We start from the raw sequence: 69,806 nt of genomic DNA, 5'->3' as shown, positions 1-69,806 counted from the left end.
CCCCTAACCTCAAGTGATCCACCCACCTCGGCTTCCCAAAGTGCTGGTATTACAGGCGTGAGCCACCGTGCCCGGTGGGAAAGTCCTTTTATATCAAACTTTATATCAACTCTGAATGGTTAAACTGGGATATCAGTTGAGAGGAGCTGCATGAAGCTTGTACTTAACTTGTGTCCTGACTGTTGAGCTATAACTCCACTATCTGCTTTAATCATCACATTATATATTAAAGACTACATCAGGTAGATTAATCTGAATGTCATCTGGAAAGCTGTAGAATATCCCTCCTTTCTCCCAGTCACTTCTGGGATTTGATAGACAGTCTAGATCAGTGGTTTTCATGCTTTAGTGTGGCTAAAAATGGCAACCCGAGGTTGTATACCCAAAAACAGGCATACTGTCCTTTATGCATGATTTAAGGATTTTCACAGGCACTGGCTTGACTTTTGAGCCCTAGCATGCCCCTCACCTCTGGCCGTTGGCCCTAACTCCCCAAAATATGAGTTCGTCTGTTCATTCGTGCTCTTCCTAGTTTTATCCCAGTCTTGTCTGCGCTTCCTTCTCCTTGGTTTGAACTTCCACCGCTGTCCTCCTCATCCCATCCCATTGTGCCCCTCTAGAAGCCTGTGGTGTTGTTAACAAACTACCCTAAGTTCTCAGCTGCACCGCTGAATGCTCTTTCACTCCCCTCACCTTTCCCTGGGGATACTGGAGCCCAGGGAAGACTCCCTCCCACACCCCATGACTGGACTGGGACTGGGAGGGGGCCACTTACTTCACCTCCTATAAGATCACCTGCTTTGAGGTTCATCCCATCAGCTCTGCCATTCTTTTTTTTTTTTTGAGACAGAGTCTCGCTGTGTCGCCCAGGCTGGAGTGCAGTGGCGCGATCTCGGCTCACTGCAAGCTCCGCCTCCCGAGTAGCTGGGACTACAGGCGCCGCCACCAAGCCTGGCTAATTTTTGTATTTTTTAGTAGAGACGGGGTTTCACCGTGTTGGCCAGGATGGTCTCGATCTCCTGACCTCATGATCCGCCCGCCTCGGCCTCCCAAAGTGCTGGGATTACAGGCGTGAGCCACCGCGCCCGGCCAACTCTGGCTTTCTTTACTTGTCATCCTTTATGGCCAACTTCCTGGTCACGCCTCCATGTCTCCTGAAGACTTTGGTACCTGACTCATCATTGTCCTCCTCATCTCTTATCCTGGCAACACCCTGGTGACATCAGTACCTCTGTCAATAACCTGTGCCGACCCCACCACTGTTTGCTGGGTGTGTGTGGGGTGCATAGCTTCAACATCTTAGCCTCAGCTACAGCCCTGATCACCTCAGCTCCACTGGCCTTCACTTCACTCCACGCTTCCATAGCTGCTCACCACCTTGAATGTGCCATGGCAAAACCTTGCTTCCCTGTGTCCCACATTCCAACCATAACCCCAGCTTGCAGTCCTCTCTCTCTTTCTCATTTCATCCTAACATGCTTTAATCACAGGAAGATTCTCAGTCCCTAGCCCCAGTATTGCTCTTCAACCTAGGCAAGAAGAGCCCCTCCCCTGGGCCTCATGCTATGGAGGCCCTCCCCAGGTCTCATGTTTTGGAGGGCCCCTGCCCTGGGTCTCAGACTTTGGAGGGCCCCGCCCAGTCTCATGCGTTGTAGCCCGCCCCCCAGTCTCATGCTTTGGAGGGCCTCTTGGGTCTCATGCTTTGGAAGACCTCACCAGAACCCTTCTCACGTTGTGCCCATTCCTATGAGGTGAGGAGCCTGCAGGGCCCAGAGAACATGCCCACCAGAGCCCACGCCTGCCCTCTCCATATCCAGACCAAACTCAGAATACAGGAGACCTCAGAATTCTTGTTTCAAACCATCCTGAGCCTGCTTCTGGGGCCTGCATGGACTTTCCCCCAGGGTCCCTCCTCCAGAAGATGGACTGAACTGCCAGTGACACACCCCTAAGCCCTTGGGGTGGTCAAACAGAGTATGTACGTGATGGGGAGAGAGCTTGGATGTGCAGGCTGGGGTGTGCCCCTTCCAGTGTGGGACAGAGGCCAGGGGCAGGAAGAGAAGGAGTGTGTGTCTAGGGCTGGCTCTCCCTGCATGACCTCATCTGGTGCAGGCAGGAGGAGGACTGAGTCCTAATAAGGGAACTTCCAAGTTTGCCTGGCTGGATTTCAGAATCTCTGTGGACCTGTGACTCCTGGGTACTTCCTGTTTCCCCCTTTTTGAACAGGGGTGTCTGTAGTGGTTATGCTGTGCCTATCCCACCACTTGTGTTGATATCTCTTTAGTTCACAGGTCTTCAGATGGAGAGGAACTGCTGCACTCAAGGAACTACATCCAAGGAGCCTCATGCAGCTACTGTGAAGGCTGGGATCTGGGGGAGGTTTTGGGAGGGAGTATGTTTTGCATGTGGGAGGAATGAAAGTAAATGTGACCATGGCGTAGGCTGTGAGGATTTAAATAATATCCACAAATTGACACTCCTTTCAAAAGATAGGCTGTGGGGGCCTGGTGCAGTGGTTCACTCCTGTAATCCCAGCACTTTGGGAGGCTGAGGTGGGTGGATCAAGAGGTCAGGAGTTCAAGACCAGCCTGGCCAAGATGGTGAAACCCCATCTCTACTAAAAATACAAAAAATTAGTAGGGCATGGCGGCGGGTGCCTGTAATCCCAGCTACTCAGGAGGCTGAGAGCAGAGAACTGCTTGAACCCAGGAGGCGGAGGTTGCAGTGAGATTGCGCCACCACACTCCAGCCTGGGCGACAGGGCGAGACTCCATCTCAAAAAACAAACAAAAAAAAAACAAACAAAAGATAGGCTGTGGGGATTTAAAGAATATCCACAAATTCTTTGACACTCCATTCAAGAGAGAGAGCCTAATTTCCCTCCTCTTGAGTGTGGTCTGGTCTTACTAACTCACTTCTAACAAACAGAATAAGGCAGAAATGATAGTGCGATTTCTGAGGCTGGATCATATAAGACATTGTGGCTTCAGTGTCTCTCTCAGATCACTTGCTCTGAGAGAAGCCAGCGGCCATGTCACAAGGACACCCAAGAGGCCATGGAGAAGCTCACATAGCAAGGAACTGAGGCCTCCTGCCAAAAGCCACATGAGGGTGCCATCCTAAAAGCAGGTCCTTGAGTGCCGTTAACCCTTCAGATGATTGCAGCCCCAGCCAGCATCTCAACTGCAACCCCCTGAGGGGCCCCGAGCCAGAACCACCCAGATAAGCCAGTCCCTAATTTTTGACCCACAGAAACTTTCAGATAATAGAATGCTTGTTTTAGGCCATTAAATTTGGGGTCAATTTGTTACACAGTAATAGCAGCTAATGCTGCTATTTCTTTTATTTATTATTATTATTATTGAATACAAGGTTTTGCTCTCTCGCCCAGGCTGGAGTGCAATGGCACAACCATAGCTCACTGTGACCTCAAACTCCTGGGATCAAGCGATCCTTCCCACCTCAACCTCCCGAGTAGCTGGGACTACAGGCACACACCACTGTGCCCAGCTAATTTTCTGTTTTTTGCAGAAATGAGATCTTGCCATGTTGCTCAGGCTGGTCTCAAACTCCTGGGCTCAAGTGATCCTCCTGCCTTGGCCTCCCAAAGGGCTGGGATTATTGGTGTGAGCCACTGCGTCCGGCCCTAATGCTCTCTGCCCTTGCCTCTCTTGACCTCTCCTCAGTTTGTGACACTGTTCAGCGCTCCCTTCTCTACCCAGTGCTCTCTTCTTCTGGTTTCCACAGAAGTGCTCCTCCTGAGTTCTCTTTTTATTATCCTCCTGGCTAGTTTTTGTCAGTTCTCTTCATTAGCTCCTCCTCTGCTTCTTGCCCCTAAAAGACTAATGCTCCTGGCGGGGCGCGGTGGCTCCTACCTGTAATCCCCGCACTTCGGAAGGCCAAGGCAGCTGGATCACAAGGTCAGGAGTTCAAGACCAGCCTGGAGAACATAGTGAAACTCTGGCTCTACTAAAAATACAAAAAAATTAGCCGGGTATGGTGGCACATGCCTGTAGTCCCAGCTACTCGGGAGGCTGAGGCAGAGGTTGCAGTGAGCCAAGACCATACCACTGCACTCCAGCCTGGGTGACAGAGTGAGACTGTCTCAAAAAAAAAAAAAAAAAAAAAAAAAAGAAGACTAATGCCCATAGCCTCGTCCTTTAGGCTGTTAGTGTCTTTATTCCTATCCCATATCTCACTGACTTAAACCACACCCATAGTTAGTCATAATTAAAACTAACTTTTACACCCATGCTTCTGAGCCAGACCTCTCTCCAAAGCTTCATAACTGCCTATTGGACAACTGCATTGCAATGTGGACCTGGCTTCTCATATTCATCCAAAATGGAATCATGGTCTTCACCCTCACACCTGCCCCTCTTCCTGCAGACCTTCCCACAGTGGCTGGAACCTTTGTCCTCCCCATTGCTCAAATCAGAAATGTTGCTCCCATCTACCCTAGACTTGTCCTCACTTGCTGCTTTCAGGACCTTCAGTATTTGGCTCCAACCAACATCTTTAGTCTAATTTCTCAACTTTTTCGATAGCTTGTTCCAGCTTTACTTAATGACTTGTGGTTTCCCCCAGGCCCTGTGGTACGCACCTGTAGTCCCAGCTACTCATGAGGCTGAGGCAGGAGAATTGCTTGGGAGTTTGAGAACAGCCTGGGCAATGCAGGGGGACCCTGTCTCAAAAACAAACAAACAAAAAGAAAACTAGCCGGGTGCAGTGGCTCACACCTGTAATCCCAGCACTTTGGGAGGCCAAGGCGGGCAGATCACCCGAGGTCAGGAGTTTGAGACCAGCCTGGCCAACATGGCGAAACCCCATCTCTACTAAAAATACAAAAATTAGCCGGGTGTGGTGACACGTGCTTGTAATCCCAGCTACTCAGGAAGCTGAGGCAGGAGAATTGCTTGAACTCGGGAGGCAGAGATTGCAGTGAGCCAAGATTGTGCTACTGCACTCCAGTCTGGGTGACAGAGTGGGACTCTGTCTCAGACAAAAACAAAAACAAAAGCAAATCAAAAGCAAAAAAATAATACGTGGTTTCCAAACAATTCTTGCCACTTCAAGCACTCCTATGATTTTGCACATCCTCTTTCTAGAATTTTGCCTTCCCATCCTCCATCTGTTGGCTTTCTAATTTTGTTAAGTCCTGCTTTCAAACTTCAGTGCAAGTAGCTCCTCCATCTGACTGTGCCCACGGTTCTCTGTATTTACATCTTAAAACTGTACTTGCAGAAGCCGAGTGTGGTGGCTCACACTTGTGATCCAGCTACTTGGGAGGCTGAAATGGGAGGATTGCTTGAGGTCAGGAGTTCAAGACCAGCCTGGGCAATATAGCAAGACCCTGCTCCCCCACAAAAAAACTGTACTTGTGACATCTTGAGCTTGTCTTTCCCATTCCCCATCCTTTGTTGGGGCCAATTTTCCATGGTGTTTCTACCCATCTTATGGCAGCTTTTGTCTCAGACTATCTTTCCAGGATGTTTACTTAGCAAACAGCCTTGGAAGATAATATCTCTCTCTGGGGCAGAAAACAGACTTTATTTCCTGAGCAGTATAATAATCTCCCCCTCAGGGATTGTGAACCCTGAAAATTTGAGAAATTTGAGAATTTAGAAAGTTTATTTTGCCAGGTCAGGCACAGTAGCTCATGCTTACAATCCTAGAACTTTGGGAGGCTGATGTGGGTGGATCACCTGAGGTCAGGAGTTCGAGACCAGTCTAGCCAACATGGTGAAACCCCATCTCTACTAAAAATATAGAAATCAGCTGGGTATGATGGCAGGCGCCTGTAACCCCAGCTACTTGGGAGGCTGACGCAGGAGAATCACTTGAACCTGGTAGATGGAGGGTGCAGTGAGTTGAGATTGTGCCACTTCACTCCAGTGTGGGCAAAAGAGTGAAACTCTATCTCCTCTGTCTCAAAAAAAAAAAAAAAAAAAATTGCCAGGCGTGGTGGCTCATGCCTGTAATCCCAGCACTTTGAGAGGCCAAAGCGGGCAGATCACCTGAGGTCAGGAGTTCGAAAGCAACCTGGCTAACATGGTAAAACCCTGTCTCTACTAAAAATACAAAAATTAGCCGGGCGTGGTGGTGGCGCGCCTGTAATCCCAGCTACTCAGGAGGCTGAGGCTGGAGAATCGCTTGAACCCAGGAGGCAGAGTTTGCAGAGAGCAGAGATCGCACCATTGCACTGCAGCCTGGGCGGCAAGAGCGAAACTCAGTCTTAAAAAGAAAAAAAAAAAAAAGTTTATTTTGCCAAGGTTGAGGACACTTAACCTTGACACAGCCTCAGGAGGTCTTGATGACGTGTAACCAAGGTGGTCAGAGCACAGTTTGGTTTTATACATTTTAGGGAGATATGAGACATCAATCAACATACGTAAAATGAACATTGGTTCGGTCAAGAAAGGCAGGACAACTCAAAGTGGCCAGGAAAGGCGGGACAACTCAAAGTGGGGAGAGGGCTTCCAGGTCACAGGTAGGTGAGAGACAAATGGTTGCACTGAGTTTCTGATTAGCCTCTCCAAAGAAGGCAATCAGATATGCATTTATCTCAGTGAGCGGAAGGATGACTTTGAACAGAATGCGAGGCAGGTCTGCCCTAAGCAATTCCCAGCTTGACTTTTCCCTTTAGCTTAATGATCTTAGGGGCCCAAGATACTTTCCTTTCATAGGATGAAGGTTGGGCAGATTTGTTAGCAGCTCCTTCTAAGACAGGTGGTTTTATAAGCTTAGGGTTCCTTGGCTGGGACACCAATGCATGGTATGCACAGCATCCACCTAACCTGCTCTGCATCACTCCTGAGGGATGCAGAGGACAGAAGAAATTGAGGCAAAACACGAAGCTTATGCTGCCTGCTGTGTCACAGGTAAGAGAGTCTTTTGTCCTTGACCCACACGTCTCATGTCTTCTGCTAGCATCTGTGAGCCTCTGAAACTATGGCAGGCTAACTTGTTAGTGTGCAAGTAGGGTAAAATTTTGGACCTTCCCCTGTTCTTGACACCTTTACACACACTTGACTGTAAGTGCCTTGAGAGTAGGGACTGTGTCTCAATGGACTTTGCTTACCCCGTGGATGACACAAAGTAGTTGCTTGTGGTAGGTAGTAACTGCCTACTAATGCAGCTTTGGTCTAAAGGACTTTGGATGTAAGCACTCAGATTTATTTACTAAATCCAGCTCTGGAAAATACTGCCATTATTCCCCTGTTTGGCCACAGATGTTCTTCCCCTGGTCCTTAGGTATTGTGTACATTCCTTGGGTTTGCAGAAGGTGAAGCCTCAGAGAAAGTGAAGTTCAGGGGGCTACAAATTGCTACAGATAATTCACATTGTGAATAAGCCCTGCTGCAGGTAGTGGAGGTGACTCATTTATCAGACTGGGTGTTTCGGAGAGGTGGTGTGCTGTGGTGCAGTTAGGATGGAAATGCCGGTCTTTGTTATTAGCCTCACAATAACATCAAACATACCAGACCATTTCCCAGAAGAGCCAAAATGATTGCAAACCGACCTGAGCTCGAATGAAGGAATGAATGAGGGCTTCTGGTGACTGATCTCTTAGAAGTAAATTCTGCTAACCTTTGCAACATAAGCCCAGTCATGACCAGGCAAGACAGCTGGCTGGGCTTGCTCATGGGAGGGAAATCTTCCAGGCTGCAGCTTTAACCTGGGTTTTGAACTGTGGAAGCCCATCTAGCCATCCTTTTCTGGTTTAGGAGGAGGGTAGAACCTTGAGAGCATTTGAGCAGACATCGCTTTCAGAGCTAGAGAAAGTCAAGGGGGAAAAGGCTTTGCTCAGAGACTATGGCTGATAGCTACTAAAGATCACTTCGTTTCATTTGTCATTTTATAAATTAAAAAACTGAGGTAGGCCGAGTGCGGTGGCTCACGCCTGTAATCCCAGCACCCTGGAAGGCTGCGGCAGGCAGATCACAAGGTCAGGAGATCGAGACCATACTGGCTAACACGGTGAAACCTCATCTCTACTAAAAATACAAAAAACTATCGGGGTGTGGTAGCGGGCGCCTGTGGTCCCAGCCACTCTGGAGGCTGAGGCAGGAGAATGGCTTGAACCCGGGAGGCAGAGCTTGCAGTGAGCCGAGAGAGCACCACTGCACTCCAGCCTGGGTGACAGAGCGAGACTCCATCTCAAAAACAAAAACCAAACCAAAAAAAAAAAAAACCCAAAAAACCAAAAACAAAACAAAAACTGAGGTAGACTGGCTAAATTACTGAGATAGATGACTGCTCTATATCATTAGACTGCTCATTTTTTTTTTCTTCCTTTGGTTCTGTTAAAAGAAAAAATTACAACAAATTTAGTTTACACATCTTAATTGGCTTTTAGTTCCAATTCTACAATTGGGCAACGCTTCATTCTATAAAATGGAATGAATGTTCCAATGAGAAGAGGAAGTTGATATTACAGACAGAAAAGGGCCAAGGAAAGCAGAAACAAAACGTGGATTAGTCGGTAGAAAGTCACTTTTCTTGTAAAGGTTAAACAACATGGGACTTCTTTACGTCAGCTAAAACTGGCCTGTTTGGGGATTTTTGTTTGAGACAGGGTCTTGCTCCAGTGGGCAGGCTGGAGTGCAGTAGTGGCCCCATCTAACCTTACTACAGCCTCAACCTCCCAGGCTCAAGCAATCCTCCCTCCTCAGCTTCCCAAGGAGCTGGGACTACAGGCGCCTACCACCACGCCCGGCATTTTTTTTTTTTTTTTTTTTTTGGTAGAGACAGGGTATCCCTGTGCCTAAGCTGGTCTGGAACTCCTGAGCTCAGGCGATCCGCCCACCTTGGCATCCAAAAGTGCTGGTATTTCAGATGTGAGCCACCGCGCCCAGCCTGTTTGGGGATCTGGTTAGCATCTGTTTCTCTCCTGATTTTTTGCAAATATCCTAGCTTTGGCGTGGTAGTTTGGAGCTTCAGCATGAACCACCCCATTTTGGTTTGGTTTGATGCGCCTAATGCAGGAGCTCAGTCTAAACTAACGGCTTCCTATAGTTTATCTAACATTTTATCTAACAGCTCTGTCACCCTTCCTGCACACCCGGGGAACTTGGGTGTGCAGCATTCTAACGCCTGCTCAGGATGATACCACATTTTCTCCAGGCCCATAATCCAGAGGAAGTTGGACCCGGAGCGGGCTTGTCTCGCCAAGCTCCGGCTCCGTGCGGGTGTGAGGCAGTGCCATGCCTGAGTGGGGAGGAGCCGCGGAAGAGAAAGCCTAAGGAGGAGTGGAAATGGGTGGGGCATGCTGGGACCTGCTCACATTTGTTCAGGGAGAGGCAGTCCCGAAAAACCTCTCAGGCACACAGCCCGGCACAGCAAGGCAGTCACACCAAGGTGGGAAAAGAGGGCAGAAGAGCGCGAGGGGCTGGAGGTGGCGCCCCTGTGTCCCACTCGTTCTCACTGGGTTGGGAAAGAGAAGCTGTCCCTCAGAAGCGCAGGCTGCGCTAGTAGGGTGGACGTGGGTAACGCTCAGCTGACTCCCCGCAGGCGCCCTGTGCAGGAGTTTGTTTCTGGGGCGGACCTGCACCAGCGTGTAAAGGGAGTAGGAGAGATGTACGTGACCCCGGTGGTGCGCAGCCGCGCCCTATCGCCCCGGCCACGCGCCGACGCCCCGCCCCGTCCGTGACGCGTTCGCGCGGGGCCTCCGCCCCATCCCCCTCCCGGGCAGGCGGCAGCGCGCTGCCTTCGCCGTTCCCCGCCCCCTCGCCTCTGAGGCTGCCCGGATAGCTGCCTGATTCAAGGCCCAGCAGCTTCTGCCTTCCCGATCCCCATCGACGGACCGAGGCAGCCCACCTGCAGGACCGTGGCGCTGTCGGTCCACGTGGCCGCTCCGGAGCAGGCTGGAGTTGGCAGCGGGCTGCGCTGCGGGCACAGGCGCGGCGGACAGCCCCGGGGGCAGCGGCGGGGTCCTGGCTGGGAGAGGACAGGGTTGCGGCGGGCGGAACGGTGTCTCCTTCACTTCGCCCTCCAGCCGCTGCAGCTGCAGCCGGACAGTGAGCGTGACGAGCGGCTTCAGCAGCTAGCGGAGCGGTGGCTGCGGCCCCCCTCAGGAGACCACCAGGTACCGCCGCGCCCGCCTCACGCCGACCCAGGGGCCTAGGCCGCTTCGGCCAAGCGGGAGGCCTGCGCCGGACTTGGGGTCGGCCCTGGCTTCCTAAGATGGCCGCGCTGCCCCGCGGCCCCTCGCCCCTCTCTGCCCGGGACCTCCCTTTGGCCCTTTGACCCCAGCTGACCGCACTTCTTGTCCCTCCCGCAGATTCCCCTCTTCCCACGGCCTCGCCATGGCGACCTACGGACAGACTTGCGCGCGGCGTAAGTAGAGCAGGGATCTCTGCCGGATGGGGCGGCGGGGAGTCGAAGCCTGTCGACCAGAAACCCGCAGTTTGTTTCCCTCTGTCTTTCCGAGGACTTGGAAATTCGGCCGCTTTTGGTGGTCGCCTTACCGTCTGACCACCTCTGCCGAGGAGGGGCTGGGCTGCTGGATTTCAAATAGGGGAACAAGGCCCGGGGAGTTGGTCTGTGGCCGCATGGACTTTCAGCTTTTGTACGTGTCTTTGATGTACAGAAGTAAAAGTTATTAATTGGGGATTCCGCTTTGGAGGATGGGATCAGTCAGTCTTCTAGAGGAAGTAGCAGTCCTTGTGAGAGCACAAGGTCATTACATGTGCTCTTAAGGGCGTGGACGTGCTTTGTGGAATGAATGAGCTGGTGTAATGAGCTCAGATTGCCTGCCCTTAAGCAGCACAGCATTGGCTAAGGACTTGAGAGTCATATTAGTAAGTTTGAAGCGCCATTTGATATTTAGTTGATACAGACATTTGAATGAAACACAGATGGCAGTATTTTTTCAAAGTTTCAATATTTAAATTCCCAGAGTATTAAGTTCTCTTCCCACTCCAGGATGTTGGTTTTCACCTCAGCGAAGATATTAAACGACATATCAGGGACAGGGCCTAGTTTTAGGTTTTGATTTTATCTAATTTAGTTAAGTCAGCTCATCTCAGTGAATTTTAGCAGATACATATCCATGCACACAAATACTTGTTTCTTTGTACCTGTCCAGTCCTAGGAAGTGAGACTGTAGGTAATAGACTGTTTTTCTATTTTGGAACGAATTTCCCAAGTTCGTATAACCATGGTTATCTATTTTAGAAATAATTCGTTGGTGGTATCTCCTTTATAGGTCGTTATAGTTTTAGTGTAGCTCCTGACCAGATAAAAAACATAATTCCAACACATAGGATTGCTTGAATTTTAATATCAGCAGTGGGTCGTACTCTAGTTCTTGGATAGAAGATGGGAGAATAGAGACATTAATACTGGAATTTTTTTTCTACCAGCAATGTGTATTCCTCCATCATATGCTGACCTTGGCAAAGCTGCCAGAGATATTTTCAACAAAGGATTTGGTAAGAACCTTATTTTTAAAACGTGTTAGATAAAGAGTGAAAATGTATGTTTGGGTTGCTTAGTGAAATCAGATTAATCATTGCAAATTGTAAATATCTTGCTGCTTTAAATTTAGACTTATTTATTTTTTTGAGCCTGTTGCCCAGGCTGGATGCAGTGGCACGATCATACCTCACTGCAGCCTGGACCTCCTGGACTCAAGCGATCATCTTTCCTCAACCTCCCAAGTCCCAAGTAGCTGGGACTACAGGCACACTCTGCCACACTTGGCTAATTTTTTTATTTTTCGTAGAGGTGGTGTCTCACTGTGTTACCCAGTTAACACAGTGGCCTCTCAAAGCCTGGTTGGATTACATTATAGGCATGAGCCACTGTGCCCAGCCTTGTTTTAATTCTTCTGTTAGAAACTTAAGATGCGTACATTAAACTTCTGTGAAAATAGTTCTTTTACAGTCTACATCCCCCTCCCCCAATTTCCCAAAATTTTTTAAAACTGTAGTTAAGAGGATTTGAGCCTTTAAGAAAAAGCGACTTGTGCTTTAATTTTTTTCAGTTATAGCTTAGGTCTTGGTTGACTAGAGTTATGATATATTACTGTTTTGCTTTTGTGGTGACTCCTAGTACTTTCCAGAGTTATGAGCTTTTTCAGGTAAATTTGGGTTTTCTTAAAGATTCTGTTCCATACCATCCCCCCCTTTATTTAGATTGTTGGAAATACCCCATTGCTGTATTATGATAAATTGGTTTTGTTTTTGTGTTTGTGTTTTTTTGAGACAGAGTCTCACTCTGTTGCCCAGGCTGGAGTGCAGTGGCGTGGTCTTGGCTCACTGTAGCCTCTGCCTCCTGGGTTCCAGCAATTCTCCTGCCTCAGCCTCTCTGGTAACTGGGATTACAGGCACGCACCACCATGCCTGGCTTTTTTTTTTTTTTTTTTTTTTTTTTTTTTTTTTTTTTGAGACAGAGTCTCGCTCTGTCACCCAGGCTGGAGTGCAGTGGCCGGATCTCAGCTCACTGCAAGCTCCGCCTCCCGGGTTCATGCCATTCTCCTGCCTCAGCCTCCCGAGTAGCTGGGACTACAGGCGCCTGCCACCTCGCCCGGCTAAGTTTTTGTATTTTTAGTAGAGACGGGGTTTCACTGTGTTAGCCAGGATGGTCTCGATCTGACCTCGTGATCCGCCCGTCTCGGCCTCCCAAAGTGCTGGGATTACAGGCTTGAGCCACCGCGCCCGGCCTTTTTTTTCATTTTTAGTAGAGATGAGGTTTCACCATGTTGGCCAGGCTGGTTTTGAACTCCTGATCTCAAGTAATCCACCCGCCTTAACTTCCTGAAGTGCTAGGATTCCAGGCATGAGCCACCGCACCCAGCCATATCATGATAAGTTATTAGCTATTCTGAGATTTAAATTGAATGATTTTTAAATCTGATATTTAAGTTTAAGAATAGTTTGGGGGCTGGGCGTGTTTGCTCACACGTGTAATCCCAGCACTTTCGGAGGCGGAGGTGGGCAGCATGAGGTCAGGAGATCGACACCATCCTGGCTAACACGGTGAAACCCCATCTCTACTAAAAATACAAAAAATTAGCCGGGTGTGGTGGCACACACCTGTAGTCCCAACTACTCGGGAGACTGAGGCAGGAGAATTGCTGGAACGTGGGAGGCAGAGGTTGCAGTGAGCCGAGATCGTGCCATTGCACTCCAGCCTGGGCGGCAGAGTGAGACTCTGTCTCAAAAAAAAAAAAATAGTTTGAAAGCGTTCTTTTGTGTACCAACTACCAAAAAACTAGACAAAGCAGCATAGGGATAATTCTGCCCTTTATAAGCCAGTTTACAAAAGATGAATTTGTAACAATTTCATTTAAATATTGTATATTAACACATTTTTATCCACCTCTGAGTATGTGGAATCTTTTTGTTTTTTATGTATAGTCAACAATTGCTATGCATCTTTCATATAAAATAATCATTTTGTTTCTTTTGCTCTCTATTTGTTGAAGGTTTTGGGTTGGTGAAACTGGATGTGAAAACAAAGTCTTGCAGCGGCGTGGTGAGTGTTACTGTTGAATAAGTTCTATTGAACCTTTATAATTTTTCAACTCGTAAAATGGTCATAACTGAAAGATGTCTACCTGTTTTGTCTTAAAGAAGAGGCGGAAGTTAACTTTAAGAGACTTGCTTGTAACCTGATTTATTTTGGTCTTGAATGTGATTTCTGATTTTCACGTGGTCTTTTGTCGTGTTATGTATGCACAAGGAACTTAGGAAAGACCAGTCAGGTGGTATTCTTTACTCAGTAAGATTACACATTTGAAGGCAGGGAACCCATGAGACTTTTTTGTAACCCTTTGTCAACAATGCTCGTCAGTTATGGGCATAAAATTATCAGGAACTCTTTAATCATTTATATAATGTGTACTAATCATTTATATAATGTCCATTTTCTAGCAGTTCTCCCTGGAGAAGATTTCCACATGTATTTTGTGAGTTTAGGGAGTCCTGATCTGAATTTTTTTTTTTTTTTTGGGATGGAGTCTCACTCTGTCACTTAGACTGGATTGCAGTGGTGTGATCGTGGCTCACTGCAACCTCTGCCTCTTGAGTTCAGGTGTTTCTCCTGCCTCAGCCTCTCTAGTGGCTGGAATTACAGGTGCCCACCACCCTGCCTGACTGATTTTCGTATTTTTAGTAGAGCTGGGGTTTCACCATGTTGGCCAGGCTGGTCTCCAACTCTAGACCTCAGGTGATCCACCCACCTCGGCCCCGGAGAGTGCTGGGATTACAGGTGTGAGTCACCATGCCCGGCCAAGACTTTTTTTTTTTTTTTTTTGAGATGGAGTCTCACTCTGTTGACCAGGCTGGAGTGCAGTGATGTGACTTGGCTCACTGCAACCTCCGCCTCCCAGGTTCATGCCATTCTCTTGCCTCAGCCTCCCGAGTAGCTGGGACTATAGGTGCCTGCCACCATGCCCAGCTAATTTTTGTATTTTTAGTAGAGACAGGGTTTCACTATGTTGGTCAGGCTGGTCTTGAACTCCTAACCTTTTGATCCGCCCGCCTCAGCCTCCCAAAGTGCTGGGATTATAGGCGTGAGCCACTGTGCCCAGCCAAGAATATTTTTTAAAGAGGTTAATATTTTGGTATTTTGGTGACTTGATAGTTGAGTGAACCTGTTACAAAGGGGATAAAGTAAAATTTAACTTTCTTTGAGACAGGGTCTCACTCTGTTGCCCAGACTGGAGTGCAGTGGCACAATCTCAGCTCACTGCAGCCTCAAGCAATCTTCCCACGTCAGCCGCCCAAGCATCTGGGAGTATAGGCCCTATCATCATGCCTGAGTATTTTTTATAGTTTTTCTAGAGATGACGTTTTGCCGTGTTGCCCAGGCTGCTCTTGAATTCCTGAGCTCAAGTGATCCACCTGCCTTGGATTGACCTCCCAAAGTGCTGGGATTACAGATGTGAGCCACCATGCCCAGCTAGTAAAATTTAACTTTGTGCAATTTTTTTTACTCTAAAAATTTTTGTTTTGAGATTATTTCGGGGTGGGTATAAGTGTGTGCATATTAGAATACTATAGGTTATTTTGATATATGTATGTGTGTGTATATAGAGAGAGAGAGAGACTTTTTTTTTTTTTTTTGAGACCGAGTCTCGCACTGTCACCCAGGCTGGAGTGCAGTGGCATGATCTCGGCTCACTGCAAGCTCCACCTCCCAGGTTCACGCCATTCTCTTGCCTCAGCCTCCTGAGTAGCTGGAACTACAGGCACTGGCCACCACCACACCCGTCTAATTTTTTTGTGTTTTTAGTAGAGATGGGGTTTCACCATGTTAGCCAGGATGGTCTCGATCTCCTGACCTCGTGATCTGCCCTCCTCAGGCTCCCAAAGTGCTGGGATTACAGGCATGAACCACCACGCCCGGCCTGTGTAGACATTTTTGATGGAGTGCGTGCAACTGATATTTATTTAAATTAATTGTATTGTGGTTTCTTTCTTTTTTTTTTTTTCCCCCCCCCGAGACGCAGTCTTGCTCTGTCGCCCAGGCTGGAATGCAGTGGCATGATCTCAGGTTCAAGCGATTCTCCTGCCTCAACCTGAGCCTCCCAAGTAGCTGGGATTACAGGTGCTCGCCACCATGCCCTGCTAATTCTTGTATTTTTAGTAGAAACAGGGTTTTGCCATGTTGGCCAGTCTGGTCTCAAACTCCTGACCTCAAGTGATCCCAAAGTGCTGGGATTACAGGCGTGAGCCACAGTGCTCGGCCTGTAGTTGTTTAAAAGCCTAGGCCTGTTGGATTTCTTTTTTTTTTTTTTTTTTTTTTTTTGAGACAGAGTCTCGCTCTGTCCCTGTGGCTGGAGTGCAGTGGCGCGATGTCGTCTCACTGCAAGCTCCGCCTCCCGGGTTCCCGCCATTCTCCTGCCTCAGCCTCCCGAGTAGCTGGGACTACAGGCGCCCGGACTACAGGCGCCCGCAACCGCGCCCGGCTAATTTTTTGTATTTTTAGTAGAGATGGGGTTTCACCGTGGCCTCGATCTCCTGACCTTGTGATCCGTCCGCCTCGGCCTCCCAAAGTGCTGGGATTACAGGCGTGAGCCACCGCGCCCGGCCGGCCTGTTGGATTTCTGGGGTTTTACATTGATCATATCTGTCACTTGTTTTCTTTGGTCTGAAAGGAAGCCTAGGTGTTTAGTTACGATTGAATGACTTATTTGGCCAAGTTAACAGGTTACAGTGCAGTGATTTAGTGTGTTTTTTAATGTTCCTATTGTTAGTTTATTGAGGCCCCTACCGTGTTTGTTGAAACACAAAGGGCCTTCTAAAAAAGACTCAGTCCTCGTGTTTAAAAAGCTTACTTTCTAGTTGGAGAGATAAAATAAACTGAGAATACTGAGATAATTAATATCAAATACTAGATTGTTTGATAAACCAAATCTTTGTTGGAAAAGAATAGATTATTGTGTATAGGGTTAGGGAAAGTTTTATGGAAGTAGGTTTAAGAGCATGAAGGATGTATAGGAGCTGGATTAGGTGTAGCATGTTCTTACTCACATTTAATACATGTAATTGAACAGCCGTGGTATTGATCCTGTAGGTTGTCTCTGGCCCCGGATAAGTCCCATTAATACCTGGCTCTGTTTTCTTACCTGAACTGCAAAGCTACTGAGGCCACCCCAGAATGTAGAAGCCAAACTGTCTGGTGGTAAAGGGCATGAGCTGTAATCTGGCCCACCCTGGTCCCACAGGGTGGTATTGGCTTTGTTTCTTGAGGCTTCCTTGGCATGTGTATATAGGCTGGCTCTTGATCTATGGGCTGATGGATGGCAGTGGGTGGGGCCCCAAGAGTCATTAATGTCATTCAGGATTAAAAATAGCTGCTCACACATTCCCCGTTCAAACTATCTGCTAGAAGAACCTGTTCCATATATATTGTTTTAATAATGCTTTCGTTTTCTGTGGAGCATATGAAAATGTACAAACTTTCACAGTGTCAGTTCAATTTAATCATCTGGAGGTAAGCTTTGTAATTATAGTTGCAGAAACAGACCCAAAAAAGGTAAGTGAGGCTGGTCACAGTGGCTCATTCCTGTAATCCCAGCGCTTTGGGAGGCCAAGGCAGGAGGATCACTTGAGCCCAGGAGTTCTGAGACTAACCTGGGCAACATAGCGAGACCCTGTCTCTACAAAAAAATTTAAAAATTTGCTGTGCTTGTTGGTGGGCACCTGAAGTCCCAGCTACTTGGGAGGCTGAGATAGCAGGATCGCTTCGCTTCAGCCCAGGAGTTTGAGGCTGCAGTGAGCTGTGCCTGTGGCACTGTACTCCAACCTGGGCAACAGTGAGACCCTGTCTCCAAAAAAAAAAAAAAACCAAAAAATGTGTCCTGCCCAGTGTGATGCGTTTAGTAAATGACATGAAGAACTGGACATCAGAACTCCTAATTTTTATATCCAGTGTTCTTTCCTAACAGGATCCAATGGTTGTTTTTTTTTTTTGAGATGGAGTCTTGCTCTGTCGCCCAGGTTGGAGTGCAGTGGCGCGATCTCAGCTCACTGCAAGCTCTGCCTCCTAGGTTCATACCATTCTTCTGCCTACAGGTGCCCACCCCCACACGCAGCTAATTTTTTGTATTTTAATAGAGATGGGGTTTTACCATGTTAGCTAGGATGGTCTTGATCTCCTGACCTCATGATCTCCCTGCCTCGGCCTCCCAAAGTGCTGGGATTACACGCGTGAGCCACCGTGCCTGGCCAATCTAATGCTTTTTTTTTTTTAATGGGAGATGGAGTCTCACTCACTCCATCACCAAGTTAGAGTGCCGTGGCACCATCTTGGCTCACTGCAACCTCAGGCTCTCGAGTTCAGGTGATTCTCCTGCCTCAGACTCCTGAGTGCTGGGATTACAGGGATGCACCACCATGCCCGGCTAATTTTTGTATGTTTAGTAGAGATGGGGTTTCACCATTTTGGCTAGGCTGGTCTTAAACTCCCTACCTCAAGTGATCGTCCCGCCTCAGCCTCCTGAAGTGCTGGGATTACAGGTGTGACCCACTGTGCCCAGCCAATACAGTGCTTTTTAGTGTAGGTATTGAGGGCTATGCTTTGACTTGAAATTCCTGTTAATGAAAGGATCTAATTTAGGAGAGTATATATAAGACCTGAGGATTTGTCTCTATCAGCAGAGCAATAGTTATACAAATGTTCTATTTTCTGAGAGAAGGATGACTGCCCTTTCCTCCTGTTGATACAGTTTTTGATATTTCTCACTCTGCAGATATCACAATTTCTGGCTGTAGTCTCTTTATTATTTTCACATCAGCTGTCTTCCTTAGGCATGGCGTGGTGATGCTTGTGATCCCAGCTACTCAGGAGGCTGAGGTATGTGGATCACTTGAGCCTGGGAGGTTGAGGCTGCAGTGAGCTGTGATCACACCACTGTGCTCCAGCTTGGGTGACAGAGGCAAGATGCTGTCTCAAACAAACAAAAATTCAGATAAGCCCTCCATATTTTTTCTTTTTCAGTTCGTGTGCAACCAGGGATTGGCACATTATTATTTTTAGACAGGGTCTCACTGTGTCACCCATGCTGAGTGCAATGGTGGGATTATGGCTCACTGCAGCTTGGACCTCCCAGGCTCAAGCCATCTTCCCACCTTGGCCTCCTGAGTAGCTGGGACTACAGGCGCACACCACCACGCTGAGCTGGTTTCTTAATTTTTGTAGAGATGGCGTCTTGCTATGTTGCCCAGGCTGGTCTCTAAGTGCTGGGATCATAGGCGTGAGCCGCCACTCTTAGTTTCCCGCTGACTTTTGAATCCCAAATAAAATCACCTTAGCAAAACCTTCCTTAAAAGATGTACAGTTGGCCGGGCGCAGTGGCTCATGTTTGTAATCCCAGCACTTTGGGAGGCCGAGGTGGTGGATCACCTGAGGTCAGGAGTTGGGAGACCAGCCTGGCCAACATAGTGAAACCCCATCTGTACTAAAAATACAAAAATCAGCTGGGCGTGGTGGCGGGCACCTGTAATCCCAGCTACTTGGGAGGCTGAGGCAGGAGAATCACTTGAACCTGGAAGGCGGAGGTTGCAGTAAGCCGAGATCACGCCACTGCATTCCAGCGTGGCGACAGAGCGGGACTCGGTCTCAAAAAAAAAAAAAAAAAAAAAAAAAAAGGGTGTACAGTTTGTTCACTTGAGAATTCACTACAGATGAACTTGTGATTGATTAGAAGTGTCAGCTGTATGTGAAGTGGCAGTCAGTTGCTCAAAGGCTTGTCACTCTTATATAAGCTTCAGAGAGTAGCACAGTGCAGAGGGATACGAGTGTTCAGGAAGCTAGAAAAAGGAGGATTCATGAGTTTACCAAATGTTTCAGCGGGTTGTGTGTGTGTGTGTGTGTGTGTTTGTAAGTTAGTGATGAATTCTAGGCTTATGAGAATGTTCATGAAGTTATTGATTGTCTTGTTAGGAATTTTCAACGTCTGGTTCATCTAATACAGACACTGGTAAAGTTACTGGGACCTTGGAGACCAAATACAAGTGGTGTGAGTATGGTCTGACTTTCACAGAAAAGTGGAACACTGATAACACTCTGGGAACAGAAATCGCAATTGAAGACCAGGTAACATTTTGAAAATTTTAGTATTAATTTTATTAATTATTTTTGTATTTCAAAAAAGAAAGCAAATTACTTTTCTTTCAAAATAGATTTGTCAAGGTTTGAAACTGACATTTGATACTACCTTCTCACCAAACACAGGGTAAGCACAGACATTTTTATCTATTACATTTAAAAGCATTTCTCTTTTGTGTATTTAGAAAAGGTGTACCTTTACTGTTTGATAGCTTCTTAAGCTACCTTGTGGTGGTGAAATCTCTGTATCTGCTTTTATTTATTTATTTGAGATGGAGTCTTCTCTGTGTCACCCAGACTGGAATGTGGTGGCATCATCTTGGCTCACTGCAACCTCCACCTCCCAGGTTCAAGCGATTCTTCTGCCTCAGCCTCCCTGAGTAGCAGGGACTACAGGCGCACGCCACCACGCCCAGCTAATTTTTGTATTTTTAGTAGAGGTAGGGTTTCGCCATGTTGGCCAGGCTGTTCTGGAACTAATGACCTCAGGTGATCTGCCTGCGTTGGCCTCCCAAAATGGTGGGATTACAGACATGAGTCACCATGCCTGGCCATTTTTTTTTTTTTCATATTTTATTTCATCTATTTTATTTTATTTTGTTTTGTTTTGTTTTGTTTTGTTTTATTTATTTTTATTTTTATTTTTATTTTTATTTGAGACAGAGTTTCACTCTGTCACCCAGGCTGGAGTGTAGTGGCATGATCTTGGCTCACTGCAGCCTCCGCCTCCCGGGTTCAGGTGATTCTCCTGCCTCAGCCTCCTGAGTAGCTGAGATTACAGGCGGTGTGCCACCACGCCCGCCTAATTTTTGTATTTTTAGTAGAGACAGGGTTTCACCATGTTGGTCAGGCTGGTCTTGAACTCCTGACTTTGTGATCTGCCTGCTGTGGCCTCCCAGAGTGCTGGGATTACAGGTGGGAGCCACCGCTCCCAGCCTATTTATTTATTCTCTGTCACCCAGGCTGGACTGCAATGGTGCGATCTTGGCTCACTGCAACCTTTGCCTGCTGGGTTCAAGCGATTCTCCTGCCTCAGCCTTCCGAGTAGCTGGGATTACAGGCATGTGCCACTATGCCTGGCTAATTTTTTTTTGTATTTTTAGTAGAGATGGGGTTTCACCATGCTGGCCAGGCTGGTCTTGAACTCCTGACCTTAGGTGATCCACCCGCCTCAGCCTCCCACAGTGCTGAGATTTCAGGCGGGAGCCACCATGCCTGGCCTATATCTGCTTTTAGAATACTATGGTTGCTATCATTGGCTTGCCTTCAAATATTTGCCTCTTCGTTGTTGCACTAACTTGGGCAATTAATGTGTTTCTAACAGGCTTTTGTGAATGATTGTTAATTCTGCAAAGCAGTTGTAGATGGCCGTCCAGTTGCCTTGTGTCCTTGTCTTGTAGTTCATTGAGATGATTTTTTTACTCAGTTATTGTATTGCTGGTTTTTACTCCCTGGTCATACTGCAGTTCATTTAAGTCTGTTTTGTGCTCTCTTGTGCATAAGTGTGTGTACGTTTTTCCCAGTGACGTCAGTTTGTTCTTTTTCCAGAAAGAAAAGTGGTAAAATCAAGTCCTCTTACAAGAGGGAGTGTATAAACCTTGGTTGTGATGTTGACTTTGATTTTGCTGGACCTGCAATCCACGGTTCAGCTGTCTTTGGTTATGAGGGCTGGCTTGCTGGGTACCAGATGACCTTCGACAGTGCCAAATCAAAGCTGACAAGGAATAACTTTGCAGTGGGCTACAGGACTGGGGACTTCCAGCTACACACTAATGTGTAAGTATTTCTTTCATAGGATACTGTGATGTAGGCCCTCAGAGGATGATTTTGATGTCTGTCATCTCTTATTGATCTGGGTGCACCCTAAAGGATTTCTCTTAACATTTAAAAACAAAATCATTCTTGGTCATTTCTAGGGTGCCCCTTGAAAGCTTATAGTAAAAGAATGTCAATCTGACCTTTGGTGCTGAGAGAGTAAATGTTCATTTTATATGGGGTTTAATGCACTTTGTAGTTTTACACGAGGCATTAGATATTGGCAGACTGCTACCAGTATATTCATTTTAAAAGATGTGTGGGATGCTGACGTGATAGGATTGCCTAAAATGTATGGCGTTTTGTTGTTGGGGGTTTTTTTTTCTTTCTTTCTTTTTTTTGTTGAGACAGAGTTGCTCTGTGGCGATCTCAGCTCACTGCAACATCCACCTCCCGGGTTCAAACAGTTCTCCTGCCTCAGCCTCCCAAGTAGCTGGGACTACAGGCGCATGCCACCACGCCCGGCTAATTTTTGTATTTTGGTAGAGACGGAGTTTCACCATGCTGGTGAGCCTGGTCTGGAACTCCTGACCTCTTGATCTGCCCACCTCCCAAATTGCTGGGTTTACAGGCATGAGCCACTGTGCCCTGCTGCTGCTGCTGTTTTTTTGTTTTTTTGGTTTGTTTTTAATTATTTTTATAGAGATGGGGTCTTGCTATGTTGCCCAGGCTTGTCTCAAACTCCTGACCTCAAGCGATCCTCCTGCCTCCACCTGAAGTGTTGGGATTATAGGCGTGAGCCACTACATCCAGCCTGGTGTTTTTACCTAAGCCCAAACTAGATAGATACATGAAAAGTACTTAAAATGTTTTTCTTTCCATTGTAAAAATTCATTGGTAAATAACAAGCACAAAGAAGAAAACCTACATTTCTCATAATCATGCCAGCTAGGTATATAATCTTTGTTAACGTTGTGGTGGTTCACCTTTTTATATGTGTGTGTATATATATGTGTTTATGAAATAACCGAAAGGCTGTATGGGAATCTCTTGTATGTTTAATACAGTGTGATAATTCCACTGAATGGATATTCTGTGGTTCATTTTACCAGTCCCTGTATGGGTATGGGTTGGGGTAAAAAACCCGTTAAAACTTGCAAGTTTTCAGTGGAACACTAAAGACCCACTTGAGCTGTAGTTTTTATTTAAATGTAATGCTACAAATCAGCCTGTGCCTTAGACATTATTACATTGTCTGTTCTAGATCTACTAATTTAAAATATCTTACAGGAATGATGGGACGGAATTTGGAGGGTCAATTTATCAGAAAGTATGTGAAGATCTTGACACTTCAGTAAACCTTGCTTGGACATCAGGTACCAACTGCACTCGTTTTGGCATTGCAGCTAAATATCAGTTGGATCCTACTGCTTCCATTTCTGTGAGTACTTTTGTGGACTTAGAAGGGAGTTTTGGTTGTGGGAATGAGTCTTTGGGTATACTGAATTATGTTGAAAATTTGAACTGATTTCACACAGTCCCCAGTTTACAGATAGATTGGCTTTAGATTTTGAAATGTTGCTTTTTTGATGAATACAGTGTTAGATGTTTTATTTCCAGGCCAGGCCGGTGGAGTTTGTTTAATCTCAAAAACTGCCGAGTTAATGTTGATAATAACCTTGAGCCATAGGCCTGTCTAAACCCAGCTATAGCTGGTGTTTTGGTAGTTCTTACCGTGTCAGAAATAATAGTGCTTTAATCCTTTTTTTTTAAGGCTCTCTTTTGTCCAGGCTGGACTGCAGTGGCACAATCATGACTCCCTGCAGCCTTGACATTCTGGGTTCAACCTCAGCCTCCTACTATTCCCAATTAATTTTTTGATGTTTTTTTGTAAGGATGGGATTTCCATATGTTGCCCATCCTAGGCTCAAGCTGTCATCCTGTCTCAGCCTCCCAAAGGAGGCTGTTGGGATTACAGGCATGAGCCACTGCACCTGGCTAGTATTTTAATCATCACTTTGTCTTTTTTTTTTTTTTTTTTGAGATGGAGTCTCACTCTGTCACCCAGCCTGGGGTGCAGTAGTGCGATCTTGGCTCACTGCAAGCTCCACCTCCTGGGTTCAAGCAATTCTTCTGCCTCAGCCTCACCAGTAGCTGAGATTACAGGTGCCCGCCACCACACCTGGCTAATTTTTTTGTATTTTTTAGTAAAGACGGGATTTGTTGGCCAGACTTGTCTCAAACTCCTGACCTCAAGTGATCCACCCGCCTCAGCCTCCCAAAGTGCTGGGATTACAGGCATGAGCCACCACGGCTGGCCCCCTTCTCCATTTCTAATTGCACTACAGCAATAAAAACCTCAGGATTCATACAGCACACTATTCTGTTATTTGCATTGATGTCTGTGACATTTTAACAGATTTAATGTCAGTGGAAGAAGCTTATCTCACCTACTAGGAGTTCATAGTTAAAATGGGAAGGCAGGTTGGGACCCCTGTGTCATTTAGTGACTCCTGGGAATTAGTTTGGAAACGTACCTAGCCTTTCCCACTTCAGTAATGTTAGCTGCTACTCCAATTCAGCAGTACCCAGAAGCATTGCTTAATGCTCCTTGTGATATTAGGAAGTGTATATTTGGTTTTGCTTCCCTCTCCTGGCATAGAACTCTAAAAAATCCTTGGAATCCCCAAAGTGTTAAGTATCTTTTTGTATGCTAATGAGTTGACTGGTGGCTGGCCACCTTTAGGTAGCTTCGGGGTGGGAGCTAGTCAGTGGAGAGACCAAGGTGTGATTAGAGGGTGGTGGGGAGAGAGGCTGAAGGTTAAGTTGTTCACCAATGGCTAGTGGTTTAATCAGTCATGCCTATATAATGAAGCCTCGTGAAAACCCACAAGGACAGAGGTCAGTGAGCTGGGTAGCTGAGGTTGCTGGAAGGTGGCATGCCTGGAGAGGGCATTGAAGCTGTGTCCTTTTCTATGTTTTGCACTATACGTCTCTTCATCTGTATCCTTTGTAATATCCTTTATTAAAACTGGTAAATGTAAATAAAATATTTCTTGAGTTCTGTGACCTGCTCTAGGAAATTAATTGAACCCAAGGGAGGGGCTTGTGGGAACCTCTAGAGCTGCCAGGTCAGAAGCAGTTAAAACAACCTAGGGCTTGCAGTTGGCATCCGAAGTGGGAGGAGGGCAGTCTTGTGGGACTGAGCCCTTAACCTGTGGCATCTGATGTCTCCAGGATAGAATTGAATTGAATTACAGGACATTTAGCCGAGTGTCTGCTGCAGAAATTATTGCTTGCTTAGTGTGTGGGGAAAGCCCTCACACATATCACAGAAACATTCTGTGTTGTGAGAGAATAGTAGGAGAAACTGAGTTGGTTTTTTTCTGTATCCTCAGATGTCAGGATTGGGATTTGCTAGAGTGGCTCTAGCTAGAGTGGCTCATCGAAGCATGGTTTAGGAAGAAAAAGGATAAATGGATGGGGAATGAGGAACTTTTGACTCCTGGGTGGTCAGGTGGTCACCCCTACTATGGAGCCACAACTGTGCTGTGCTCAGGTACTTAAAAATTACCAGTGAAATTTGGAGATAGATCCAACTGCCAGGGAGTTGGTTCACTGGGTGCATAAGGGGAAGTGCAAACAATAAGAAACAAACAAAATATACAAGTCCTTGATTATTGTTATTTGTAATCACTAAAATCAAGGTGAAAGAGTGCTGGATTGTACCTTGATGCTAGACCAAACTCACCAACCTCGGGCAGAGTACCCCTAAGACCTGTATTTGCTGTATTTTGCCCAATTTGGAGAAATTTAAAAAGTCAGAAGTCAGAGATTACATTGAGAAATGTGATCTGAAATTGCCTGGGGCAGTAATCAGTATAAAGCTGACAAATGGGGAAGGGTAGATTTCTGTTGGGAAGGCAAAGCAAATATCTCTAATTCTTACTGATTTGTAACGAAACTGATTTTTTTTTTGTACCATGCTCATACTGCCATATGGTAATACTGTTGGCAAGATTAAACTCCCTTGTGTAAATAAGTCTTATAATACGGATTGATGATCATATGTATTGTGAAATTGAGTTGAAGCCTCCTCAGGATGTAACACCTATGGAAAGTGACTGGCCTGAGGAGGAAATGGATCTCACTATCAGCTGATCTCTGTCCTGAATAATTCTGCACAAGGTACAAATAACAGTAGATCAAGGGAGAAAAAGCTGGTAGAAGAAGATAAAGATGTTTCTAATGGCTTCTGTGAACCTAAAGGAAGAAACTAAGGCACAAAATACAATTTTAAAGAATTTACTTGACCATAATGAGGACAGCTGCCCAGCAGACCCAGATCCAAGTGGATTTGAGCTCCATTTGGCCTTTGTTACAAACAGGTTTTTTTTTTTTTTTTTTTTTTTTTTTTCTGAGGCGGAGTCTGGCACTCTTGCCCATACTGGAGTGCAGTGGCCCGATCTCGGCTCACTGCAAGCTCCGCCTCCTGGGTTCACGCCATTCTCCTGCCTCAGCCTCCCGAGTAGCTGGGACTACAGGTGCCCGCCAACTCGCCCGGCTAGTTTTTTTTTTTGTATTTTTTAGTAGAGACGGGGTTTCACCGTGTTAGCCAGGATGGTCTCAATCTCCTGACCTCGTGATCCGCCCATCTCGGCCTCCTAAAGTGCTGGGATTACAGGCTTGAGCCACCGCGCCCGGCCACAAACAGGTTTTTAAAGGCCAAAAATCCAGGACAGGATGTGGGCCGATACAAAGTTGTTTGGCAGGAATTCTCTTTGGTTTACAGAAATAACATTGATTAGTGATTGGCTATACATTGTTCTTTGTGTCACAGATTCCAGGAACTCATGTTATATAATGTTAGATAATGGGTGAGGGTCACATTGTGCAACTTGCAGTAACACTTTAGATATTTACTAGCTAGCCTGGAAACTACAAGGAAGAAAAAAAAGAAAAAATGTTTTTAAACAATTTCCCCTGGGCATGGGGGTGTGTCCTGTGAGTAAAGTCTCATTCTCACGTCTCTCTGGGCCTGATAAATTTTGCATACCTCACATTCCTCATACTGCTGAGCTATTTTTTTTTTTCCTCTTCATAGGACAAATTAGGTGTTTTTTTTGTTTTTTTTTTTTTTTTTTTTTTTTTGAGACGGAGTCTCTTGTCATCTAGGCTGGAGTGCAGTGGTGTGATCCTGGCTCACTGCAACCTCCACCTCCTGGGTTCAAGCCATTCTGGTGCCTCAGCCTCCCGAGTAGCTGGGATTATAGGTGCCCGCTATCATGCCTGGCTAATTTTTGTATTTTTAGTAGAGATGAGGTTTCGCCATGTTGGCCAGGCTGTTCTCAAACTCCTGACCTCTGGTGATCCGCCCGCCTCAGCCTCCCAAAGTGCTGAGATTACAGACGTGAGCCCCCGCGCCTGGCCTAGTTGTTTCTTTAAACCTATCCCTATCCCACAGTAGCTTCTCCAGATGATAAGCATATTTGTGTTTGTACTCTTGCAGATACGTGTGTTATATAAATGTAACAAGTGTAAACATCCTTGACAGATATATGGACTTTTTTGCTCTAAGGGGATCCCTGTTTGAAACCAGGGGGTGGCCTATGATACTATGGTGTATATATTTTGGTTTTTGTCCAGTTCCTGGCTCACAGCTTCTGTAACCCTTGCAATTTCCCAAGTGACTAGAGCAGTAGGAGTATCTTTTGTTGAGATATTTGGCCATTTGTTCTTGGTTCCTGAAACAGCTCCAGAGCATAAAAGTGAAAGAGTCTTTTGTGTGTTTTTTTTTTTTTTTTGAGACAGTCTCGCTCTGTCGCCCAGGCTGGAGTGCAGTGGCGCGATCTCGGCTCACTGCAAGCTCCGCCTCCCGGGTTTACGCCATTCTCCTGCCTCAGCCTCCTGAGTAGCTGGGACTACAGGCGCCCGCCACCTCGCCTGGCTAGTTTTTTGTATTTTTTAGTAGAGACGGGGTTTCACCGTGTTCGCCAGGATGGTCTCGATCTTGTGACCTCGTGATCCGCCTGTCTCGGCCTCCCAAAGTGCTGGGATTACAGGCTTGAGCCACCGCGCCTGGCCGGTTTTTTTTTTTTTAGATGAAATCTCGCTGTCAACCCAGGCTGGATGGAGTGCAGTGGCACCATCTCTGCTCACTGCAACGTCCGCCTCCCAGGCTCAAGTAGTTCTCTGCCTCAGCCTACCTAGTAGCTGGGATGACAGGTGCCTGCCACCACGCCCAGCTAATTTTTGTATTTTCAGTACAAATGAGGTTTCACCATGTTGGCCAGGTGGGTCTCTAACCCCTGACCTCAGGTGATTCCCCTGCCTTGGCTCCCAAAGTGCTGGGGTAACAGGCACGAGCCACTGTGCCCTGGGCTATTTTGTTATTTTTAACGGGTCCTTTTCAACCACATCTGAACTTATGTTAATGAGGTGATTTTTGGATAGTCCCTAGATGACCACATGGTAGGGGGTGCTGGTTGCTAGGGAACAAACCTTCCTTGGGGAGGGCATAGTAGCTAAAGGTTGAGCCAGTGACCAGTGAGTTAATTAATCGTGCCTTTGTAATGAAGTCTCCATAAAAACCCAAAGGACTGAGTTCAGGGGGCCTTCAGGAAGGTAAACAATAATACATTCATGTTATGGGAGGATGGGGCACCCCAGCTTCACAGGGATGGAAGCTCCTGTGCTTGGGACCCTTCCAGACCTCACCTATAAAGGAAAAGATACATAAGTATCTTCATCTGGCTGTTCATTTACATCCTTTAAAATATTCTATATAACTGGTAAATGTTTCCCTGAGTTCTCTGTGCCACTCTGGGAAATTGAACCCCAGGGACTTGTGGGAACCCCGATTTATAACCAGTCTGTAAGAAACAGGCAAAACAACCTGGAACTTTCAATTGGCATTGAAAATGAGGGCGGGGCAGTTTTATGAAACTGAGCACTGAACCTGTGTGTGATCCAATGCTCTCTCTCCAGGTAGATAGTATCAGAATCGAATTAGAGAACATCTAGCTGGAATCTGCTGCAGAATTGTTTGCTTGATGTGTGGGAAATTCTCCCTAGGCCTTGTGAGAGTATAGAGGGAGAAACTGAGTTTATTTTTTCTACTCCTTATCACAGTTTCATGGTTTAACTCCTACTGTTAAATAATAGGAATTTCTTTTTTTTTTTTTTTTTCTTTTTTTTTTTTTTTTTTTTTTTTTTTTGAGAGAGAGTCTCACTTTGTCGCCCTGGCTGGAGTGCAGTGGTGCGATCTCTGCTCACTGCAACCTCTGCCACCCGGATTCAAGCGATTCTCCTGCTTCAGCTCCCCGAGTAGCTGGGATTACAGGCACCTGCCACTGTGCCTGGCTAATTTTTATAGTTTTAGTAGAGATGGGGTTTCACCATCTTGGCCAGGCTAGTCTTGAACTCCTGACCTCGTGATCCTCCCAAAAAGTGCTGGGATTACAGGCGTGAGCCACTGAGTCTGGCCAATAGTAGGAATTTCTTCTTTTTTTTTTTGAGACGGGAGTCCCACTCTGTCGCCGAGGCTAGAGTGCAGTGGCGCAATCTCAGCTCACTGCAACCTCTGCCTTCCGGGTACACGCCCCGGCTAATTTTTTGTATTTTTAGTAGAGACAGGGTTTCACCGTGTTAGCCAGGATGGTCTCGATCTCCTGACCTTGTGATCTGCCCGCCTTGGCCTCCCAAAGTGCTGGGATTACAGGTGTGAACCATTGCGCCCGGCCAATAATAGGAATGTCTGTTCAGCTGTCTGAGGCTCTTATTTGTAGGGCACAGGATGGTCATTAATGAGGTATTTTTTTTTCTTTTCTTTTTCTTTTCTTTTTTCTTTTTTTTTGCTTTGTGTTGCCTAGGCTGGAGTTCACTAGTGCAACCACAGCTCACTGTACCCTCAGCCACCTGGGCTTAAGAGATCCTTCCATCTCACTCCCGCTTCCCCGATAGTTGGGTAGGTGTGCACCATCATGCCAAGCTAGAAAAATTTTGTACAGACAGACAGGGGTCTCACTGTGTTGCTCAGACTGTTGTTGAATTCCTGGGCTCAAGTGATCCTCCCGCCTTGGCCCCCAAAGTGCTGGGATTACTGGTGTCAGTCACTGCACCAGGCCTGTTTTTTTAGATGGTCATTGGTAGCTCATGAATATTTGGCTGTAGTGCCAAGTGAATACAGGTGTTGTGGATGTGGTTTGTGTCTGTATAGTTACATCATTTCTTTCTCTGGATTGGGCTCTTTGGATGTTACACATTATAAGACTATAGACATCAAATCATTTGGAGATCTGTTTTGGTCACATAGGCTGTTTGTTACCTTTATACAGTAGCCCTCAGAATGCTGAAAGCAAAGCAAAGTTGCGTATCTAGGCAACCTATGCCCTGGAAATGAAGGGAGGTGTTCCTGGCCTCTGGTGTGGCTTCATAGTGTTAGGGGTGGTAGAGAATGGAACTAGAAGGAATCTACTCCTTACTATGTCATACTCTTCAGGGTTCCTTCCAGCCCTTGAAGTCTGTAAGTCCTGAAATGTTAGGATTGTGCAAGGAAGGCAGGGGCCTGGATTGGTACATGATACCTCACTGGGACCTCCTCCCAAGCACAGTGGTTACATACAGCCAGAACTCAGCAGCACTGGCATTCATGAGAGGTGTGAGAATGTGAGGATAAAGGATTGTTTGATCTGATTCTTCAGAGGAATTACTTGTTTGGAGATTTTTTTTTTTTTTTTTTTTTTTAACATTGATGGTTTTGGTTCTTTAGGAAGAGTCCTGAAAGTAGGAAAGTTTACATGTGTGTAACTAAGTCATGAATTTAAACTTGATACCCTGCACTTTAAGGCTGCTGTGTGTCACCTCTAGTGAGCCTGATTTGTACCACATTTGGTCTGGTTTTGTTGTGCTAGACTAGAATCGACAAAGATGATTTTTATGAGAGTGCTTAGGCTCTTGTGCTGTACGGACAGTTTGGGGTCTTTGGATACATTCCAGTGGCTATGAGGAGTATCGTGTCCTACTGACAATTTGATTTTTGAGTTGAATGGATATGAATTAAGTAGTACCTGATTTCTGTTTGGCTTAATACATAATGAATTTTATTGTCTCGTGAATAAAACTGAACACTTCGTGACTACATGATGGGGAAACATGTAGGAGCTTTGTCCCTACTGAAATATTTTTCTTACAGTTGTTTTTGAATTTTATTTTAGGCAAAAGTCAACAACTCTAGCTTAATTGGAGTAGGCTACACTCAGACTCTGAGGCCTGGTAAGTATTCTTGATAAAGTAGGATTGTTTTGATACTAAAAAAATTAGTTTTCATTCTTCAGCTTATTTTACAGACCTTTCAAGCACACAGAAGAGTTGAAAGAAGAGTACAATAAATACATGTTTACCTTTTGCCACAACTCTCTTTCTTTCCTTCCTTCCTTCCTTTCTTTTTCTTTCTTTTCCTTTCTTTCCCTCCCTCCCTTCCTTCCTTTCTCTTTCTTTCTCTCTCTCTCTCTCTAAAATAAAAGTAATTTTTATTTTGTTGATAAAAGTTCACTCATTGCTTTGGTTCTGTCTATAGTCTTGTTGACTTTATATAATATTTTGAAGCATGCTGTGTCTAGAGCAGCATTTCTCCAACTTCACAATGCACATGACTCATCTTGGAGTCTGGTTAAAGTACTGGGGACTTTCCCCCCTCCAAATAGGGATTTTCCTTCCCAAAGTTTATTTTGGCGATTTTGAAACCTAAAGAAAAGTTGGAAGAATGGTACAGTGAACATCATATACCCTTACCCTATGTTGACCAGTTATTAAAATTTACAGCATTTATGTCTCTGAAACTTCACATACTTTTTTAAAAAAACTGTATGTTTTGCAGACATACAGACACGGCACCTCCTAGCATGTGTATCCTAAGAGTAAGACATTTTTCTTTATAAGCACAATACCATTATCGCATCTAAGAAAACTAACATTAATGTAATACCAAATATATATTCAGATTTACCCCGTCCCCAAATGTGTCTTTATTGTAGGTTTCCCTTTCTAGGATCTAATTATGATTATGTCTCTAGTCTCTCTTCATCTGGATAGTATACTCAACATTATTGTATATTCTAGAGCACTTTGAACTTGTTATTAAAACATTTCTCTGTGACTTGGTGCCTTACCTAGAATGGTAACCCAGTCCTTCTGGTGTCTCAGATACTTCCAAGCGCCCTCTGGTGGCCAGCACTAGTAGGTCAGCTGACAGGCTGAGGAAGTGACAGGCAGGCTTCTGGGGATGACTGTGAAAGAAGGCTCAGACTGAGTGAAGTGCCAGGTACATCACAGTGTTTTGTTTTTGTGTTTGTCTTAATAGGTGTGAAGCTTACACTCTCTGCTCTGGTAGACGGAAAGAGCATTAATGCTGGAGGCCACAAGCTTGGGCTCGCCCTGGAGTTGGAGGCTTAATCCAGCTGAAAGATACCTTTGGGAATGGATATCAGAAGATTTGGCCTTAATATATTTCCATTGTGACCAGCAGCAGGCTTTTTTTCCCCCAAGAAGATGATCAAAACAAAGAATGATCTCAACAAGAGCTGTATTTTAAGTATTTAGACAGTTCCTTGTTAGCTGGTTTCTAGTTGAATTGGTTATCTAGTTACCAATGCTGCAGTCCTGCAGTCACCTATACATTATTTAAATGTATTTAACTGTTAAATGCGCTACCCACCAATAATGAAATAGACCTTTATGAAAACTGTGCAATTGTGTGCATGTTTGTTTTTATGTTCCTTTAGAAAACATTGACTATTACCATTGAATGAGATGGATCAGTGGATATTGAGATGAGGTAAAAAATTTTGTTAAGTTCAGCCATTATTACTTTTGGTATCCCAGAACATGACAAATTATGAATAAAACAAGTATACATAATTAATGGCTCCAAGTATTTGCAGAGTTCCACGTTTGCCAGCTAGGGTCAAATCTCCGTGGTAGCTAGCCAGTATTTAATTTTTCCAGTGAGTATTTTGCTCTTTACTTAAATCTGTGCCACAGAATCTTTGGTGTCCCTAGAATAATTCCACGAGCTTTTTAAGACTACAGTAAGAGGGTACATGCTTTTATACTCTTCAGTTTGTAAGTCTGTGCAGAATTGCCCTGCATAACTGAAAGGAAAAAGAAGGTGCTGAAAAGATACACAAACACACCATACCCCTGTGAGCTACTGCTAGGAAAATAAAGTAGGCCCTGGTTTGGTGCGATGGTGTTAGGCGTACAGAAGAGTAAGTTGTAGACAGTAAGGGTAACCTGTGGGACTCTGAGAGATCATTACTCATTTCCTTCTAGGCAGACATTGAAAGGTGGGTATAGGTAGGAGACCAGAGGCAACCCCTTTTGGCTGTGTAGCATTGGCCTTCATCTGGGTACGAATGAGACATTAATAGGTGGTTCTGATTGGAAAAGTAGGAAAGAGCAAGTTTTCTGATAGGAGATAATTGGAATGATATGATTAAAGGCTGGAGAAGATTTGTTCAACAAATCTGTAATAGTAGACCTGAAGAATGGTAGAGCCTGAGTGATAAGAAATGGGTAAGAAAATGGAAGGACTCATCACCCAAGAAATGATACATGCTACAAACTTTTGAGATTGAGAAGAAGCTGGTGAGAAACCAGAGCTCAAGCAAGCTGTGCACACAGGAGGGTTGGGGGCATGAAGACCCCTCTGGTCCCACTTTGTCCTAGGGGACTGGCTTGAATGGCCCATGTGAATCATGGTTCTCTGAAAGGCCCTCTCCAGACAGACATGACTTAAGGGACAGAAGGTTAGAATTTGAGTCAGCCTGAGTCAGGTAAGAGGAGAAACATGAAAAGATGTCCATGCAGGCTAGGCCTGAAAGCAACTCTTACAGTGTAAAGTAGACCCACAGGTAACTAATCACTGCTGGTGGTCCTCTAAAGGGAAAAATCCTAGTCATGGGGACTGCTGCCCCTTAGCTAACAGGTGGCCCTTTATTGGGCAGTGGCTACAGTAATTTAGACTGAGGTGTGGCACAAGTGAGTTAGCTGGCTGTCAAGGATCTGCTTAGAGTAAATTGAACCTATCCACTCATGTGCATCCTAATATGCTTTCATGAGTTCGAAAAGTGTAGGTTTCCAGCCATGGTCCTGTGTAGTGTCCAAAATGCAAAGTGAGCTGTGAGGTCATGTGGCTTTTTTTTTTCTTTTCTTTTCTTTTTAGACGAGTCTCGCTCTGTTGCTCAGGCTGGAGTGCAGTGGTGCAGTCTGGGCTCACTGTAACCTCCGCCTCCTGGGTTCAAGCAATTTGCCTCAGCCTCCCCAGTAGCTGGGATTACAGGTGTGTACTACCACACCTGTCTAATTTCTGTATTTTTAGTAGAGACCAGGTTTCACCATGTTGACCAGGCTGGTCTCGAACTCGTGACCTCAAATGATCCACCTGCTTCAACCTCCCAAAGTGCTAGGATTACAGGCATGAGCCACTGCACCCAGCCTCATGTAGCTCTTTAGCCCTGCTTCCAGCAGTCTCCAGGGACACTTCCCATCACCGTGGCTTACCAGGTAGTGACAAGGCTGCTTGAATTCCAGGCTAATGCCACTTATGCCTGAGGCAGTGTCAGTGGAAAGAATTTGACCTTCATCTGTCAGTGGAGATAAGATCTATGAGGTTGGGGAGATTTAAATGAGGAGCAGAGCACCTGGGTCAAAAGTGCTCCATAAGGCCTGGTTCCTTCTCCACCTCACCTCATAGGCAGATGGTTCAGGAAAGCCTGAAGTTCTCTTCATCCTCTAGGGAGTGTGGTAACAACTGCTGTACCTATAGGCTTGTTTGCTTCACACCTCCCTGGCCAATGATCCCCCTCACTTTCCTTCAGAATTTCAAGGAGACGGCGGGATACTCAAGTCAACCCCGAGGGCCTCAGGTCCAGGCCAACTGACCTGGCTCTCAGAGGTGATGTTCCCCTACCAGGGCCTCCACTGGAGAGGTGAGGCTGGGGAGCTGACTGTGCTGTGAAGATATGAGCAAGCTGCCAGCAGAACTGGCATCACCTACAAAAGCACACAAGTGACACCCGTGGGCACCTGCAATCCTCTTTCCTGTTGTCAGACACCATAGTGGCCCTCCACCAGTCCCCAGCTTCATGGAACCAGAGCTTCGCCTGCCCTGAGGGAGAGATGTAGGAGGGAGACAAGCCTGAGGAGCTGGGGTCTCTGGCCATTACATGTGGCCAGGCCAATTAAAACTTCATAACCTGTCTCCTGCCAGCTGGAGGTTCCTGCAGTAGGGCCACAGACCTGGCGCCAAGGAGGGGACAAACCTCAAGGCCCCTTTCACTGAAGGAGCTATCTGTGCTGGGCCTTCCCTCCCTTCCCCATCCAGCGCCACACACGGAGGCTCAGGAGGTCGTGTGTCCCAGCCCCACTTTATTTTCGAATTTAAAACTCAGGGTCAATTCCTGGGGTTCCCAGGCAACCCTCCCTCGCTCACTAGGGGCCAGCCCTAGATCTTGAAGGCCAAGGTGAGGCCATCGCCCAGGGGCAGGAGGCTGATGTAGACCCTGACGTCCCGCCGGATGCGTTCGTTTAGGTTTCGCACACACTCGGCCGCCACGTCCCCTTTCGGAGGTTGCAGCACCTTCCCGCGCCACAGGACCTGCGGGAGGGCGGGGCCAACCGGGCCGTGGGAGGCGGGGCTTCGGAGGGAGGTGCTCGGGCGGAAGGCGGGGCCTCGGAGGGAGGTGCCCAGGCAGGAGGCGGGGCCTCGGAGGGAGGTGCCCGGGCGGGAGGTGACCAGAGCCGGAGACAGAGAACCAAAGCGGAGGAAAGCCTGGGTACCTACTGGGGCCGGAGCCCCGCAGGGGGTGGAGCCTATGTGACTGGACTGGGTGGGGCTTTGGGGTATAAGAGGAGTCAAGGAAAAAGATGGGGACCCGCCCCGAGAGGGTGCTTTCTCCTCCCCCGCAGTGGATCCCTTACTCTGAGGACGGCGAGGATGCCTCCGGGTCGCAGCAGCTGCAGGCAGCGCTCGTAGTAGGCAGCGCAGTTCTCCTTGTCCGCATCCACCACGGCCACGTCGAAGGTGCCGGCCTCGCCCGCCGCCAGCAGTTCGTCTTGCAGCGGGAGGGAGGGCAGGTGCGGCTGAGTCCGCGGCCCCGGCGTCCCTAAGGCCCCTCCCAGGCCGGCCCGGGCGCTGTGATAGCCAGCCGTGCCCTTAACCCGCAGGCCTAGTCACAGCTCGGCCACACAGCGACCTCGTTTGCAATGGCCACAAAACCCTTCCCGCTTCGGTGCTCACCCAGGGTCTGCAGGGCGGGCTTCAGCCGGAGGTCGATCTTGTGCTCCGCCTCGGCCTACGGAGGAAGCGGGTCAGCCGTTGCGCCCTCGCCTGGGGCTGCGGGGCTACGCGCGGGCGCTCACCTGCCTCCACAGGGGCCGTCCCAGCTCCGGGGGCTGCGCTTCCACCTCGCAGGTCACCACGCGCCCGTCTGCGGGCAGCGCCAGGGCCAGGGCCAGGGCAGAGTAGCCCGTGAAGGTGCCTGGGACCAGAACACAGACGGGCTCAGAGCAGAGTGGGGGTTGGCCCAGAAACCTCGGCCCTCCGGGATCCCGGCTGCGTGCCCCTACCCAGGTCCAGCGCCTTCTTGGCCTGGATGAGCCGCGCCAGGTTGGCCAAGAGCTGGGCCTGCTCGCAGGTCATCATGGAATCCCCCTGCGGCTGCTCCAGGGTCAGCTGCGTGAAAGAAGGTGTCACCAGCCATGCCGGTTACCCACCTTCGCCCTGGGGTCCCAAACTCCCAGGAGCGCGGTTCTGGGCGTGGCCTGGGGGACAGACCCTCCGGGAACGCCCACCGCACCCGGCCCGGGGAAGCCGGAAGCCCAGAGAGGGCCACGGCCCAGCCCAAGGTCACACAGCCACGTGGGACCCGCAGGGCCCGAGAGGGACGCCCGTTCCCGTCCCGCGCCCTGCTGACCAGCCTCAGGCTTCGCAGCGCCGGGTGCTCCCGCATGGAGCGGCTCAGAAGATACTGCCACAGCGGGCTGTCCTCGGGGGGAAGCAGGCACTGCTCTCGCCGGCCTCGCCATGGGGGGCACCGCCTTCCTGCCAGGGAGAAGATATTGGATCAGGGTACAGGGCTCTGCGGCCACAGGGTAGTTAACCTGAGCCACGCCGCGCCCTCCTTTGCGCCCGCCCGCCGGGACAGGGTCCTGCTCACCCAGGAAGAGGCCAGTGGCGAAGGCCGCGCCCAGCGCGGCTGAGCCCAGGGCCAGCGCGGCGGGCACGGAGAGCCGGGGCACCGGCTGGGTCATGGCGCGGGCAGGAGGCGGCGGGAGGCAATGGCAGGTCACGTGCGCTGGAGCTCCTGGGACACGTCTCGGATTCGCGGGCCCGCCGGGCTCCACCTTGTCTGGGCACTGCCCGCGGAGCAGTGGTCTCGGGCATCATCTGGCGGCCACACAGCCTTACTGCAAGCCCTGCCCGATAGAGCCGGGCGCGATCTGGTGGCCGCGCCGGGAACTGCGCCCCTGCGGGCAGCAGGCAAGCGCTGGATCTGAATTTTCCCGCCTTTGCCCGCAGTCCAGGGGCCTGCGTCCATTGCTCCTCCTGCCAATGCTTTTTCTCCTCGCCACTATTTATTCTGAGGCCCCTTGGGGCATATGTGGATTGTGTATGGAGGGCGCCAGTGTAAATTACAAGATAGTCACAAGTACAAAAGATACAGATTAAAGGGGGAAGGTCTCCCGAAGGCCTCCCGGGCAAGATGCCCCAAAGCATCAGGCTGAAGGAGTGAAGGACCTGGTTTGAGGGCACGCAGCCTCGAGTTGGGGTTCAGGAGCCCTGGGGTGGGCCTGTGGAACTGAGACCGTATTCTTAGCTGTTAAAATCCTGCCTTTGGGGGCCAGATAGATATGAGCGTCTGATCTTGGGCCTGCCAGTCTCTCTGAGCCTCAGTTTCCTTCCTGTAAAATGAGGCCCACAATCTTACCATAAAAGGCACCAGATCCCACAGCTTCGCACACAGTAGCACAATAGGTAAGTGGCAGCCGCTGTTATGTTTGTAGGTTGGAAGACATCTTGAGGAGAAAGCCAGTGAAGCTCCCTTGCAAGGTTGTTCTGCTGAAACAGTCCGGAGAGCACTGATTGAACCCCTACCATGCGCCAAACTCCGGAGGAGGTGAAAGACAGTCTTTTTTTTTTGTCCGGGTCTCGCTCTGTCACCCAGGCTGGAGTGCAGTGGCACAATCAAGTCTCACTGCAACCTCCACCTCCCAATTCAAGCGATTTTCCTGCCTCAGCCTCTGGAGTAGCTGGGACTACAGGCACGCACCCCCACACGCTGCCAATTTTTGTATTTTTTTGTAGAGATGGGTTTTGCTATGTTAGCCAGGCTGGTCTCGAACTCCTGGCCTCAAGTGATCTGTTTGCCTCGGCCTTCCAAAGTGCTGGGATTACAGGCCTGAGCCATGGTGCCTGGCCTTGTTCTTTTTCTTTTTTTGGCAAGGTCTCTGGCAAGGCTGAAGTAGCAGTGGCAAGATTACCGCTTACTGCAGCATGGAGCTCCTGGGCTCAGCAATCATCTTGCCTCACCCTCCCAAGTAGCTGGGACCACAGGCAGTCACCATTGTGCCTGGCTAAATTAAAAAAAAAATTTTTTTAAATTGCTAGGATTACAGGTGTGAGCCACTGCACCCGGCCAAGAGTCCATTTTAACAACGCTGACTAGTCATTGAAATCCACTGGGGGGTATCCCAGGCAGGGGCTAAGCCTGAGCAAGGCCCAGAGGTCGGCTTGTTGAGGGGTTAATGGGAGAGTGGCTTGGCTGAGGACAAAGTCCAGAAACTTGGAGTCATCTGAGCTGCAGGAACCTTGGGCCTAGTGGAGGCAAGGAAGGAGGCGGCGAAGCTCTGGGGGGAGGCTCGGGGCTGGAGGGCACGGCCTCTAATCAGAGACGGGGTGGGGCTGGTTCTTAGACCAATCAGCCGGCAGCCCCAGGAGCACACGGCTGTGTGGGGGCAGAGCCTGCCGTCTCCGTGCCCAGATGCCCTTTTGGCCCTCCTGGGACTTGCCACCGGGCCAGCAGCCCTGCTCGAGGACAAGCTTCTTGCCCTTTACTCTTTTACCCTCTACATCTTGCTTGGCCTCTAACTTGACTGTGAGCCTCTTTCTGTAGGGTAAGGACTGAGGATGCTGGTCTCTCCTTCCCAGGACTGAGCACATGGCAGGCGCTAAATAAATGCTCTTGAATAGAGTCCTGGCGCTGCCCGGCGCTCCTTGCTGCCAGGAGTAAAAATAGTAACAGCAGGACCCCTTTATTGAGGACCTGCGGGGCACCAGACACAATACTTCCAGGATCCGGGGACGGCTGTGATCTTGTTCCCATTTTCCAAGCAGGAAAGCTCAGAGACCACCGCCCAACCCCCCAGCCAATAGAGGAAATGCGCCTACCGCTCCCCTATACCCTGGGACCCAGGGGGAACAGGCCTTCCTGGCTCCACTGCTGGGACGAGAGCCCTGCGCTCAGGTGGGGCCGGGGAAGGCCCTCTCCCTTCAGCCCAGGGGTCCAGGTTGCAGCAGGCCCCCAGCTCACACTGTAACTCCCTCCCACAGCCTGGCTTTAGGCGGGAGCCGTGGAGGTTGAGGGGGAGCGGGTGGGGAGGGGAGGCATGTCACCATATATCCCCGTCAGATTAAAAAACTAATTTGAAAAGATTAATGTATTCCATTCTTGTTACACTGGCTGTGATACCTCTGGGCCTGCGGCCGCTCTGCTTCCTGATTATTGAATTTTTATGGCCTGGTAATTAATTGCAGATTCCCTGTTTTGTTCTATTTCTTTTTCTCTGACATTTTAATTTCAACAAAAAGCAGTGGTCTCCATGCAGGTTCTCTCTGGAGATCCTAATGGTCTATAAAACAGAATGACTTATAGACGTGGCACCCACTTCAGTTGGCGAGCGATTGTTTGAAACCTTGCTGATCATGCAAAATTTAATTTTTCCACCTCCCTCCCCTTTTTGCTACTCATTTCTTGTCTCTTGCATTGCGGCACCAGCATCTCAGCTCACCATGAAGTGAGCAGTGTTGCCTCCGAATCTGTTCTAGGGCTTTTTCCTAGAAGCCTGGGGGATGAAGACAGAGTGGGTTTTGATTCTTCTCCTGGCAGTGGGCCTGGTAGTGGGTGGGGTGGGGGGCTGAGCCTCCCTAAAAGGCCATGTGGATGTGGGCAGCAGCCCCCAGGGGAGGGAATGGGCAGGGGAGGTCATTTTCACCTGTCTCAGGTGCCTTCTGGCCAAATGCCATTGCCCCATTAAGCACCAAGGAACCTGAAGCCTCATCAGGGCAGAGAAAATGGGCATCAGCCCCTGCACTTAGGCCCCCACCAGGCAGAGAGGGAGCCAGTTCAGGCTGAGTGGACTGACGCAGACAGATGCAGATAGCCTGACAGTCTTAGCTGAACGGGGTCACTGGGAACAGCTGTCCACACAAACAGGTCTGGAAGAGACCCTTGAGTTTCCATCCTAGTGGCCCCACTCCTATTTCTCATAGCCCTGCTAGCATCACACAGGCTGGCTGCTGTCGCCTGGGATCTCCTGAGACTGAGCAGGGCAGGAGGCAGAAGGGTAAGGTCATAGAATCAATCCTAAGGGATTGGAGTTCAGATGTCTTTTGGGTCCAGGGAGGTGAAGTAAGTAGGGGGAGATAATAGGGGGTGGTGGGGACTGGAGCACTCCAGAGCTCACCCTTCACCAGGGGACATGGTGGCCACTTGGCTTTAGCCTTGGATGCCAAGTGGGAAGATGGGCCCAGTATGGCCAGAGCTTCCAATTCCCCAACAGAGTTTGGCAATATGGCTTTCAGTGTGAAACTTCACATTTTAAACATCGGGGTGTGTGTGTGGGGGTGTGTGTGTGTGTGTGTGTGTGTGTGTTTAAACACTGTTGGCCAAACTGAACACATCTTTTTTTTTTTAATTTATTTTTTTGAGTCGTAGTCTTGTTCAGTCGCCCAGGCTGGAGTGCAGTGGCGCGATCCCGGCTCACTGCAACCTCTGCCTTGCCTGCCAGGTTCACACCATTATCCTGCCTCAGCCTCAGTCCGAGTAGTTGGGACTATAGCCCCCGCCGCTATGCCTGGCTAATTTTTAGTATTTTTAGTAGAGATGGGGTTTCACCATGTTAGCCAGGATAGTCTCAATCTCCTGACCTCGTGATCTGCCCATCTCGGCCTCCCAAAGTGCTGGGGGATTACAGGCGTGAGCCACCACGCCCGGCCTGAACATGTCTTTGAGCTTCATGTCTGCTCTGGCTCATGAGGCACCAGTTTCCTCTGACTCTGAGCATGAATGAGAGAAGTTAGGGCATGAAGCGGAGTCCCCTAGAGTGAGAAGGGCCTCAGTGGCCAGCAGACCACCACCGATGTCTGGGTGAGGTCTGCTGGGCTCCCTGAGGAGAACACTACCTTTTACCTAAGATGTCACAGGAGGCAGGGCTTTGACTCCAGGGGCTTTAGGACGGTTCAGGCCGAATGCACTGACACAGACACAGACAGATGGCGACTTGGGGGCTCCTGGGGCTCCTCACATGAGCTGGGAGCATGAGGGGGCCACAGTCTGGTCCCACCTCCTCTGTGCTGAGATACTGGGGAGCTGACCCTGGCAGTGCCTCTTGTGACTCATTGTCCTCATCTAGGGAGGCTGAATGGGAAAGCCACAGCATGGGCTTTAGAACAGATGAACTTGGGTTCAAACATCTGCCCCACCACTCACTTTGCAGCTGAGTAAGCTCAGGATTTCTGAGAAACTCTAGAAAACTAGGAAATGGGCATGAACCTTCTGTCTTCGTTTTCCATTGCTGTACAACAAATTGCCACAAAGTTAGTAGCTTAAAACAAAACCCACTTGTTATCTCGCAGAGCGTAGGTCAGAAGTCTGACAAGGCTGGTTGGATTCTCTGCTCAGGGTCTCACCAGGTTCAAGACAAAATTCTCCCCTGGGGCTGTGGGGCCTCTTCCAAGCTCACCAATTGTTGGCAAAATTCAGTTCCTTGTCCTGAAACCCTTCCATCTTCAAGGCCAGCAGAGGCACCTGGCATCTTTCTGGTGCTCCCAATTGCTGTCTTCCTCTTTTGCTTATTTTTATTTATTTTTTTTGAGACTGTGTCTCTGTCACCCAGGCTGGAGCGTACTGGCACAATCTCAGCTCACTGCAACTTCTGCCTCCCAGGTTCCAGTGATTCTCCTGCCTCAGCCTCTCGAGTAGCTGGGATTACAGGTATGTACCACCACGGCCAGCAAACTTTTTATTAGTAGGAACGGGGTTTCACCATATTGACCAGGCTGGTCTCGAACTCCTGACCTCAGGTGATCCACCCACCTTGGCTTCCCAAAGTGCTGGCATTACAGGTGTGAGCCACAGCGCCTGGCCCCTCTTTTGCTTTTAAGGGCTCCTGTGATTACATTGGGCCCACTCAGATAATTCAGGATAATCTCCCTATTTTAAGGGAGCTGCCTAGTAAACTTGGTTATTGTCTTTGAAGTCCCACACCTATAACCCCAGCACTTTGGGAGGCCAAGATGGGAGGATCACTTGAGGCCAAGAGTTAGTGTCTAGCCTGGGCAGCAGAGTGAGAGTCCTCTTCTACAAAAAAATAAAAATTAAAAAAAAATAGCTGGGTGTGGTGGTGCATACCTCTAGTCCCAACTACTCAAGAGGGTGTGGTGGGAAGATTGCTTGAGCCTGGGAGGTCGAGGCTGCAGTGAGCTATGGCTACACCGCTACACTCAAGCCTGGGCGACAGAGTGAGACCCTGTCTCAAAAAACAAAAAACAGGCCAGGTGCAGTGGCTTATGCCTATAATCCCAGCATGTTGGGAGGCTAAAGCACGAAGATCACTTGTGCTCAGGAGTTCGAGACCAGCCTGGGCAACATGGTCAAACCCCATCTCTACTAAAAATATGAAAACTAGCTGATCATGGTGACACACACCTGTAATCCCAGTTACTCGGGAGGCTGAGGCATGAGAATTGCTTGGACCTGGAAGGCAGAGGTCGCAATGAGCCGAGATGGTGCCACTGCCCTCCAGCCTGGGCAACAGAGTGAGACAATGTCTCAAACAAAACAAAATAACCAAACAACACAAACAAGAGAGTGACATTGGTGGCAGAGATTATGGGGTCAAAATTCTGCCTGCTCCAGCCTCCAACTGCTTGGGATGATTGAAAAGGTGAAAATGCCCCGCCTTCATCCCGTCCCCTATCGTTGAGAAGCGCTGGTATTAGACATTTAAATACATGGTCCCTGCTCCTGCACTAATGCACTGGGTGGTGGGAATGCTCCTCCTAGCAACCCTCTAAGGGAGCTAGCATAGTCTCCCCATCTTGCAGATGTGCACACCAAGATCCCAGCCATCAGGGAACATAGGCGGCAGAGCCAAGATGTGAACCTCTCTCTGTCTCAGCTTCACATAAACGCTTGTCATCTCACCACTGGCCCAAATCCAGGGCTCCTGAATCGTTTGGAAATTTAGTTCTTCTGGGAGGCACCCACTGTGTACCAGCAATATACATGTGATGAAGCTTCTCTGGCTCAATTCTGTCGTGGCACATAGGTGTTAATGGGAGTCCCCAGAGGATGACTTACATGTGTGTATTTTCTGGTTGTGCTGTTTTTTCATCTTTCTTACCTGGAGGTGGCTAGGGATGCATATCACAGCCACTCTTGGGTATCGTTGCTTCTGCTGGACACCTCAGCTGATTCTCAGGCACGTTCCAGTGGTAGAAACTTCACCGGGCTCTTTGAGAAATAATGAGGGCCAGGCGCGGTGGCTCAAGCCTGTAATCCTAGCACTTTGGGAGGCCGAGACGGGCAGATCACGAGGTCAGGAGATCGAGTCCATCCTGGCTAACATGGGTGAAACCCCGTCTCTACTAAAAATACAAAAAATTAGCCGGGTGCAGTGGCGGGCGCCTGCAGTCCCAGCTACACAGGATGCTGAGGCAGGAGAATGGCTGAACCCAGGAGGCGGAGCTTGCAGTGAGCCGAGATTGCGCCACTGCACTCCAGCCTGGGAGACAGAGCGAGACTCCCGTCTCAAAAAGAGAAAAGAAAGTCTCCTTGCAGCTTTTTGTTTGTTTTCCCAGAGGGAGTCTCCCGCTGTTGCCCAGGCTGGAGTGCAATGGTGCCATCTCCGCTCACTGCAACCTCTGCCTTCTGGGTTCAGGCAATTATCCTGCCTCAGCCTCCTGAGTAGGCGGGGTTACAGGTGCCTGCTACCAAGCTGGGCTAATTTTTGTATTTTTAGTAGAGATGGGGTTTCACCATGTGGCCCGGCTGGTCTTGAACTCCTGACCTCAGATGATCCTCCTGCCTTGGCCTCCCAAATTGCTGGAATTACAGGCATGAGCCACCATGCTCAGCCCCCTTGCAGCTCTTATCTCTCCACATTGAGAAGCAGGACTACATTGTGAGTCCCTCTGTGTCCAAAATTGGTGGATTCTTGGTCTCACTGACTTCAAGAATGAAGCCACGGACCCTTGCAGTGAGTGTTACAGTTCTTAAAGATGGTGTGTCCGGAGTTTGTTCCTTTAGACATTCAGAGGTGTCTGGAGCTTCTTCCTTCTGGTGGGTTTATGGTCTCGCTGTCAGGAGAGAAACTGCAGACCTTTGTGGTGTTACAGCTCTTAAAGGCAAGGCGTCTGGAGTTGTTCGTTCTTGCCGGTGGGTTCGTGGTCTCTATGGCTTCAGGAGTGAAACTGCAAACCTTCCTTGTGAGTGTTACAGCTCATAAAGGCAGACGTGGACCCAAAGAGTTAAGCAGCAGCAAGATTTACTGCAAAGGGCTAAAGAACAGAGCTTCCACAGTGTGGGAAGGCACCCAAGTGAGTTGCCGCCGGGTGGTTCTGGTTGCCGCTTGCTGGTTCGGGCAGCCTGCTTTTATTCCCTTATCTGGCCCCACCCACATCCTGCGGATTGGTCCATTTTACAGAGAGCTGATTGGTCCATTTTACAGAGAGCTGATTGGACTGTTTTGACAGAGTGCTGATTGCTGCGTTTACAATTCTTGAGCTAGACACACAGTGCTAGACAGAAAAGTTCTCCAAGTCCCCACTAGGTTAGCTAGATACAGAGTTAGCTAGATATAGAGTACAAATTGGTGTATTTGCAAATCTTGAGCTAGATACAGAGTACTGATTGGTGTATTTACAAACCCTGAGCTAGACACAGAGTGCTGATTGGTGCGTTTACAATTCTTGAGCTAGACACACGGTGCTAGACAGAAAAGTTCTCCAAGTCCCCACTAGGTTCGCTAGATACAGAGTTAGCTAGATACAGAGTACCAATTGGTATATTTACAAACCTTGAGCTAGACACAGAGTACTGATTGGTGTATTTACAAACCCTGAGCTAGACACAGAGTGCTGATGGGTGCGTTTACGATCCCTTAGCTAGACATAAAAGTTCCCCAAGTCCCCATCCGGCTCAGGAGCCCAGCTGGCTTCACCTAGTGGATCCTGCACCGGGGCTGCAGGCGGAGCTGCCTGCCAGTCCGGAGCGGCGCCTGCACTCCTCAGCCCTTGGGCTGTTGATGGGACCGGGCGCCACGGAGCAGGGGGCAGCGCCTGTCCGGGAGGCTTGGGCCGGGCGGGAGCCCACCGCAGCGGGGGAGCTCAGACATGGCGGGCTGCAGGTCCTAAGCCCTGTCCGGTGGGGAGGCAGCTAAGGCCCGGCGAGAATTTGAGTGCAGCGCTGTCGGGCCAACACTGCTGGGGGACCCGGCGCAACCTCCGCAGCTGCTGGCCCGGGTGCTAAGCCCCTTACTGCCCAGAGCCAGCGGCGCCAGCACCCGCGCCCGCCGGCACTCGCACTGGCCCGCGAGCGCCGCGCGCAGCCCCGGTTCCCGCCTGCGCCTCTCCCTCCACACCTCCCCGCAAGCAGAGGGAGGCAGCTCCTGCCTCAGCCAGCCCAGAGAGGGGTTCCCACAGTGCCGTGGCGGGCTGAAGGGCTCCTCAAGCGCCGCCAGAGTGGTCGCCGAGGCCGAGAAGGCGCTGAGAGTGAGGGCTGCTAGCACATTGTCACCTCTCACTTCCTTTCCCCCAAAGAAGATAAAATACACTAGCTTCCACTAATCAGATGCACAAGACTTGGAAGCAAGTACACGTGGGCAAGGTGAACTAGCTGAGCATGGAGGAGAGTGATCTCCCGGCAAGCAGGTATGAGGCAGTGCAGGTGCCTGTTTCCGCTGGGGTGGCTGTGGTGGAGCCTCTACCAAGAGGCAGGCTGTGGCGGTAGCTGTGTTGTAATTAGGACAGTCCTGTGGTGTGATTGGGTGGGGCTCCCGGGCTGTATTGTTCCTGGTTGTGGGTCATCCAAGTCTGCTTCTCTGGTGCTCCCAGAGTCTGCTGTTTGCAACAAAGTAGAACTTTCTGTTTGTAACAAAGTGAATTCTGTTGTTTGCAATAAAGTAGAATCTGTTCTTGGCCACTGAATGGCTTCTGTGGTTTATAATTAAAAGCCCTGCCTGGTACACTCCCCTTAATAGAACTCTGAGTCCTGGACCTCCAGCTCACACTGTTACTGTTCACCTCGGAGCCATTCCTCCTCCTGCCTTGCCACCAGGGGCCTGATATTGTTTAAGCAGCAACACATGCAACTCTATGGGGGAACTATGATCAGTCTCAGGCTGCCATAACCGTCGGAGTCCTTTTCCCAAGATATTCCTTTCTTACCCTCATAGTTGCTGGGGATGACTCTGTGGTTCATTCCTGGCCACAGATAAAGGGGGGCTTCTCAGGACATTTTTCTTTCTAATAATAAGAAATCCTCTTTTGCTGCTTAGTCTCTTCTTACCTTGAATGGGGTTGTATAAAGATGAAATGCTTGGAGCCATAGCAGCCATCTTTTTTTTTTTTTTTTTTTTTTTTGAGACGGAGTCTAGCTCTGTCGCCCAGGCTGGAGTGCGGTGGCCGGATCTCAGCTCACTGCAAGCTCCGCCTCCCAGGTTCACGCCATTCTCCCGCCTCAGCCTCCCGAGTAGCTGGGACTACAGGCGCCCGCCACTTCGCCCGGCTAGTTTTTTGTATTTTTTAGTGGAGACGGGGTTTCACCGTGTTAGCCAGGATGGTCTCGATCTCCTGACCTCGTGATCCACCCGTCTCGGCCTCCCAAAGTGCTGGGATTACAGGCTTGAGCCACCGCGCCCGGCCCATAGCAGCCATCTTGTGGCCATGAGGCAACAGGGTTAAGGATTAAAACCGTACAAACAATAAACACCCAACAGTGAGGATGGCAAGAGGAAAGACAGTGTGTTGGTTCTCAAAGACATTGTCAAGCCCTTGAACCAACACCAGCAGCATCTACCTCCACACTCTGTTCTGGGAGAAAATGGAGCCCTTTGTGTTTAAGCAATGATTAACTGTATATATACCCTTTCAGTTAAGGCTCAGAGAGCTATCCTAACTGATTCCAGTCCCCAGGCAGTGTGGCCCATACCCACAGGGGTGGTTTAGAGTTGGTGCTGGATAACCTGTTTGCTTTTTCTTCAGGCTAGAGTGGCAGATTCCACAATGAACTTGGAATCGTGCCCTGCATGGGCAAAGCCTCTGATTCCTCAGGAGTGAGTTTGCCCAGTCCCCTTGCGGACAGATTCATGGCAAGTCAGTCCCTCCCCATCCTGAGGAGCCCATATGCGAGCCTGGCAGCCCACCCTCACCCTGTGGCAGGCCCGTGGGGTCTCATGGCCCCTCCAGATCTCCCTGTGGGTGAGGTGAGATCCCCACATTCTGCAGGTGAGGCTCTGGCAGGAGAAGTGACTTATCCAAGATCCCATGGGCAGGGTGTAGGGGCTGGTTCCAGTTTTGTAGGATCCAAGCTTGGGGGTCCCACTCCAGGGGGAGTCTGTCTGTTTGCCCCAGGGCCAGGGGCACAGGGGCTTCTGGGACAGTGGATGACCAGGTGGAGTGGGCGCTTCCATGCAGCAAGCTGAAGAGGGCTTGAGGAGGCCTGTGTTCTCCTGGGCCTGAGAAACAGGTTTCTGTTGCAACAGTGCTGTAACAGCCCTGGATCTCCGTGGCTTCCAAAATAACCATTTGCTTTCTCTCTCCTGGTTCAGGAGTCGGCTGGCATGGTTTTGCTTCAAGTCGTGGGTCCAGATCATCTGGGGAGCAGCAGAGACCTGGGGATGCTCTTGCCTGGTGGGCAGCGCAAGCATGAGAGGCAACCACACAGGTGCATTGAAAACCTCTGCCTGCGCCAAGTCTGCTGAAGTTCCATTGGCCAAAGCCACTCACTTGGCCAAGCCTGTAGTATCAGGGTAAGTGACTGTGTTCTACCCCCTCTGTGGGGTGGCCCTGCAAGGCCACCTTTGTAATCCTATTACAGGTAGAGGAGTGAAAGGTCAGGATGAACAATCCACTCTAATGGGTCCCACATGCTCCGCGGTGACCCCAAAGCCACAGTAACACCCTAACCCCACCTACACCATTGGGCAGGATCTCCTCAGGGCAGGGGGGCGGGGGTGCTGCCTCACACAGGAGCTGCCTTCAGGTCTGCCTGGCCCCAGGGCCTCTGCAAATCCATTCTTGCTCAATTCCTAAGGGTTCAGGGTGTCCCATCTTGCCTCCCATCAGCTCTGGGAAGCCAAAGACTCCCTCTATTTCTCAGAGGAAGAACTTGAAGTTCAGAGAGCCAGGAGATTGCAGGGCAGACCCCCTGCCCAACCCCCACTGCCATCCTGAGCCCAGCAGGGAGGTGCTGAGTGGTCAGGCTCGCCTCCCTGAGCACCTGCCTCCTGGGAGGGACACACTCCCAGCCACTTGCCCCTTTCCTCCATGCCACCCCCACGCTCAGCCTATGCCCTCCCCGCAGAGACGCAGGGAAATGCAGCCATGGACTTCAGGGTGCAGCCTGCCCTGCTCCAGGGACCTCTCAACTCTTGTTTGCATTTGGCAGCCCCTGAGCTGGCCTGGGGACAGATTTTTATTTGCCTTGCTCAGGGTTTTGTTTGTTTCAATGGAGCCAACACTAAACAGTCAGATTTCACAAAGAATTCAGATTTAATTTCTATTCCTTTTGAAACAGTGAAAGATTTGCCTACATGGGACCCACTTAGCTGCAGAGCAGGTTGCTGGGGTTGCATGGTGCCCCACCCCCCGCTCAGATGGGTTAAGGGCCCTTGCCCCAGTCCCCACCACTCTCTGCTGCCTCACACCCAAACAACTTCACTAATTTTTTTTTTTTTTTTTTTTTGAGACGGAGTCTCGCTCTGCCGCCCAGGCTGGAGTGCAGTGGCCGGATCTCAGCTCACTGCAAGCTCCGCCTCCTGGGTTCACGCCATTCTCCTGCCTCAGCCTCCCGAGTAGTTGGGACTACAGGCGCCCGCCACTGCGCCCGGCTAGTTTTTTGTATTTTTTAGTAGAGACGGGGTTTCACCGTGTTAGCCAGGATGGTCTCGATCTCCTGACCTCGTGATCCGCCCGTCTCGGCCTCCCAAAGTGCTGGGATTACAGGCTTGAGCCACCGTGCCCGGCAACTTCACTAATTTTCTATATTGGTCTTTATGCTGCTGGCATGTGAGCTATAACCTCTGATTTAATCCAGTCCCCAGAGGCCCAGAGAGGGGAGACTCCTGTTTGGGCTCCATGGCCAGTCAGAATACCTTATTTCTCTTTCTCTCTTCCCAAGAACTTCATCTGGATCCCTCCTGCGGATTCCAACCCAGAGGCCCAGTCTCTATTTCCTGCCCCCAATGGCTCAGGCTAGGGGCTTTCTCTCCAGGCAAAGCTGTTTGTGTCCTGGCTTAATGAAGCTCTCTGGCATTGCTGCCCCAAGGGTACACTCACCTGAGGAAAAAGTCCAGACTGAGAGGAAGCTCTGGGAGACATGAGGGGCAGGGAGGCTCATATCCCTGAACTATACAGAGAAGCCCTGCAGATGTTTAAAATTGGATCATTGGCTGGGCACGGTGGCTCATGCCTGTAATCCAAGCATGTTGGGGAGCTGAGGTGGGTGAATCACCTGAGGTCAGGAATTCAAGACCATCCTGGCCAACATGGTGAAACCCCATTTCTACTAAAAATACAAAAATTAGCCAGGTGTGGTGGTGCACACCTGCAGTCTCAGCTACCCAGGAGGCTGAGGCAGGAGAATCATTTGAACCCAGGAGGCACAGGTTGCAGTGAGCCGCGATCATGCTACTGCAACCCAGCCTGGGTGACAGAGTGAGACTCTGTATCAAGAAAAAATAAATAAATAAAATAAATGAAATAAAATAGTATCATAACAGCTGACACAAATATGACACTTCCTGTGTACCAGCCACTTCTTGTGACACCTTATTCCCCGTGGGATGAGGCTTTATATTAACCCACTTACTCCTCAAGCCAGCCCTGTAAGGGGAGTGGTACCACTTTTATCCCTGTCTTACAGAGGAGAAAACTGAAGCATAGAGAGGTTAAGCCACTTGCCCCAAGTTGCACAGCTTATAGGTGGTAGAGTAGGCATTCGAACCCAGATCCTCTGGTTTCAGGACCCACAGTTCCTAACCACTGAACCATTCTGGAGGACATGCCATCCTCAACATGTGGCTTCTCATTGAGTAACATAGCTGCTTGAGCTCCGGCCTTACACCTCACTCCAGTTTTCAAAGAAAAGGAAGGGACCACACAGGACTCACCCCTTCCTTTAAGGATCCTTGCTGAAAGTCTCACAGGAAGCTCCTGCTTGCCTCCCTTTGACCGACAGTTAGTCACACAGTAACACCTCAGCCAAAAAAAGGTCTTTATTACAGTGATTATGATCTCAATGAAAAAATCAGCTCTACTATTGCAGGGGATCATTGCTGCATTTCACGGATGAAGAAACTAAGGCTCAGAGGGGTGCACGACCTGCTGGAGGTCACGCAGCCAGAAAGAAGTGGAGCCTGGATCTTCTGTCCCTGGGCTTTTAGGAGCCGGTGGGGCCCCAAAGGCACACCCTGCTGATTTCCTGGGGGTGAGGAGGACTGGGCTTCGGTGTACAACCCCCTCCCCTGCCCCAGGAACACCCGGGACCCAGGCCCTGCCAGCCAGTGCCCCCTGTGCCTTCCAGCCCTGGCAGCCTCTCTGGGCCCAGATCTGTCACACTGGCACCCACCCTGCCCCGGGCCCGGCCTGACTCCATCCAATCTCCTCACGCCAGCATCGACTGTGCTTGGGCAGGTTCCTGAGGCAGCCCAAGAGCGTTGAATAATTCAGACCCGCGTAATGGGATAATGAATTTACTGACAACCCGGTGTGGTCTCCGTACTTACATTTTGAGAAATACTGACTCCCTAGGCCCACTGGCAGGCAGGGGAGGTACACACCCCAAGAAACCGTTGCCTCTGCCTATTCGTGGGGTTCAGGCCTGACAGAGTGGGGACCCAACTTCAGTCTCAATGGTTCTTCCCCTGCTTGGGGAAGTGGGGAGTCTGGGGCAGGGGGAGGCCTGAGTGGAACTTTGGGGTGAGGTGGAAGCAGAATCCCAGGAGTTCAGGAAGGCAGAGCTTGAAGGGAGCCCGGCCACCCTTGGTCCTGCACACCCATTTCATGAACGGGGAAAATGAGGTGGCAGGCAGGACCGCCTATGCCCCTGGACACTGTTGTGTGCTGGCAATGCCAAGGATGACTCGCGGCTCTGGGAAGAGACCTGTGTATTTTCCTTCTAGTCTGCAGTTACCTGTCCCCCAGCTGCTGGGGTTGGGGGGGTCACTACTAATGCCCCATAGCTGCCCCTTCATTGGAGATGTGTCCTTAGCCAAACGAGAGCCACCGCCACGTGGAAGGCCATGCTCTGCTTGCCACAACCTGGGCACGCTGTAGCTGATGGTGGACTTGCATGGCGGTACAAGAGGTGGGAGTAACTGTGTGATGCTCTCTATGCTCCAGAACCCCCGGGGGATAAAGCTGCTGTGCGACTCCAGCTGAGACCACATTCCAGCTTTGCCTTCACCCCCTACCCTACCCTGCTTCTCTCACTCCCCTTCTCCTCCAAACCTCCACAGCAGATCATTTGAATGGAGTCCGGTCTCAGAGTCTGCTTCTGGGAGTCCACCTAAGACCCTGCATTTCCTGGCCCGAGCCTCCCTTCTGAGCACTGCCCCAAAGCACCAACAGGGCTCAGAGCCAGGACTCCTTGGCCCTGGCCCTGGCTCCGCTATGTGACTGTGAGGAAATCACTGGTCTACCCTCGGCCTCAGTTTCCCCATCTGTGATTGGTTGGCAGCAGGATCTTCCAGGGTCCCTTCCAGCTCTGAAGGTCTGTGATGTGACCTGAGGTGCCAGGAAGCCTTCTCCCTCCCCTGCCTAGCCCCACAGGCACATGGAATTCCGCCACTGGGTGGGGCATCACTTTTCCCTCGAAGGAGTTTTCACAGTGCAAAAGCATCTGAGATGAGAATGAGCATCCAATCAGGTGATCACACCACAAGGCAGAATTTCTCAATGTGGAGTTCTTGGATCACCTGCAATGAGTTCTTCACCTAAAGGGGTGTTTATTATTATTATTAATTTCCCCTCTTCTCTCTCTCTCTTTTTTTTTTTTTTTTTTTTTGAGACAGCGGTGTCTTCTAGGCTGGAGTGCAGTGATGCGATCTCAGTTCACTGCAACCTCCACTTCTCAGGTTCAAGCAATTCTCCCACCTCAGCCTCCTGAGTAGCTGGAACTACAGGCCTGCAACACCATGCCTGGCTAATTTTTGTATTTTTAGTAGAGATGAGGTTTCACCATATTGGCCAGACTGGTCTGGAACTTCTGACCTCAAGTGATCTGCCTGCCTCAGCCTCCCAAAGTGCTGAGATTACAGGTGTGAGCCACCATGACTTCCTCTCCTTTTCTTGAATGTGATACCTTGGGCTGCAGCAGCTACCTTTCAACCATGAGGAAAGAACATGGCATGCAAACAACAAGCTAAGGATAAGTGAAGCAGAAATATAAAAAGAAGCTGGGTTTTTGCTGGCATTTCTGAATCATTGCACCAAACTTGAAGACCCTTACTTTCTATGTGAAATAATTAAATATCTATATTGCTCAAGCAAGTCTTGGTTGACTCTTCTGTTATTTGCAGCCCAAAGCATCCAAACGGAATCAACTGTCCTTATCACACTGAATCATAATAACAATCCTCTAGGGAGGGGATTGTTTTTGACTCAGAGAAGTGAAGTGACATAGTTAATGTCAAGCTGGCAAGTGGCAATACCTCTTTGGGAAGGGTTGGGAGGATTTGATTATTGGTAAGAATTTAATTTCTGTCTCCTTCACTGCATCTGTCCTATCACAGTCTGACCATGGGGCATAACTTCCTCCCTTACCATTCTGGTCTTTGGTCTTCTCTCTCTATCCATCCCACCCAGGGTCTCAGACTAGACCCAGGAAAAGCTGTTGTGGAGTAGCGGGGAGGCAGCAAGTCACCACAGTGCATTCCTCGATGGACTTTTCCTAATGAGTGTGGCCAGATTCTGGTACCAATGACTGCGGAGAAACCCAAACCCAACTCAGAGATAATTCTGGCCTCTAAACAGCCCCTCTTTGGGGGAGATGTTATAGCAAAAGAGAGAAAGAGCTCAGAGACACAAAAACAGACAGAGGAAAGGAGGGAAAAACAGCAGGAGAAAGAGTAGAGAAGGAGGAGGATGAGAAGATGGGAGAAGAGAGGATCTCATGTTAGAGTTTGACAGGCCTAACATTGAATCTCAGTCCAGACACTGACCAGTAGCTGACCTAGAAGGGTAGGGAGATTCAAACAGGCCCTTTGGAAGGCAGGGAATTTGAGAGCCACAGTGGGGTGAGCAGGGGAAGAGTAACTGCTCCAGACCCTGCAACTGATTCCCCAAACCCTGGGTGGTGGTTATGTGTGTAGGGAGCCCTCTCTGAGGGCTGCCCTGGATTCGTGGGGAAGGCAGGGGCAGGAATGGCCTCAGACTAGGGGAAAAGAGGAGGGCCTATGTCAAGGCACAGAAAGCACCTGAGCTTCGCCTCCACCACCTTTGGGCAGTGGCCAGAGAGGAGCCTAGGGATGACCTTTGGCCTGGGCAGTGGGCAGAGAGGAGCCTGGGGTTGGCCTTTGGTTTGGGTAGCAGGTAGAGAGGATCCCGGTGATGATCTTTGGCTTGGGCAATAACTGGGGAGGGGCTGGATCACATGTCTCCAGGGTCTGGCATACAGCCAGTGCCCTCAGCTGAAGTACTGAGCCTAGGGCTGGTGGGTGAGGAAAGGAAGGAGCAGTTTTCCAGCGTTAGTCAGGAGGCGCAGGGCTGGGGGTAGAAGGGGAGTGGCTCCTCTCCCTGGAACTTGCCCTGCTCACCTGGCTAATGCCTCATGCCTGTGACTACAGGCTGGCAGACATTGCTGTTTCCACAGAGCCTTCCCCAATCCCTCAGGCCAGATGTCTCCTTATGGAGCTGTTGTAGGGGTTTAAAGCATGTCAGGGAATTCAGCCTGGCGCGGTGGCTCACATCTGTAATCCCAGCACTTTGGGAGGCCAAGGGGGTGTGGATCACGAGGTCAGGAGTTCAAGACCAACCTGGCTAACATGGTGAAACCCTGTCTGTACTAAAAATACAAAAATTAGCTGGGCATGGTGGCATGCAACTGTAATCCCAGATACTTGGGAGGCTGAGGCAGGAGAATTGCTTAAACCCGGGAGGCAGATGTTGCAGTGAGCAGAGATCACGCCACTGCATTATAGCCTAGGTGACAGAGGAAGACTTCGTCTTGGGAAAACAAACAAACAAACAAACAAAAACCAGAATTTTTAGACACCTCTTTCATGAGGAGATGAAGTCTATGTCCCTTACCTTGAACTAATCTGATCACACAAGAAAGGCCTCTACGACAGCCTTTTTGAACAGAATGTAGTGGAAGTGATGCCATGTGACTTCTGGGGCTGGGTTAGAAAAGGTCACATCGCATCTCCCAGATTCTCTTGAGCCCTTGATCTGAGAGCCATCGGGTGTCCTGTAAGAAGTCCATCTCCCCTGAGGAGGCCTCCATGTGTAGAGATCACACAAAGTAAGAGGCAGCCAGGGGCCCCAATTCATTCAGCCCCCGCTGTTTGAGTCTTTCTAGCCCAGGTGCCAGATACACTCATGAAGAAGCCCTTGAGATAACACAGTTCCAGCCCCAGCCACTCTGGAGCTGTATGCCATGCATGAGACCTAGAGTGAGAATTGTCTAGCTGCGTCCAGGTAACCTCCAAATTCATAAGCAGAATAAAATGGTAGGGTATTAGTTTTCAAGGGCTTCCTAGGTAAGGAAAACAAATTGGGTAAAACAACAGAATTTTATTTTATCACAGTTTCAGAGGCCAGATCTGAAGTCAAAGTGTTGGTGGGGTTGGCTCCTTCTGAGGGCTCTGAGGGTAATTTGTAATTCTTTTTTTTCTTTTTGGACATAGAGTCTCACTCTGTTGCCTAGGCTAGAGTGCAGTGGTGTGATCTTGGCTCACTGCAACATCTGCCTCCTGGGTTCAAGCGGTTCTCCTATCTCAGTCTCCTGAGTAGCTGAGATTACAGGTGCAAACCACCCTGCCTGGCTAATTTTTGCATTTTTAGTAGAGACGGGGTTTTGCCATGTTGGCCAGGCTAGTCTTGAACTCCTGACTTCAGGTGGTCTGCCCACCTCAGAGTGCTGAGATTACAGGCATGAGCCACTGCACCCAACCTCTGAGGGTAATTCTGTTCCAGGCCCTTCTCTCACCTTCTGGTAGTAGGTAATGCTTGGCATCCCTTGGCTTGTAGCTGTATCACTCCAACATTTGCCTCCATCTTCACATTGTGTTCTCTGTGTGTCTCTGTGTACAAATTTCCCTCCTCTTGTAAATATACAAGTCATATTGGATTAGGGGTTCACTCAATCCCAGTATGCCTAATCTTAACTCATTACACCTACAATGATTGTTATTTCCACATAAGTTCACATTCTGAAGTACTGGGAGTTAGGACTTCAGCATATCTTTTGGGGGGACACAATTCAACCCAGAAGACAGTTATCATTTGAAGCCACTGTTTTGGAGTGCTTTGTTATGCAGCGGTAGTTACCCAGAACACTGGAAGTAAGGGATGGCTGGGGCAGCAGCTAAAACACCAGTGTAAATGTAGTGAAATGAAAAAAATTTACCAGAACATCCTCTGGGAGGCGACTGTATGTGGCTGGAATAATTTATTTTCTGAGTAGTTTGGGGTTGAGGTGGGGCACTAGATCTTACCCCCAGAAAGTGTATGTTTCAATAGCAACATGTAGTTGAATAATAACAGACAGCTTCCCTAATGCCTTCTAAAGTAGGAAAAGAACTTGGGTTTTGCTTTATGGGATAGTCCTTTCTCTTAAATGAATGTTGAATTTTTATAGAAAGAGAACCAGTTTGAATATTAGAGTGTTTCTGGCCTCTATATATCTCAGAATGGTGTTGTTTATTAATGCTTACTCCATCAGAACACTGATTAACTGTGAGGTGCAGTTGCCTGGTTAAGCGTTGGGCTTCCCCATAGACTGTAAATGACCCTGTGGGGAGGGACAGGTTCAGTCTTATTCCCCACTAAATCCTCAGAAGTTCTTGGCACAAAGTAGGTGGTTCATAGTTATTTGCTGAAAGCATGAACATTAGAAAAGTAACAAATTGTTTTAAATCTATATGATGACTAAAGACATACAAATCTATTAGCTGCAAAACATCTAAAAATGCTAGAAAAAGTACTTTGGAAATCCCTTCAGTTAATGGAAGAGCCTGTAAGAAGGTAAGGGAATTACCAGAGGCCAGAAACGAATTGGAAACATCAGCCCAGGAAGTAAGTGATTATGAAACTGCTGCACACCCTGAGGACATCTACCTCACTGGGCAGCCTGAAACCTCCACAGCTTCTGTGGCATAAGAAAGAAGCAAGAGGTCATAAAAATTACCAGGAAGATTAAAAAAATAACCAAACAGAACTTCTAGAGATTTAAATATATCAGGTATGAAATTAAAAACTCAATGACACAGTTAAATAATTGAATAGACACAGCTGGAGGTGGAATTTGTAAACTGGAAGATAGATCTGAAAAAATTACACTTAATACAGCATAGAAAAATGGAAAATATGAAAGAGGTTAAGAGGCATAAAGGATGGAATAAAAAATATTTAATATACATCTAAGCAGAGTTTTGAAAAGTAATTATAAGTAAAAAAGGAGAGAGGCAATATTCAAAGAGAGAGTACCTGAGAGTTTTCCATGATTATTAAAAACATGAATCCTCAGATTCAGGAATTCCAATGATCTCAAACAGGATAAATAGAAATAAATCCATACATACCTCATAGATACATCATATCTGTAGATACATCATAGTCAAAGTGAAGAATACCACAGACAAGAAAATCTTAAAAGAACCAGAAAAATAAGTACTTTTTTTTGTTCACAACTTCTTTTTTTTTTTTTTTTTTTTTTTGAGAAAGGGTCTCTATTGTCCAAACTGGAATGCAGTGGTATGATCTCAGCTCACTGTAACCTCTGTGTCCTGGGCTCCATTGATCCTCCAGCCTCAGCCTCCCAAGTAGCTGGGACTATAGGCACGTACCACTATGTTTGGCTAATTTTTATTTTTTTCTAGAGATGGGGTTTTGCCATGTTGCCCAGGCTGGTATCGAATTCCTGGACTCAAGGGACCTGCCGATCTCGGCCTCCCAAAGCGCTGGGATTACAGATGTGAGCCACTGTGCCTGGCCACACAACTTCTATAATTAGAAGAAATTAGACTAATGGCTGATTAGTAATAACAGCATCAACATCAGCAATGAAACACAGAAAGAATATTAATTTCAACAGGCTTTTAAAAAGTCCCAAAACTAGGGACTATACACCCCAGTGAAGAACTACATACCCCAGTGAAACTATCTTTTTGGAGTAAGTGTGGATCCTAGGTGTATACTCAAGAGAATTAAAAGCACATATCCACATAAAAACTTGGACTTAACATGTTCATATCAGCGTTATTCATAATAGCTAAAAAACGGGCCTGATGTGGTAACTCATGCCTATAATCTCAGCACTTAGGGAGTATATTAGTCCATTTTTATACTACGGGTAAAGACATACCTGAGACTGGGTTATTTATTTATTTATTTATTTTTAATTTTTAATTTTTTTGAGTCTTGCTCTGCTGCCCAGGCTGGAGTGCAGTGGTGCCATCTCCACTCACTGCAACCTCCAGCTCCTGGGTTCAAGCAATTCTCCTGCTTCAGCCTCCCAAGTAGCTGGGATTACAGGCGTCCACCACCATACCTGGCTAATTTTTTTTGTATTCTTAGTAGAGATGGGGTTTCTGGCAAACAAAATTATGTTGGCCAGGCTGGTCTCAAACTCCTGACCTCAGGTGATCTACCCATCTTGGCCTCCCAAAATGCTGGGATTACAGGCATGAGCCACTATGCCTGGCAAGACTTGCTCATTTATAAAGGAAAGAAGTTTGATCGACTCAGTTCCACATGGCTGGGGAGGCCTCACAATCATGGTGGAAGGCAAAAGGCACATATTATATGGTGGCAGACAAAGAGGGAAATGAGAACCAAGTGCAAGGGGTTTCCCTTATAAAACCATCAGAATGGCTGGGTGCAGTGGCTCACGCCTGTAATCCCAACACTTTGGGAGGCCGAGGAGGCTGGATCACCTGAGGTCAGGAGTTTGAGACCAGCCTGGCCAATATGGTGAAACCCCGTCTCTACTGAAAATACAAAAATTAGCCAGGCGTGGTGGTGTGTGCCTGTAGTCTCAGCTACTTGGAAGGCTGAGACAGGAGAATTGCTTGTACCCAGGAGGCAGAGGTTGCAGTGAGCTGAGATCACATCACTGCACTGTAGCCTGGGTGACAGAGCAAGACTCTGTCTCAAAACAAAACAAAACAAAACCTATCAGATCACATGAGACTTATTCATTATCATGAGAGCAGTATGAGGAAAACAGCCCTCATGATTCAATTATGTCCCACCAGGTCCCTCCCACAACATGTGGGAATTAAGGGAGCTACAATTCAAGATGAGATTTGGGTGGGGACACAGCCAAAGCATATCAGAGAGGATGAAGCAGGAGTAGCACTTGAGCCCAGGAGTTTGAGACCAACCTGGGCAGCATAGAGAGACTCCATCTCTACATTTTTTTTTTTAATTAGCCAGGTGTGGTGGCATGTGCCTGTGGTCCCAGCCACTTGGGAGGCTGAGGTGGAGGGGATCGCTTGAGCTAGGGACATCAAGGCTGCAGTGAGCTGTGGTCATACCACTGCACTCCAGCCTAGGTGACACAGCAATACCCTGTCTCAAAAAACAAAACAAAAACAACTGAAATGTGCATGAACTAATGAATGAATAAATAAAATGTGGCATAGTGGCTGGGTGAGGTGGCTCACACGTGTAATCCCTGCACTTTGGGAGGCTGAGGCAGGTGGATTGCTTGAGCTCAGGGGTTTGAGACCAGTCTGGGCAACATGTCGAAACCCTGTCTCTACAAAAACACAACAATTAACCAGGCATAGTGGTGTGCACCTGTGGTCTCAACTACTCAGTAGGCTGAGGCAGGAACATTGCTGGAGCCCAGGAAGTCGAGGCTGCAGTGAGCTATGATTGCACCACTGCATTCCAGCTTGGGTGACAGAATGAAACCTTGTTTAGAAAAAAAAAAAAGTGGTATAGCCATACAATAGAGTATTACTTGTCATGAAAAGGAATAAAATTCTAATTCATGCTACAACATAGATGAACCTTGAAACCATGCTAATTGAAAGACACAAAGGCCACCTGTATGATTTCATTTATGAAATGTCCACAATAGGCAAATCCATAGGGACAGAGAGTAAATTAGTAGCTGCCAAGGGCTAGGGGTATTGGAGGGGAATAGGGATTGACTGCTCATGGGCATAAAGTTTCTTTTTTGAGTGATGAAAGGTTCTGGAATTAGATGGTGGTGATGTTTGCAAAACCTTATAAACATACTAAAACCACTGAATTATATGCTTTCAAAGGGTAAATTTTATGGTATGTGAATTTTATCTCAGTAACAAATGCAAAAAACAAGACTAAGTTTGGAAATAAAGACATTTTCATTTATGCTAAAACTGAGAGAATTTATATACAACAGATCCCATGCTCCCCCAAAGGAATTTCTAAAGAATGAACATGAAAAGAAGAAAAATGATCTCAGGGAGAAAGTCTGAAGTATAAAAAAAAAGATGAATTGAGAAAATAATAAAAACATGGGTGAAACTAAATAAACACCCTTACTGACCAAAAGAATGTCTGTTCCATGGGGTTAAGCAAGAGATGAAGCTAAAAGACTGGGCCTGATACAAATGGAAGTAAAGTGTTCAAAGTGCCCTGCCTTGTTCAGTAGATGGGTACGATATTGGTTAATATTAGATGTTAAGTTCAGTAATCATTTTAAAATTTGAAGAGTTGGCTGGGCACGGTGGCTCGGGCCTGTCATCCCAGCACTTTGGGAGGCCAAGGTGGGCAGATCACCTGAGGTCAGGAGTTCAAAACCAGCCTGGCCAACATGGCAAACCTGGTCTCTACTAAAAAAAAAAATACAAAAATTAGCTGAGTGTGGTGGCACGCGCCTGTTATCCCAGCTGCTTGGGAGGCTGAGGCAGGCGAATTGCTTGAACCTAGGAGGCGGAGGTTGCAGTGAGACGAGATCGCGCCATTACACTCTAGCCTGGGCAACAAGAGTGAAACTCCATCTCAAAAACAAACAAACAAACAAACAAGCAAACAACAAAACCCCAAAACCCAAACCCAAACCAACCCCCAAAATACCACAAAATAAGATCATAGAAATAAAGTCAGGCTGGAAGCAGTGGCTCATGCCTGAAATCCCAGCACTTTGGGAGACTGAGGTGGGTGGATCACCTGAGATCAGGAGTTTGAGACCAGCCTGACTGACAGTGAAACCCCATCTCTACTAAAAATACTGGGCGTGGTGGCATGTGCCTATATCCCAGTTACTTGAGAGGCTGAGGCAGGAGAATTGCTTGAACCTGGGAGGTGGAGGTGGCAGTAAGCAAAGATCGCACCACTGCACTCCAGCCTGGGCAGTAAGAGTGAAACTCCGTCTCAAAAGAAAAGAAAAAAAAAAAAAGAAAAAAGAAATAAAGCCAAATATGTTTGTAATCTCTACAAATATAGACTGAACTCTCCAGTTAAAAGGCATAGACTATCAGACTGGGTTAAAAAAGAGACTAGCCAAATGCTGCTTACATGAGACACATCTAAAACATGAGGACAAATAAAAAATTCTAAGTAAAACAGTAAAAAACAAAAACAAAAACAAAAACAGAAACAAAACAAAACTAAAAAATCGAAAACCCTGAAAAATACTGACCAAAAGAAAACCAGCATAGCTATATCAGTATCAGACTAAATAGACTTTAGGGCAAAAAGGTGTTACTAGAGATACAGAGGGTTGGCCTGATGTGGTGCTCCTGCCTATATCCCAGCACTTTGGGAGGCTGAGGCAGGAGGATCACTTGAGGCCAGGAGTTCAAGACTAGCCTCAACAGCATGGCAAAACCTTGTCCCTAAAAAAAAAAAAAAAAAAAAAATCCAGGCAAGATGGCATGTGCCTGTGGTCCCAGCTACTTTGGAAGCTGAGGTTGGAGGGACCACTTGAGCCCAATAGTTGGAGGCTGCAGTGAGCCAAGACTGGGCCACTGCACTCCAGCCTCGGTGACAAAGCAAGACTCTGTCTCTAAAAAAAAAAGTTAATTAATTAAAAAAAGAAATATAGAGGGTGAATGTAACAAAATTTAAATTCATCAGGAGAAAATTATAATTCTAACTTCATGGATACACAATAATATAGCTTCAAAATATATGAGGTCTTTTATCAGATATATGATTTACAATATTTTCTCCCTTTCGGTGGGTTGTATTTTCACTTTATTGTTGGAGTCCTACAGGGCATAAAAGTTTAAAGTTCCATTAATCATTTTGTTTCTTTTGCTGCTCATGCTTTTGGGGTCATGTCTAAGAATCCTTTGCCAAATCCAAGGTTATAAAGATTAAATAATTAGCCAGGCAGGGTGGCACATGCCTGTGGTCCCAGCTATTTGGGAGGCTGGGGTGGGAGGATCACTGGAGCCTGGGAGGTCAAGGAAGTGCAGTGAGTCAAGACTGAGCCACTGCACTCTAGCCTGGGTGACAGAGCAAAACCTTGTCTCAGAAAATAAAACAAAATGAAACAAAAAACTCTATGTTTTCTTCTAAGACTTTTACAGTTTAGCTCTTACATTTAGGTCTTTGATCCATTTTGAGTTAATTTGTGTAGTCCATTGACCTATATGCCTATTTTTATGCCAGTACCAAACTATCTTGATTACTCTTGCTTTGTAGCAAGTTTTGAAATCAAAAGTGTGAGTCCTCCTACTTTGTTCTTTTTCAAGATTGTTTTGGTTATTTTGAGTCCCTTGAAATTCCATATGAACTTTAGAATCAGCTTGTCAGTTTCTATAAAGAGGTCAGCTGGGGCTCTGATAGGGACTGCATTGAATATGGACCCCAGTCTTACATCACTGTGTAGGGTGACCATAGCTCCAATCAGCCAGTGCTTCAGAGGACAAAGGGCCTCCTGCCTAAGCTGGTCTGCCATGCCCCCATGTGTATGTCCTCAAGTGGCCACATCAGTGTGAGTGCTACTGGGACTGAACATGTGTATTAAGAGTCTAGATAGCTGAAATAGAAACCCAGGCTTCTGAGATCCTTCTAAGATAGTCACCATGACTGTAGTAATGGATGATCTTAGGTTGGGTCCCCCAGGAAGCAGACCCTGAGATGAAGATTTGAGTAAAAGTAGTTATGTGGGATGTGGGCCCAGGAGACACTGGTAGGGCAGTGGGGAAGTGAGCTGGGTGGAGGGTGGGAGGAAATCAGGAGAGTATGCCTAAATAAGCAGAGCATCACTGTGGGCATCTGAGGCTCAGTCCCTCTGGGAGAGGGAATAGAACAGAGCTTCTCAGCCTTGGCCCTATTGACATTTTGGGCCAGATGTCTTGGAGACAGAGTCTTGCTCTGTCACCCAGGCTGCAGTGCAGTGATCTCGGCTCACTGCAACTTTTACCTCCTGGGTTCAAGCAATTCTCATGCCTCGGCATCCAAGTAGCTGGGATTACAGGTGTGTGCCACCACGCCTGGCTAATTTTTGTATTTTTAATTAGAGATGAGGTTTCAGGTGAGGTTCGAGGCTGGTCTCGAACTCCTGGCCTCAAGTGATTCACCTGCCTTGCCCTCCCAAAGTGTTAACATTACAGGTATGAGCCACTGTATTCAGCCTGGGCTGGATTCTGTGTTACAGGGGGCTGTCATGTGCACAGTAGGAAGTTCAGCAGCATCCTGACCTCTACCACCAGATGCCAATTACAACCACTCAACCAAAATGTCTCAGATATTGTCAAATGTCCCCAGGAGTGCAAAATCATCTCAGATTGAGAACCACTGATGTAGAACATGTCTCAGAATTGTCCCATCCATGAGGTGAGGGAGCTGGGGTATTTATACTCCAACTCCCATTCATCATTGTTTTAGGGCTGCTTTGTGGGCATTAAGTCCCTAGCACCTCTGGCCTGTCCTGAGGGTTGACTGAACATGATCCCAGGCCAGAGGGAGCTCTCAGGCAGTATTGTAGGCACCCATAGTAAGAAGCCACCAGTGTGTATGGAAATATTGAGGACTGAGAGGGTGTGGGTACTCACAGTGCAGCTACATGGATCCTGCCACGTGTAGTTTTGGAGACCATGATTCCTCCTCAGATTTGCAGCTCGGCCTGGAAGCTCGTGTTATTGGGACTTTGCAAAAGGAGCTTTGCATGTGCCAGGGCATACAGTGTTGAAACAACCTAACCCTGGGCAAGTTGTTGGCTCCTTGGCTGATTCTTGGTTCTATGCTCTGTCACAGGCCTGGCCCAACTCCTGCGGAATGAGGAAAGATGGCCTTGGAAAATTTCAGATTGAAAATCTCCAAATGATCTTGTTTGCTGGGTAGAAGGCATTAGGGGAAGGAAGTGCCCATAGAATTCTCTTCCTCTTCCTCCCTCCATCTGAGCTCCATAAAACAAGTCTTAGCTTTCTGTACCCACCTCTGACCTCTAAGGGTGTTCTCCTTTTTCAGTATGCTGTGTGACTCTGGGCAAGGCATACCTCCTCTCTGGGCCTCAGTCTGTCTTCTGTAAAACATGGAGGTCAGGTGAACCAGATGACCTTGAAATGTCCTTCCAGCTCGAGTGGCTGCTGAGAGCCCATGGAGGCAGCAGGGAGCCTCCAGGCAGCCAGAATCTGGGGGCCAGTGGAAAATGTGACTTAGTGACAGCTTGGCCCCCAGTGGCGCTGCTGGCCTCTGATCTTCGAGCATTTCCACAGTGCACCCGACACGTCGGGCCCGGTCATAGCCCAGCGCAGCCCCTCGCTCACTCAGGAACATCTGCTACAGCATTTACCACGTTAATAGATTAGCTTTGAGAATCAGGCAGGTGTTTTCCAACCAAGCCAGAAAACATCAAAATCACATTGCTCTCCAAGCCTTTCCGCACAGGCAATCGAGTTAGAATGACTCATACGGTCTAACAGATAATAAAACACACATAACATTTGCTTTAAGGTACAGGTGGGGGTATTTTGTCCCGCGCATAGGAGAAACAAAAACTCACTCTATTTGGGAATAGGGTAATTGAATACAGATGGGAGGAGGTAAATGAAAGAATTTAGCAAATATCTCAGTGGAATAGCTAATGGGAATGAGACAGAATAGGAAATTAAAAATTATTCGAAGCAGATGGACCATTCTTTGAGTTTTTAAAAATTTATTAGGACCGCGAAAAAATGTGTCTGTTTATTTTCTACGACCATGAAATTAATGACTTGGTGAGTTTTGCTTGTGCAATTTTATGACTGCCATGTCATCTGTCATAATTTGGGGACTGTTTGATATGGATTTATGAATGTCCCCACTCCCCGCCCCTCCCTGATTTATTGGTGTGGGTCATGAGTGAATTAGGCTGTCTCCTTTTGGGGGAGCAGCTCAGATGGTGGCGTAACCTCGCAGGCCCTGGGCAGGGGCTCCAGGGAATTCCTGGCCAAAAGGTGAGTGGAAAATCTGCGGGGAAGCAGGAGGCTGACCTGGCTGAACTTTCTCTACTCGGGTGACCCCAGGCTGCTCTGGCCAGGGAGGAGGTGTCAAGACCGGGAAAGCCAGCCCGGGCTGCTTGTGCTTGACTGGGGCTAGGGTGGGGCCATTGCTGTGGCCTCAACCCAGCGTAAGGGCCACCTGGCTCCTTGTCCCTCCAGTCCTTACAGCCAGGCTCACCTGCCCCCAGACCCGAAGCTCAGGGAAGGAGAAAAGTATTCACATTTATTTGGGGTCTGGTTATTTCTGGCCAGGTGCTGGGGTTTAAGTACATTTTCTAGATGATGGTTAACATAGGGCTTTGCAACCCGCAGACATGAGTCCAGTTTTACTCTGATTCTTCTGAGCTGTGTGTTTCTGGACTGATCACTACCCTCTCTGAACCTTGATTTCCTCATCTTTAAAAACAAAATAGGGCTGGCGCAGTGGCTCACGCCTGTAATCCCAGCACTTTGGGAGGCTGAAGCAGGTGGATCATCTGAGCTCAGGAGTTCAAGACCAGCCTAGCCAGCATGGTGAAACCCCGTCTCTACTAAAAAATACAAAAAATTAGCTGGGCGTGGTGACACACATCTGTAATCCCAGCTACTTGGGAGGCTGAGGCAGGAGAATCACTTGAACCTGGGAGGCAGAGGTTGTAGTGAGGCAAGATCGTGCCACTGTGCTCCAGCCTGGGCAACAGCCAGACTCCATCTAAAAAAAAAAAAAACAAAAACCAACCAATGAAACAAAAAACCAGAATAAAGCATCTAACATTAGGGAGTTTTTGAGGATCAAATGAGATATTGTAACAACCCCTGCCCCCAAACACACATAGCAAAGAGCTAGTAAGTGGTAACTATTATTATTCTTAATAATCATCCCATCAACATCTTACGGTGGATATTGTTATTTCCCCCTGACAGGTGGGGAAAGAGGCTCAGAGAATTTGAGTGATTTGCCAGAAGTTACACAGTTAAAGGGATGAACCTGGGCTTTCCTCCATAACACTGGAGCCCATCTTGTTCTGAATTGGGATATGCAAGGCCCCAGTGGCACAGTTCAGGGCTACAGATTCATGACCTTGTCCTGTAGTTCCTCTGGCTAGGGCCTAATCTCATTCCCTACCCAGCCTAGAGGTCTATTGCAAACTCTGTCCTGGTGACCAGTCAGGCAGCAGAGACAGCCTCTTATCAATTCCATTGCTGGGGCCAGCTGGGCATCTTGCCCAAGTAAGGGCGGAGGAGTCTGTCCAGTCTCAGGGACAGGCCCATCCCAATCCCCTTACCTATTCTGACCCAGCTCACTGGACATCGGAGAGCAGGGCTTGCAATGGCAGGGCTGGAGGCTCCCCTCAGACCAGGGAGTTCTCTGATAGCGAAGCCTGCTTTTAACTAAATGTCATGCCCTGTGGTGTTTGACCTCAAAACAGGCTGTGGGTAGCGTTGAGTCTCATCCAAGTTCTTCTCTTCAGCTCCACCTGTTCCCAGAAGCCCAGTCCCCACGCCCTCTGTGCCCCTCTCAGCACCTCCAAATCAGAAACAATAAAAACTCCTGTTTGCTGGACGAGTGTGGTGGCTTATGCCTGTAATCCCAGCATTTTGAGAGCCGAGGTGGGCGGATCATTTGAGGTCAGGAGTTCAAGACCTGACTGGCCAACATGGTGAACCCTGTCTTTACAAAAAATACAAAAATTAGCAGGGCATGGTGGCAGGCGTCTGTAATCCCAGCTACTCAGGAGGCTGAGGCAGGAGAATCGCTTGAACTCAGGAGGCAGAGATTACAGTGAGCCGAGATCATGCCACTGCACTCCAGCCTGGGCGACCGAGTAAGACTCAGTCTCAAGCAAACAAAAAACTGCTATTTACTGAGCCCCTGTGATGGTCCAGGCACCGTGCAAGGTGACTGGTTCATGCAGGCAGCCATTTATTCTTTCATTCATTAAATATCTGCTGAATACCTACTGTGTGCCTGGCACTGTCCTAGCACTAGGGCTATGGCAGGGAACAACACAGACGAGGTCCCTGCCCTCACTGAACTGACATACCAGTGGAGAGATGGGCAGGCAACAGCGTATCACTCTGTAACATGTCAGGTACGTCAGGAGCTTTGAAGAACGTTAAAGCAGAGTAAGGGAGAGGGAGGGAAGGAACAGGGATCTATCGTAGATAGCCTGATCAGGGAGGCCTCTCCAAGAAGGTAACGTTTGAGCTGTGACTAGCCATCCAGGGAGTTTCCACACATAGGGAATGGCAAGTGCCAAGGCCCTGAGGTGAGAGGATGGCTGGTGAGTTTGAGAACAACAACGCCAGGATGGGGGGAGCAGAATAAACAAGGAGAATCTGTATTGTATTGTATTGTATTGTATTGTATTGTATTGTATTGTATTGTATTGTATTGTATTGTATTGTATTGTAGTATGGAGTTTTGCTCTTGTCACCCAGGCTGGAGTGCAACGGCACGATCTCGGCTTATTGCAACCTCTGTCTCCCAGGTTCGAGCGATTCTCCTGCCTCAGCCCCCCGAGTAGCTGGGATTACAGGCATACGCCACCATGCCCGGTTAATTTTGTATTTTTAGTAGAGACAGGGTTTCTCCATGTTGGTCAGGCAGGTCTCAAATTCCTGACCTCAGGTGATCCACCTGCCTTGGCCTCCCAGATTGCTGGGATTACAGGCATGAGCCACCGCACCCAGTTTATTTATTTATTTTTTTGAGACACATTTTACTCTTGTCACCCAGGCTGGAGTGCTGTGGTGCAATCTTGGCTCACTGCAACCTCTGCCTCCCAGGTTCAAGTGATTCTCCTGCCTCAGTGTCCCAAGTAGCTGGGATTACAGGCACCTGCCACCATGCCTGGCTAATTTTCAAATTAGGAGAATCATAAATTACATTATCTCATTTAATCCTTACCACAGCTTCTCAAGGAGGGTGTTAACCCCAATTTTACTGATTGGGACAAGACTCAGGGAGGTCAGGTTACTTGGCCAAAGTCACGCAGCAGAGCCAGGTTCCACACTCTACCACACGACTTCTCTGGATGTTACAGCTGAGGGACGCCAGCAGAGCAGGACCAGGGGTTCAGAGGCACTGGGGAGGGGGCAGCGGGAGATGTCTGGAAGGTGCAGCCGTGAGCACAAGTAGGGCCTGCTCCTGTGGCCAGGAACTTTGTGGCAGCCCCAGCTATAAGGATTCTTTAAGGCCCCAGTGCTGGGCTCTGACAGGGCAAGATGGATGGGAGGCTCTGGGCTTAGTACCCGGCTGAGTTTCCTGAACGGTTTTCTCCAGATGGTCTCTAGAAAGATGAGGTTTAAGAAGATTGATTCCCTGAGAAGGGAGGACAGGAAGGAGAGGGGGCTCCTAGCTGGCCTGCCACAGTGAAAACATCTCTTGTCTTGGAATAAAGAAAACTGCTTTAAAAGGTGTGGCTGCTAGGCCTCTGTGATGTGCAGGCCTCTGGAGAGGGGCTGAGGACAGGAAAAGGGTGATGGTGGCACGGGGCTTTCCTCCTGAGGGGAGTGGCACCTGCAACCCCTACAGTGTTGTGGGCTTGCTTGGGTTCAGTCTCCTTGGCCAGCTGGGATTTCTCCATCTCCTGCTTCCTCCCTCTTTCACCTTCGAATGACTTCGGGCTTCTTGGAGATCCCCTGCACTCATAGCTTCATGCCTCCAGGCCTTTGCTCACGCTGGGCCTGCACCTGGAAGGCCATCATTCATTATTCTGTGGTAGGGTGACCAGTGAGGGGACATTACTGTATGTATGTAAGGTGGATGGTACATGGAACATGTATCATTGCAAGAAAACTGGCATCGAAGGTACAGAGGCCTCCTGGGAGAGAAAGGATCAAGACTTCAACTCCTTTTGTGTAAGTTTGGAAGGTATTAAGAACTTCCGGAGTGTGTGTCTGATAAAGACTGTGGCGATATCCTAAAATTGATGGTGGGCTGAGTGTGATGGCTCATGCCTCCCAGCACTTTGGGAGGCAGAGGCCGGTGGATCACCTGAGGTCAGGAGTTCAAGACCAGTCTGGCCAACATGGTGAAACCCTGTCTCTAATAATACAAAAATTAGCTGGGCGTGGTGGCGCATGCCTATAATCCCTGCTTCTCAGGAGGCTGAGGCAGGATAGTTACTGGAACCCAGGAGGTGGAGGTTTCAGTCAGATGAGATTAAGCCACTGCACTCCAGCCTTGGCGACAAAGCGAGACTTCGCATAAAGAAAAAAAAAAAAAAAAAAAAAAAAAAAAAAAAAAAAAAAAATTGGCCGGGCGCGGTGGCTCAAGCCTGTAATCCCAGCAATTTGGGAGGCCGAGATGGGCGGATCACGAGGTCAGGAGATCGAGACCATTCTGGCTAACACGGTGAAACCCCGTCTCTACTAAGAAATACAAAAAATAGCCGGGCGAGGTGGCAGCGCCTGTAGTCCCAGCTACTCGGGAGGCTGAGGCCGGAGAATGGCGTGAACCCGGGAGGCGGAGCTTGCAGTGAGCTGAGATCCGGCCACTGCACTCCAGCCTGGGCTATAGAACGAGACTCCGTCTCAAAAAAAAAAAAAAAAAAAAAAAAAAAAAAAAAAAAAAAAAAAAAAAAAAAAAAAAAAAAAAAAAAAAGAAAAAAAAAAAAATTGATGGTGGTAAGGATTGCACGTATCTGTGACTACTCCAAGAACCATTGAATTATACACTTTAAATGAGTGAATCATATGATATGTGGATTATATCTTACTGAGCAGTATTTAAAACAACAACAACAACAACAAAAAGACCCAGTGACAGGGAAAGCTATTGAGGTCCTTGAAATAAAATCACCACAGGAAAGGGGTAGGAGCAGTGGCCTGACTGGAGCATGGGGAGGTGGTGCTGGGGGGTGGTGGGGGAAAGCAGGCATGGAAATCTGCCTTGATCCCGTTGTCTTGAGTTGCCCTCTGAAATTTTGTATGTGGTGAATTATATATATATAATTTTTATTTTTTTGAGAGAGGATCTGGCTCTGTTGCCCAGGCTGGAGTACAGTGGTGTAATCTGGGCTTGCTGCAACCTCCACCTCTCAGGGTCAAATGATCCTCCCACCTCAGCCTCCTGAGTAGCTGGACTACAGGCGTGTGCCATCATGCCAGGCTAGTTTTGTACTTTTTCGTAGAGATGGGGTTTTACATGTTACCCATGCTGGTGTTGAACTCCTGAGCTCAAGTGATCTGCTTGCCTCAGCCTCCCAGAGTGCTGGGATTATAGGTATGATCCACCACATCCAGCCTGTGGTGAATTATATATTTTTAAATTATTTTAGAAAATTTGACTGGGTGTGGTGGCTCATGCCTGTAATCCCAGAACTTTGGGAAGCCAAGGTGGGCGGATCACC

At 48.3% G+C, this 69,806-nt stretch overlaps 2 protein-coding genes and 1 long non-coding RNA gene across 8 annotated transcripts; 2 read left to right on the top strand and 1 right to left on the bottom strand.

Moving 5' to 3' along the window:
• Positions 1 to 9,947: 9,947 nt before the first annotated feature.
• Positions 9,948 to 32,064, top strand: VDAC2 (voltage dependent anion channel 2). The gene is made up of 10 exons (XM_050803518.1): positions 9,948 to 10,087; positions 10,283 to 10,338; positions 11,367 to 11,435; positions 13,433 to 13,482; positions 19,399 to 19,551; positions 19,638 to 19,690; positions 21,112 to 21,339; positions 22,609 to 22,759; positions 30,534 to 30,591; positions 31,679 to 32,064. The coding sequence occupies exons 2-10, from the start codon at positions 10,308 to 10,310 to the stop codon at positions 31,768 to 31,770; spliced, it is 885 nt and encodes a 294-aa protein (XP_050659475.1). The 5' UTR covers positions 9,948 to 10,087; positions 10,283 to 10,307; the 3' UTR covers positions 31,771 to 32,064.
• Positions 27,420 to 36,762, bottom strand: COMTD1 (catechol-O-methyltransferase domain containing 1). Of its 6 annotated transcripts, none has more exons than XR_007728690.1 (7): positions 36,537 to 36,666; positions 35,947 to 36,421; positions 35,740 to 35,858; positions 35,618 to 35,672; positions 35,299 to 35,432; positions 31,488 to 31,604; positions 27,420 to 31,062 (listed from the first exon to the last, which is right to left on the bottom strand). XR_007728690.1 is itself a non-coding variant. In XM_050803504.1 (7 exons), exons 1-7 carry the CDS (start codon positions 36,628 to 36,630, stop codon positions 34,823 to 34,825), a joined length of 789 nt encoding a protein of 262 aa, XP_050659461.1. In that variant the 5' UTR covers positions 36,631 to 36,762; the 3' UTR covers positions 34,727 to 34,822. The 6 variants fall into 6 exon arrangements, 5 of the variants coding, with proteins under 5 accessions (XP_050659460.1, XP_050659459.1, XP_050659457.1 ...); XM_050803504.1 differs by lacking the exons at positions 27,420 to 31,062; positions 31,488 to 31,604 and adding an exon at positions 34,727 to 34,975 and having other exon boundaries at positions 35,947 to 36,052; positions 36,294 to 36,421; positions 36,537 to 36,762; XM_050803503.1 differs by having other exon boundaries at positions 27,420 to 31,604; positions 35,744 to 35,858; positions 36,537 to 36,667.
• A 10,057-nt stretch (positions 36,763 to 46,819) lies between these two features.
• LOC126962492 (uncharacterized) lies at positions 46,820 to 52,308 on the top strand. Its single transcript, XR_007728703.1, has 3 exons — positions 46,820 to 46,932; positions 47,428 to 47,628; positions 51,892 to 52,308. It is a non-coding gene; the product is annotated as an uncharacterized LOC126962492 (long non-coding RNA).
• Positions 52,309 to 69,806: the final 17,498 nt, after the last annotated feature.

The sequence above is a fragment of the Macaca thibetana genome, chromosome 9 (genome assembly GCF_024542745.1).
Source record: "Macaca thibetana thibetana isolate TM-01 chromosome 9, ASM2454274v1, whole genome shotgun sequence".
NCBI lineage: Eukaryota > Metazoa > Chordata > Mammalia > Primates > Cercopithecidae > Macaca > Macaca thibetana.
Note: the sequence above shows the minus strand (reverse complement) of the source record. Positions and strands in the feature narration are given on the sequence as shown.

Excerpts from the sequence above, each read along its gene's own strand:
- VDAC2 (XM_050803518.1), top strand. The coding sequence starts at position 10,308 with ATGGCGACCTACGGACAGACTTGCGCGCGGC. Across the intron at positions 19,552-19,637 it reads AAATCGCAATTGAAGACCAG|ATTTGTCAAGGTTTGAAACT; the intron begins GTAACATTTTGA and ends CTTTCAAAATAG. Across the intron at positions 21,340-22,608 it reads TTCCAGCTACACACTAATGT|GAATGATGGGACGGAATTTG; the intron begins GTAAGTATTTCT and ends AATATCTTACAG.
- COMTD1 (XM_050803500.1), bottom strand. The coding sequence starts at position 36,630 with ATGACCCAGCCGGTGCCCCGGCTCTCCGTGCCCGCCGCGCTGGCCCTG. Across the intron at positions 36,422-36,536 it reads CGCCACTGGCCTCTTCCTGG|GAAGGCGGTGCCCCCCATGG; the intron begins GTGAGCAGGACC and ends TCTCCCTGGCAG. Across the intron at positions 35,433-35,617 it reads GCCCGCCCTGCAGACCCTGG|ACGAACTGCTGGCGGCGGGC; the intron begins GTGAGCACCGAA and ends TCCCGCTGCAAG.